Consider the following 72,089-nt stretch of genomic DNA (forward strand, 5'->3'; position numbering starts at 1 on the left):
ATGTTTCCTCTTTTAAATGAATATTTTCATCTTCAAGTTAGTTTATTTAATCCATTGTTCAGTAGTATATAATCCTTCATGAACCTGTGGACCATACTGTCCTTGGGGTTTTCTTAAAGAAGATACTGGAGTAGTTTGACATTTCCTGTTCCAGTGAATTAAGGCAAACAAAGGTTAAATGACTTGCCACACAGCTAGTTAAGTGTCTGAAGTGGATTTGAATTTAGGTTTTCCTGACTCCATGCCCAGCTCTCTATCCAGTGAACCATCTAGCTGCCTCTTAAACTGCTTTGATGCCAATCTATTTGTACAACCTCTCTCCTTTCCTCTGTTTCTGCTTGTCTATCTTTTCTTAAGTTATCAGATTTTAAATTATTAATTTTACACATTTTATCTTCCCTTTTCCCCCACTCAATTAAGTGATTGGTTTAGAGTCTCCTCTCTTTACCCCCAACTTTTTATTTTCTTTTACTACACCTTTTTCTAAGAGGACTCAGACCTTTAACTTGACCCTGTGGTACCTGTTCTCTTGGAGATCTAAGGCAGAAGTGGGGACTCTGCAGCCTCAAGGTCACATGTTGCCCTCCAGGTTCTCAAGTGTACCCATTTGATTGAATCAAAAATTCACAGAACAAATCCCCTTAATAAAAAGGCTATAAATTTGTGGGAAGTATTGCCATGCACTATAATGATAAATCTGATCAAAGCTGAGACCCTCAATTAAACAATGATTTTTGTGAATGTGTCCATAAATTCAAAGTAATGAATTTGATTATTATTTTTCTGTGATAAATAATAATTAGTTTCTCTTTTTCTGTTATTTATACTAGATGACTATAGTAAAGCAATGGCATCAGATAAAATGTACCTTGCAAACTGATAGAGTATTTAAGTTCCTTGACATCACTCTCTATTCCTTCCTTCTACCTAGCCCATAATCTATGATATCCTCTCCTCCACCATGTAGACTCTAGAATTTACAGGTCAGTTCAAATGAGGAAGACAACTTGTGGTCATATGCCTGGGATCTGTTCTCTGTAGAAAGAAGTCTCTTAGAAGAGTAGAAGTCTTGAGTAGGATTCCCAATTTGGACAGGAGTCTGACAAGATTGTAGAATGACTGATTGGGGGTAGAATTTGTTAGTTTTGGAACTCTTTGTGATTGGAAAGATTCTGTATTCATGTTTCCTCCCCTTTTTTCTCCACTCTTTCAAAGTAGAGTATTCACTAGATCCTGGGGAACTAGAACAAATGTTGAGGGGAGAAGGGGTTAATGGTCATTGCTGTCTCCAGTGTTATGCCTGGGTTGACCTAAAACACACACACACACACACACACACACACACACACACACACATATACACACACACACTTGCATATTGTCTTAAACTCCTTGAGAGGGGCAGGGACCATCTTTTGTTTTTTGTTTTTGTATTCCCAGAAGTTAACACAGTATCTGGTACACAGTAGGCACTTATTACTGTTTATTAATTGGCTAGAAGTGGAAATTGCCTAGATGAACCATTTGAAATGATCTGCCCTCAAATACCCCATTTTTTAATGGAGAATAAAGAATCTAGTTCTTTAGATGATGTTCTCCTTATTTCATGTGCTCAAGCATTTTTCCACCTTTTATTTCACTTTCTTTTTCTTCCTATATATGTACAATCTCTTCAGTGTCAGATGTCAGCAGTGTCAGATGATGCAAATTCTGTTTATTCTCTATTATTACTAATGTTGATGTCTATGACAGTTACTTCAAAATGAAACAAATCAGAGTTTGGCATAGTGACATTCTTATGTGGACAACAAAATGCTCTGTTAAAGAAACTTTGAGCTAAGCTGGTGAGACGAAAATATTATCAAAAACATCCCTCAAAGACCAGGTAAATTCGATCATATGTCGTGGAAGTGAATGACAGAATCCATGTATACATTCACTTGCTGAATTGGTTTCTGTATTCCTATAATAAAAAAAAACAACAGGTAAATGGTAAATCAACTGTGCACTCTGTACAGATTTATCACATCTTTTGTTATTTATTGCATTCAATCTATACCCTATAGGAAGTTTAATATTTGGTATTTGAACTTCCAGGTCATCTTTAAGGTCATACAATTTTACTCTCTTGGTAAAATAAGTAAAACAAAATTCAGAGCAGTGAAAATTTTTAAGTTGGAATACCTCTTTGCTGAAGTGTGTGTGTGTGTGTGTGTGTGTGTGTGTGTGTGTGTGTGTGTGTGTAATATTGTTCCACTGAGCCTAGTATCACTGAATTGAGAACTCATCATGGCTCACAGTAAAACAGTTCTGAGAATCATAGACTAACATAATCTTAACACAACATTATGGATAAAATAAGGTATAATTTTGTGGTACTACACACTGAAGCATTAAATTTGAATGGAGCCTCTATTTGGATGTCTAAAGACAGATTAAAACACATGAATTTTTTTATCCATGTATCAACTATAAAAACACCTACCTGGATCTTTTCACATCACATTATTATGGGAAGAATAAATGACTACTAGGTGGCACAATGGAGGGAACACTGGGCTGGAGATCAGGAGGACTCATCTTCATGAGTTGAAATTTGACCTCAGATACTTACTAGCTGTGTAATTCCAGGGCACCTAACCATTTTTACCTCAATTTCCTCATCTGTAAAATGAACTGGAGAAGGAAATAACAAGCCACTTTAGCTTTTGTGTCCCCAAAACCCTAAAAGGGGTCACAAAGAGTCATACCCAAATGAAACCAGTGAATAACCAAAAAATGGGAAGAATAAGTAAAAAAGAACTAAAAGAATTTGAATTTGTGCATAATGAAATAAAGATTCACATGAGAGATTCTAGATACTATATATATATACATATATATGTATATACTTCTGCATGTTAAATGGTTGTTTTTAGGAACAAAATATACAAATAAGATGAAGAGATATAGAATATATTTTGTCAAGAAAAGAAAATGCTGAAGAGGTTGAGATGTCTGTTAGATTTCAAATAAAATATATAAATGTTTACAGATTAAGTGTTTCTGGAGAATTGTAATACAAAAAGGAAAGAGGAATGAATGAGGGGAGAAAGGAAGGAAAGAAGGGAGGAAGGAAGGAAGAAATATTGGTTTTTAAAATCCTACCAGATTCTATTCTCCCTTGATAGTCTGGAAGGATACTGTCCTGTCCTCCATTATCTTTAGTGTGTCTCTGTAAGAACTAAGTTTAATCAAAAGCTGATCAAGACATTTTTTTTTTTATTGGTTGGATGAAAAAGGCAGGAAAAGGTCCTTCTTGAAAACAATTTATCTACCACTCTTGAGAAGAAAGGAGGAGAGTAAAAGTAATGAAATCGACAACCTATGAAAGAAGTCCAAAGAACTTAATAGGGAACAATAATGATAATTGGAAGTTATATAGAATTTTACTGTTTGCAAAGCACTTTATCTGCATTATGCCATTTGGCTCTTACAATCCTGTGAGTTAGGTACTACAAGAATGATTATCTTCATTGTATGGATAAACCATGAGGTGCCTAAGATGGCATTTAACCTAAGTTTTCTTGCTTCTAGGTTCAGCACTCACATAACCTTACCCACCTATTCTTCCCTTTATTCTAGCAATTGTTCTTTGGAAGATGGAGTAAAAAAAAAAAAAAAAAGGAAAATCAGTAGTCATGGATAGAGTCAATATGCTTTTTTTGTATCAGGATCAAAGTGGGACAGATGATGAAGAAGATTTAACTTTGCCTTCATTCCAAGTAAAGCTTTTGTTATCTTTTACAGTAGCCTACTCTGTATTTTATTCGTGATTATTTTTATCTTTGTCAATGTATAAGTCAAAAGAAGGGTACTGAGGTCAAAGGATATGAATAGACAGTTTTTTTATGATTAAGTCAAAACTATATATATAGTCATATGAAGAAACATTCTAAATCATTATTGATAAGAGAAATGAAAACAACTTTGAGATATCATCGCATACCTATCAGACTGACTGAAACGATAGAAGGGAAAAATGACAAATGTTGAAAGAGTGTGGAAAAATTGGATAATAATGAACTATTTTTTAAATGTTGTATTATAATTTTATTTATCTTGTTAAATTTTTTCCCAATTCCATTTTAATCTGGTTTAAGCCTCACTAGAGACTTTGCAGGATGCGAGATTACCATCTCTGGGTTACAGCAGTAGTCCAAGCAAGAGGAGAGGAAAAAGGGAATATGGTGGCAACCATGTGAATGGAAAGAAGAGAATGAATGCACAAAATGTTGTGGCAATTGATTGGATGTGGGGATTGATGGAAAGTGAAGAGATGACGATAACTCCAAAGATGTGAAACTAGATGACTGGAAGGCTCTCCCAGGACGGAGGATGTGAGAGAGATGATGTGCTAAGTGAGTTCTAAGGAACAATCTGAGTTCCAGTTTTTCAATAACACTGTAGAGAATGAACAAGGGAAATTACATTTGGACACCAGGATTTCAGGGTTCCAACTCTTGATACAAAAATTCCCTACTATTACCATGATTATAAGAGAAGCAGGAAAACAATTTTTAGAGCCAGTGTCTCTGATGAAGGCCTCATTTCTAAAATATATAAGAATCAAATGCATCAAATATATAAGAATACAAGGCCTTCCCCAATTGATAAATGGTCAAAGGATATAAACAGGTAGTCACATAAAAAATCCTCTAAATTGCTGTTGATCAGAAAAATGCAAATCAAAACAACTCTGAGGTACCACATCAGAACTCTCAGATTGGCTAACATGACAAAACAGGAAAATAATAAATGTTGGAGAAGATGTGGGAAAATTGGAACACTCATGCATTGTTGGTGGAGTTGTGAACTGATCAACCATTCTGGAGAATAATTTGCCCAAAGGGCTTTAAAACTGTGCATACCATTTGACCAAGCAATACCACTACTAGGTCTGTATCCCAAAGAGATCATACAAATGGGAAAAGGACTTACGTGTACAAAAATATTTATACCAGCTCTTTTTGTGATGGCCAAGAATTGGAAATTAAAGAAATGGCCATCAATTTGAGAATGGCTGAACAAGTTGTGGTATATGAATGTAATGGAATACTACTGTGCCATAAGCATTGATTTCAGAAAAAAACCTGGAAAGCCTTATATGAATTGATGCTAAGTGAAATGAGCAGAACCACAAGAACACTAACAGCCACACTGTGCAATGACTAACTTTCAAAGAACTGACTCTTCTCAGCAATGCAAGGATCTAAGACAACTCCAAATGACTCATGATGGAAAATATTGTCCACATCCAGAGAAAGACTGAGAAGTCTGAATGTAGATCAAAGCATACTATTTGATCTCTTTTTTTCTTTTGTTGTTGTTGGTTTTTTGTTTCTTCTTTTTAGTGATTCCTCCCATTGATTCTAATACTTCTTTGCAACATGACTAAAGTTAAGATATGTTTAATATGAATGCATATGTACAGTCTATATTAGATTTCATGCTGTCTTAGGGAGGGGGAGAAGAGGGAGGGGGAGTACATTGAAAATTCCAAAGCTTATAGAAGTGAATGTTGAAAATGAAAAATAAATAAATTAAACATTTTATTTAAAAAAGCAATCCTAATTTGATGAAAAAAATGTCCTATTGAAAGGGCACTTGGGCTTGGAAAAAGTAGGCTGGGGGACAGCAGACCCTTTTTCCTAAGGGCATAATGATGGGGAAACAGGATCCTCAGAATATAGCATGCAATTTGTCACATGTATGACTCCCAGTTTGAGGGTATGGGGAAAGACAAGAGGCTGTAAGAGGGGAGGAAGGAGTTTTTCCAGGATCAAACTGACAGGAAAACAAAAGGTCCCTATTCTTGGAGGAATGAGTTAATTGGAAGAGAAGAAGAATGAACTCTGGAGGAGAAACAAAAGGAAGAGGAAAAGAAGGTTCAAAGAACAGAAATGGGAGGAAAGAAAGGAGAAAGACATGTATGAATAGGAGAAAGAACAGGATGAAGGAGAGAAAGGAAGGAAGAAGGGGGGAAAAGAGAGAAAAGGAAAGACAGGGTAAGGAGAGAAAGAGAGAAGAAAAAAAGCTAAGATAGAGAGGGAAGGGAAATATGAAGCAGAGAGAAGGGGAAAGGGAGGAAAAGCAAAGGATGAGGAATAAAGATGGAACTGAGAAGGGTGAGAAATCAGGGAAGAAGGGGAAAAAGGTGAATACACTATTAATGGAATTGTGAACTTTCCAACCATTTTGGGGAGCAATCTGTAATTATGTCCAAAGAGTTATAAAACTGTATTATGTCCTTTGACCCAGCAATACTACTATCAGGTCTATTTCCCAAGGTGATCCAGAAAGAAAGGAAAAGAACCTATAGGTTCTAAAATACTTATAGCAGTTCTCTTTGTGCTGACAAATAACTGGAAATTGAGGGGATGCCCATCAATTAGGGAATGGATGAACAAGTAGTGGTATATGAGTGTGATGGAATACTACTGTGTTATAAGAAGGGATGAGCTGGTTGATTTTAGAAAAACATGGAAAGACTTGGAAAGAAATAATGAAGAGTAAAATGAGCAAAACCAAGACAATATTATATATGGTTAACAACAATATTGCTCTAAGAATGACTGGGTGTGACCCAGTTACTTTGAGTATTAGAAATACTAAATTCCACCATAAAGGATCTATAAAGGAAGATGCTATCTACCTCCAGAGAAAGAACTGATGAATATATATATATTATGGTTTTACATATACACACATATGTATGTGTGCGTGTATCTGCATCTAATGGTGACCTTCTCTAGTGTGGGGTGGGGACGGGGGGGAGAAAAAAACACAGTAGAGAACAAAAAAACTCAGAAGGAAGTACAGAAAAGCAGAGGATCTTTGAAAATAATGTGTAGCAGTTATTATGTAGTTTTTCAAAAAAGTAAATAGTTTTACATGGAGATTCATGGTTTCATATTGAATCTTCTCTTTTGTACTGTGCCGTGTAAATAGAAAATTTTAAATCCTTTTTGATTTAAATTCAAAATGAATAAAAACTTTCTTTAAAAAAAAGATTACTGAATTGAGGCTGCTTCAATGTGAATATCTCACCCTTTGTGTGAAAATCATCAGTTAATTATCCTATTTTCCATATACCATTTTGCAGTTTCTAGAATAATCAATGTTCATGGAGCTTTACAAATGTCCTTGTACGGACTTCACGCCAGCAGTGTGTACTCTAAAAATTTAATTATATCTATCACTCCCCTTTTTGTTAGACGTTTTATTTACTGAACAATACAGAAAAGGCAATTTGTGTGAGGAATACAGAGAAAAAGCAACTTGAGAAGTAAAGACTGTGAAATGTTTGTATTGATTGTTTGTACCATATAAAACATATATGTGAACATTTGGTTACTTAGTCTAAAATAGAGCTGGGTCCCTACACTCGAGATCAACTGAGAAAACACACGAGAAGCCAGAGAATTAGAAAGTAAAAGCTGATGAGAGAAACTGCTTACATAAGTCAATAAATCAGAAATCAGAAAAGAATACAGAAGCTGACAGAATCAAGAAATCAAGAGAGCACCAGACCAGATGACTGGAGAAATAAAATTCTGATGTGGGGAGCTGACTGCAGAAGTCAGAATCGTCTATTGTTTGAAGAACCAAATGAAGAAAAACTTCATTGCTCTCTAGTGCCCTCTATAGCTTGAGGCTCTCTTACACGGTGCTTTTACATGGAGAAAGCCTTCACATCCACAGAGCACACTTGAACAGCTTTGCAGACCCAAGGCTTAAGGTGACTGTTTTCTAAAATTTCTTTAACAGTATCTCAGTGGCCCAAGAGTAGCAGAAAGGTGTCTTCTTCCAGTAAAAGGGCAGAGAATCCCAGAAGAAGAGTGGCTCTGCCTAGCAGGTGACTCATGGTACAGACTATCCCCTAAAGAGCCTAAGGATAACAGTACCTTAAGTTCAGCATTGTGAGTTGTCTTAGACATATGGGTTTCTCTATTCATTTCCCTCACTTCTATGTTTCTTTAAGTTTGTGTCCACTCTCTCCCAAGAAGGATAGTGTGTACATTGGTGGGAGAATGTGATCTAAGTTTATGAGCAGACTTATGTTATGATTATTGTCATTTGTCTTCTGTCATTAAGTGTTCCACGTTTAATAGTAAATGATTTCATTGTGACTGATTTGGTTGAATGGCATGTATACTGGTGGAGGCTCAGGGACGAGTTTTGAGAAGTAGTTATATAGCTACTTCACACCGGGGTTACCAATAGGCTAGTGACAATCAATTGCAGATGAATAACCTTCTCTTTGTGGAAACACCTAATTTGTCAGATTGGGTGTAGGTGGGATGTGTGAATCAGGTCCAGAATAGTAAGTGAGAGTCTGGAAAATTTGGGGGTGTAGTGCCATGCCCTTCAGGCCTATACTACATACTTGTTCACAGAGGAAAAAGGAGTACTTTATAAATAGGAAGCAAAAATATTTTCAGGGGCTTTTGTCACTCAAACGTTTGCCAAATGATCTTCCTTAAAAAAACCTGAAGTATCTGAAAATATCTAATTAAACAGTTATGGTTTTGAAGCTTTCATTTGGTTAGACCTACATGTTCTATTTTTCTCCCCTCAGGTGTATTATTTTCTCAATATAAAATTCCATTTATACCACCTGAATTCTATATAATGCCATGGTCTAGGCTCAGGCAAATGAATTAGGTATCAGGCAATTTAATGTTGATGATAGTATCCATACAGTTTCATTCCTTTGTGAGATCAGGTTAGTACTTACAGACTGAGCTAAATGTGTTCTGTCTACATAGTGTTATCTCCTCTCATTACTTAAGATATTTGTTTCTGATTGATCCTAACTAATTGTAGAATTTAATATTAATTTACCAACTTTTGACTTTACCAATTTTTGACTTAATGGACAGTTATGAAAAATAGGTGACAAAGTAGTAAATAGTATTCCAAGATGGATTTCAGGGCACTGCATGAGAAAAACCAAGATGAGTGACTGCTGAAAAGGGAAGAACAAGATCTATTCATTTCAGATATTTGGTGCAGAAGAAAGTAATAATAGGAGAAAGGGATGGGAAAGCATGTACATAGTGTTTAGTGGATTCTTTTTCACTTAGAGGAGAAGGGAAAGGGGGCAGAAGTCTCAAGGAATGCTTCAAAGGCTCCAAATCACTTTGACAACCTTCTTTTATTTCATGCTGTCTTGCATATCTGTCTAGTTGGAAGGGTGACTCAGAATTGACAAAGGATTATACCTTCTTGGCTTATCCTTGAAATACAAAGTTTCTAGAAACCTGTATGATTCATGCCCCTGACTCCCACTAAGTTTGAGAACACTTCCCCCCTCTTTTTTTGAGCTCTAAGAAGATATAGGAAAGATTAAATATTTCTTCACTGTGTGCCAATATTTCCATAATTGCTCCACATTTTTTTTTGAGAAAAGATTGTATTGCCTTTATCTTGCTTCCGATTTAGAGTATGCCCATAAAACTTGTATAGTGCATAATATGTACTTTTTGCTACTCAAAATGAAATTAGAAAAATTCGGTGTATAAATTAAAAATAAACTTTTGTGGGAGCATATTAAGACATAAGAACGTACACAATTATTTTCTACAATAATAAAAACAATTCACATGTATACATATATAATATGTATATGAATATATGTGTATACATATACACATATATTTCAAATGCTTTGTAGTTTAAAAAGTCATATATATATACACATATGATTGTCCTTATTTATGATTGTCCTCATTTATGGTTAGAAATTTTTAGCATGGAAACTCTTTCCACTGATGCAAATCATAGATTAGCAAATCATCTATGATTTATAGTCCCAGTGAGTGATCTAAGAACCCGAGAGGTTGTAACTTGCCTAAGACCACAGAACTAGTGTATGACAGAGGAATGACTGAACCCAAATTCTCTTTATTCTATGGCTGTTCTTTCATGGTTCCTCCTCATTGTTTTGCAGATGAAGAAACTGAGAATTAGAAAGGTGAAGTGACTTTGTCTTAAGCCACACAGCTAGGAAATTCAAGCGCTTCTGACTCAGAAGAGCCATTGTTCTAGCTTCCCAATAGAATAGGCAGTTAATACCATTTATTGACCATTTACTACTTGCAGAGAATTGTAAGTCTGTGAAGAGTTCCAAAGGAAGTACAAGATACAAGATAATAGATTTAGAACTTGAAGGGACCTTAAAGGTCATATAGATCAATATCCATATTTTCAAGATTTGGAAAGTGAGGCTCAGAAAGGTTAAGTGACATGTGCAGAGTTCCACAAGAAGTAAGTGATAAAGTCAGGATTGAAACCAAAGTCCCCTGACTCCAGATCCACCATTTTTTTCACTGTACCATGATGCTACTATGCATAAATCATATATTTAAGAATTTAGTTCTTTAGTGAGCAGAATTCCAAAAGCATTGAAGTACTGAGTATATTATATTAATTCAATACTGATTACCTACTTAGAATTTTTGTAATTGAGTGATGAACTGTGTTAAGATATTATTCCTCTCTGAACTCCAAGAACAACTATAAGACTCTTGGAGCTCAGTGTTATGATCTATGAATGTGTCATTCAGTAAATGGAATTCAATAAAGATAGAGTTACCTTGTGTAATAACTGATTGACTCTTAAGAAAATCAAATCAATTAGCTAGTTAAATAGTCTCTAGGCCAATACAAAATTCAGTGACCACAAATGATAGAGGTGGACAAATACTGACTGAATTTTTTGATGCTTAAGTGCTGATTCATTCTGTTGCCAAATCTTGCCACTTCTACCTCCACCATATCTCTAGAATTCAAGCCCTTCTCTCTACTCACATAGCCACTACCTTCCTCCAGGATCCTCATCACTAGTCACCTGGATTATTTCAATTTTTCCTAAGTGGACTCTCTTTCTCAAGTCTTTCCTCATTCTAATCTGTCCTTCACCCAGCTGATAAAGTGATTTTTCTTAAGCTCAGTCCTTACCATCTCACTACTCTATGGAAAAATTTCCATTTTTATAGCATTTTTCCATTTTATAGTATTTTAAACCTTTAAAAACACTTTCCTCAGAACTACACTTTCCTCACAACTGTGTATATCAGTATCTAGGTGTTTTAGGTGATGGAGGGTAAAGTTTTACTTGGAGTCCAAAAAATTTGAGTTCTAATCCTGCCTCAGATTTGGGGTTTTCCTTCATTTTCAAAGAGGACCAAAATAACATCAGCATTCACAGTCAAGTTACAGTGTATCTGACAGTGACTGATCAGAAGAATATGAGCTCAGAATGTTTTACCACAGATTTGGCACAAATAGTCTATGTGAATATTTGTAATGTATTCACTAATTTTGTGTATCTCATGTTTCCTTTGAACTACTTCAATTCTGCTTTGCTCATAGAATATAGCACATTCTCTCATTAGGGCTTATCATGCCTCATGGTCTTGTGCCAGTGTCTCTCATGTGACACAATCAGTTCCTAAGTTGAGAGACACCTTGAGAGAGCCCTTGTATTGCTTCTTCTGACCACCACTGTAAGTGCTTGCCCTTTGTCAGTTCTCCATGAAATAGTCTTTTTGGCAAGTATACATCTAGCATTCTAACAATGTGAACAGCCCATTGGAATTGCTCTCTTTGAAGTGGAGTTTGAATGGTAGGCACTTTACTTCCAAAAAGGACCTCGGTGTCTGAAATCTTATGCTTCCAGGTGATCTTCAGAATTTTCCTAAGACAATTCAAATGGGAGTGATTAACTTTCATGACGTGGAGCTGGTATACTCTCCATGTTTCAGAAGCATACAACAATGAGGTTAGCATAACTACTCTGTAAGCTTTCAGTTTAGTAGTCAATCTAATACCTCTTCTTTCCCACAGTTTTCTTTGTAACCTCTCAAATAGTGAGCTAGCTCTAACGATGCATGTGTCAACCTCATTATTTATGTAGACATCCCTAAAAAGTATACTACCAAAGTAAGAGAATTTCTCCACAGTATTCAAAACTTCTCAATTTTCTGTAATTGCTGATTCTATAGATGGTATATATAGATCTATGGATGGTGTTGTGCTGGGTGATGGAGCATATGTGTTTTCTTGGTGTTAATTGTTAGAGCAAAGTTAGCACAAATAGCAAAAAATTGATCCATACTTCTTTGCATCTCAGCTTCAGAGTCTGCATTGAGGGCCCAATCATCTGTAAACAAAAAATCATTCACCAACTCTCCCTCACTTTAGTCTTGGCTTATAGCCTTTTCAATGTAAGAATTTATCAACAGTGCAGTAGCTGACATTGGTGTTGTGGACATCCTCATTGAAGGCATTTGACAACACTGCTGAAAACATCATGCTAAAAATACGAGAGTAAGCACACAGCCTTATTTCACTCCATTGGTGACTGGGAAAGCATGAGAGCATTGTCTATTATCCAGAACCTGGGAACTATGCTGTCATTAAATTGACATACAATACTGATGAACTTTTCTGGACAACCAAATTTGGCATAATTTTCCACAAGCCTCACAACTGACTGTATCAAAGGTGTTGGTCAAATCTATGAACATTTTCTACAGACCTCTGGTCTGCTCCTGGCATTTCCCTTGAAGTTGTTGGGCAGCAAACACCATATTGACTGTTGTTTGACCCTTTTTGAAGTCACACTAGTTCTCAGGTACATGACCATCTTTCTAGTGAAGTAACAACCAATTAAGGGGGATTCTGGCAAGACTTTTGCCTGCAATGACTAAGATAGAAACTCCCCTTTGATTGCTGCAGGACAATCTATTCCATTTATCTTTATACAAATGGACAATGGATGCATCCTTGAATTTCTGGGGGATAACCATCTCTTGTCATATAACCCAGAAAATTTCAGTCAGCTTTTGTATGTGCAATGGAACCTTCCACCTTGTAAATTTCAGTTGGAATAGGATCAGCTTTCCCACAAGAGAGGAGCTTAATGGTATCCAAAACTTCTTCTTCAGTTAGAACTTCAGCTAGGGAGGGATTGATTTCAACCTGAGGTATATGGTCCATGACTTCAGCATTCATTGAACACTATGGAAGTGTTCAGACACATTACTCTAGGGTTGTGTCCTTATCACTAATCAAAGTGGCTCCATGAGCACTGAGTCATTGAGATATGATTGCAAAACCTACATCAACTTCACAGCATCCCTGGTCACTGGAGCCCCTTCAGAAAAATGTGTATCCAGCTCCAACTTTAGCTCCTGCCTCAGATAGAGAGCAGATATACGATCTTAGGAAAGTCACTTAACCTGTCTATATCAGTTTCCTCATCTGTAAAATGGGGATAATAATGTCACCTACCTCCCAGGGTAGTTCCAGATAATAAACCTGAGATTCAATAGGCAAAATGGCTTATTCCATGGTCACATAGTAAGTTTCTGTAAGGTACTCTGATTTTAAGTTTGCCATTTTTCCCATGACATCAGGGGGAAGTGGTAGAAAAGAAATCAGTGAATAAATTCTGAAGAACTTACACTATTGTATTTGAACTTACACAGGCATGTTGAGAAGTAAGCCTAAGAATAGGCAAAGTAAAGTTTTATATGGTGGACCCCTCATGCTCATTAAACCAGGAAATACTTCTTCTATTTACTCTGAGGCTCAGGATCTAAGCACTAACTTTCAGGGTAACAGCATCTACAACAGAGCACAATAGAACAAAAAATACTTGTGATTAGTCAGATTGTAACACACATACACACACACACACACAGAGAGAGAGAGAGAGAGAGAGAGAGAGAGAGAGAGAGAGAGAGAGAGAGAGAGAGAGAGAGAGAGAGAGAGAGAGACAGAGAGACAGAGAGACAGAGAGACAGAGACAGAGACAGAGAGAGACAGAGAAGAAACCTAGAGCAATTTCCTAAGCATGAATTCATTTTCTAAGTCATGAAAGACTAAGTGCCTTTTTTGAATTACCACTGAGAAAGATTGTATCAATCCTTGAACATCACATCAGTGAGGAGAATATCATAAAAGATGAGTCAGCTAATTGTAAAATGAATTAGGACAACCTAGCAATGCATTACAGTGTAGTTATACATGATATAATACAGCAGTGCATACAATTTTCATTACTTATTTACCTATTACTGCTATTATTCAATACAAAAAAAAGTTCATTAAGAACGTACTATGTATCAGGCACTGGTTAGAAGCTGAGAATATAAAGAAATTAAAGTTTCTATTCTCAAGGAGATTTCCTTCTCCTTGAATTATGTTCTTCTGGTGTAGAAATATGGATTAGAGTGATTGATATTTCTTTTAGAAGAGATTTGTAACTTTGAAAACCTTTCTTTTCCCCAGTATGAAAATATCTTTTCAAAACATGCTTTATTCTATTCATACATAGTTGCATATTTTAGACAGCAGGCTAATTCTTTCCCCTTTCTTTCTCTTTCAACAGGTAATTCTTCCTTTGACTTTTCTCTAATAAACTTTTGTAAGTGGTTGACGCAGCAGAGCATGCCATCATGATGATGAAATAAGGGTAAGATTGGCTGAACCAGATTTTTTTTTCTGACACTGAAGAAGGTTTATACGGTATATCTTGATTTTTGATCAATCTTTCTGTTAGAATTTTGCCCATGTTTAATTAAGTCTAAAATTTTCTCATATGCTTTTATGACTGACCCTTATGAACAATTAGAACAAGTGCAATGCCTCTTCATGTGACAACCTTTCAAATACCTGAGGATGGCTATTGATTCAATTGAATTCAACAAATATTTACTAAGCACATATGAGGTATCAGACATTGCACTAAATATTGAAGACAGAAAGACCAAATGAAATGACTTCTGTCCTCAAGAAGTTTACCTTCTACTTGGGATATTCAATTTATAGAATAAAATGTGTGCAGGAAGAAATTTCATGAGTATTAATAAGCAAAGGCCTTAAGTAGAAGGTAGAACCTGAGCTGTATTTTGAAGGAATTGAAAATTTTCCTGCTTGTTAAAACATTTTGGAACTTGTGGCACATTGATATAAAATTTTAGAAGCCAGAGTTATCTCAGTGCCACAGTAGGATATTCCATTTTGATACCTATTGTATAAAACTAAATTTCCTGCAGTGATTCTGCACAAGTTTCAAATTGTTATTTCCTTTTAAAGTTGCCTATCAGTTTGTTTGGTTTTTGCAATTCTGATATTTTTATGTCACTCTTACCTTCACCATATGATTCTTTTTAATATTAAGATGAAGTAAAATTATTTGTGTTTTGAGAATTTTCAGTCTTTCTTTTAAGGTAATTTGAGTCTCCAGAGGGTGCTATAAAGTCAGTATTGGAAATAGTTGATTCAGGTAAAAAAAAATGGATGTCCAACTATATGGTACCAATGATTTCAAATGAATTGGGATAAGGAATAGAATATTAAGGAAAACTGCTATATTTCACCATGACCCTCTGAATTAAAATTAACCATATGACTCTTATCCAGACATAAAAATTTTTAAATTCTTCATAGTTCACACTCATTCAAACATAGTAAAACTATACTAGTCAATGAGATACTGTCTGTAAAATTATTTGCAAACTTTAAAGAGATGTATAAATTTAGATCTTGCAGCATTGATCACAATAGTCAAATTGTTCCCAAACTCAGCTTTCAATGAATATGTATTATACCCCCGTTCATCCTATGCTCTGTGCTAGGCACCAAGGGAGATACAAGATATGTAATACTGGTCTCTGCTTTAAAAAAGTTTATAATCCAGTAATTTATGCTTCTGTGTCAATTTTTAATACTAAAGCAATTGCGTAGAAAAAGAACAACATATTGTCACTTTTATACAGTTCCTTAACATATATAAATAATCATGTGAAGTACACTAGTTAGTTTAAACATTGTTATTTTAATTGGCAGATAAAGGAAATGAGGCACAGGGAGTTGACGTCATTTCATCAGGGTCACATGGTTAATAAATAATTGAGACAGACTTCGGGATTAATTCTTCTGAGTTGAAGGTCAGTGATTTCTTTTAAAAATGTTTTTATTGATAGCATCTTTGAATTAGTCCTTTCTAGAAGAAAAAAAAATTTTCTCTTTTCCTCCAGACTGAACTCAAAGCACTGTGCTTTAGTAGTTATCAGCTTTTCTGATATGTGGCCAGATGCAGGCTTCATGGTTCTTCAAGATCATCGGTATTATTTCAGTCATTCAGTTTGCCTGCTTTTTTTTTTTTTTTTTAGCTATCATTTGTATTGCTATAGTCAATATACATATACATATACTCATATTCATATATATATATATGAGTTTTCCTCATTCTGTTTGTTTCATTTTTCATCTATCCATTAATACAAATACCATATTTCTCTTAATCTCAATTACCAAGATGAGATCTGCCACAATAATATTCCATTATAGTTATGTATTAAAGCTTTTGTTGCTATTTGTCAACTAATAGATATCTTTTTTTTTTTTTACAGTTCGTTGCTCCTACAAAGGGTGCCGATATGAATCATATGTTAATTCTTGAAGCTCCACTTCTATCTTTGTCCTTCTCGTGTTATACATATTAGTCTTTCTTGCAGTAGTGGTATCACTAGTTTACAAGCTATGAGTGTGGTTCAAAACTGATATCTAGACCTTTAGTTGGATCAATTCACAGTTTTATCCACAGTATTTTAGTGCTCCTGTATTCCCACAATGCCTTCAGTTTCCACTCTACTCAGTTTTTACATCTCAGTGTAGATTTATTTCAATTTTCGTTTCTCTTATAAGTGATTTGGAGTATGCTTTAAAATGATAATTTATAATTTGTAATTATTTTGAAAACTTTTTTTCCACATTTTTGATGACTTGTCTATTAAAGGATATCTCTGTATACACACATACACTAATTCCTTTAGACTTCAGATACTGGAATTTTTTAAGTAATGCTTCATGGAAGGACTTTTTTAAACCATTTCCCTCATTCTATGAATAGAATTTCTCTGTGTAAAATCTTTAAGTTTACACTAATGAAAATGGGCAATTATGTCTTAAAGGTTTTCTCATTCCTTCTTCCATTCTTCTTTTTTGGGAAATTCAATTTATTTACGTTTAGGCTTCGGGATCACAATTTAGAACACTTCTGCAGGATTACTCTAAGAAGTATAATTGCATCTATTTTCCACCTTTCCCAGGTTCACTCCTCTGAAAACTAAATTTCTTAAGCTCCTAAATTGACCTTGGGGGACTGTTCATGAAAGGATTATGAGTGGTGATGGATGACTTCAGGAAGTTTTTGTAACTTAGTGCTTTCTGCCTTTTTCTGTCTTACTCTGAGAATTACATTTTTTTCTTGTGAGTACTGACAGATATTAATGTCTCACTCCTGGTCCCATTCTCCTGCATAATCTTATCCCTTAGGCTCCAAACTCCCTCATAGGTTCCCTTTTTGTATCGTCTGAAGCCTCATAATGATGAGCTTCCATTTAACCCTAACATCTGAGATCTTTATGGGAAACTGACAAAGATTTAACTAAGAACAAGTTATCTAAAACTGTAGACTCTGGGACCACCTTTACCCACTATACTATTGTCTTTTAGAGCAGGGCAATGTGAAGAAAATTGAGATGGTGAGTTGATCTTCAATTATTTAATTAAAATAATTTTGCACATATTTTATTGTAACAAAATTAAATTTATTAAAATTATATTCTTAAAATAAGGTCCATGTGGTAATAGATTCTATTTTTGTCTTCCTGCCATTACTAATTATGATTCACTTTATGACATTTTTTCTTGTTGTTTTGGTGAAAGGAAGAGCTACTCCTTCTGCTGTTTCTTCTATCATCTTTCACCTATGTTTTTTCCATTCCACTAGCTGCTTCTCACTTTCTTTGAAGATATCTTCAAATCTTTAACTGCCAACTGTCAGATACTGCATACATAATATAAGAAGCAAATACTTGTTACAAAATTGGCAAATTTGACTAATTCTAGAAAATCTGTATGTACAAGACTTTCATGATGTCTGATCACACAGGTGTTACAGCTTTTAACTTTCATAGGTTAGTGGTAGAGAGGTATAGAAATGAGCTATTCTGCTATATAAGATAAGTCTTTTCCTTGGCTAGAACTTTCATTCTATGGATAATCCTTTAGGTTTCAATTTTATTGCTCAGATGTATAAACTTTTCTCTAATGTTTCATATCAGGACTAGTCTTATTGTATATGATAAATCTACTATTAGATACAGAACAAAAATAATTATCTTCTATCAATAATCCAACAAGGTTTACATCAACAAGAAGTTTTCTGTTTAAAGACTAATTCTTCCTTTTTAAAGAGTGAATAGAAAGCAAAGATGAAATAAATTATAGTTTGTTATTTTGAGATGTTTAAACAATACAAGAAAATTTTTAAAGTTTATGGCATTTTCCCCTCATTTAATTCTGAATTGCCTTTTCAGTCATTTTAAGCATTTGTCTTCTGAGATCAGGAATTGCCAATCGGACATAGACTAGTTAGGCTCTTTTTCTTAAAACATGCATATGAGTTTATTAATGGAAATGACATTAAAGAAGATGTATTTCCATCTGTTTTGCAAATGTACTCTAAATACCACAGGTTTTTTCCTACTTGACTTGTGGCTGAAATGACTCAAATGGCTGAAACTTTACATATGTGATTTATCTCCATATTAGAAAGTGAATTCCATAAAGTAGACACTTACTTTTTTAAATTTATATCACCAGTGCTTTGCACACTTCTTTGTATATGTAAAGTACTTAATGTTTTTCATACATTTATTGATTTATTTCAATTATTATTACACAAAGTTTGTACTTACACATGTTAAATTCTTTGTAAGAATTGCTGAAAATAAGCACTTAATTCATTCTTCAAAAGGGAGTTCTAAGAAGAAACCAATATTCTCTCTTGGTTATTATTTAGGACTTTTAGGTTTTGGAAAATCTGCTCACCCAATTTCTGATTTTCAGAAACAATATTCACTAAAACTTTTTGCATCAAGGGCAAATTCAGCCAAGGAGGGCAAGAGGTTGGAGGAATGTCTAAACTATACAATTCTATGCAGGGAGAGGTTAGGAATTTAGAACTAGAAAAAAACTGAAATTCTATTAAGTCTTACCAAGTCATTTTAGAGTTGGAAATAGGCCCAAAGAGGTTGAGTGACTGGCCCAGTGTCATGAGGTTATTAAGTGTCTGAGGTAGATTCAAACTTAGAAGTTGAGGAAACTGAGAAATTAGGAAGTTGGCAAGCCCAAAATGAACAGGAGTTGGAGTAGAGAAGAAATGAGCCTAGGTTCTGATCTTCTTAGAGAAAGAGAATAATATGTAGTTGCATAGATTCCAAAAACAGGATTTTGATAGAATTGAAGAGTAATTTCTGAGTAATGGTGGCAAAAGAATCCTCTGAAAAAGATAATGGGAAGCACAGAATATTTTAATGTTTCCTGCTTCTCTGAATCAGGAGTTGTGAGAGAAGCAGTCTTCATAAGGAAACCAAGAAATAAAATTATCTTCAAGGCAAAGTTAGGTTTCAATGAATATCTTAAGATGAAGGGAAGGTGATGGAAAGACTTCGAGGATGAAGACAAGTTTTTAATGATAGTGAAGGGTTTCAGAGGGCATAGATAAAATAGGAAGTCAGAGGAATATAAAAACTAAGCTAGAGCTGTGCTTTCTTGAGCAGAAAAAAGGTACATCTTTTCAGGGACATTCTGGTACTGAGTATGTCAAAGAGAATTTCCACAAAGAAATTAGGGAGATACCAAAAATAGAGTGAGGAGAAATCCCCAGATATTTTGAGAACACTGTAACAGGTGCATACCACCATTACCGCTGATCCCTGGCATTCCCCATAGTGTAAGTCACTGAGTCAAATATTGTAGGTAGACAATTAGCCTTCTTGGGAAGGCAGTCAATGAATCAATATTAAATGCCTGTTATGTACCAGGTACCGTACTGGGTATCAACAGCTAGAGCAAAGGCATGACACAGGAGGCAGAATGTCATGTGTCAAGAACAGGAAGAATCCTAAAATGACTATAGCAGGGAGCGGATGAAGTGGGGGAATGTATTATACGACAGTAGATAGAGTACTAGGCTTTGAGTCAGGCAGATTTGAGTTCAAATTAGACTTCAGACACTTGCTAGCTGTGTGACTAAAAGGTGAGTTTGGACTCCATTTGTGAAGGACTTTAAATGCCAGAGGGTTTAACACTTGATCCCAGATTTGTTAGGAAGCCACTGGAGTCTATTGAACAGAAGAGTGACTTGTTTGGACTGGTGCTTTAGGAATATTACTTCAGCAAGACTTTGGGGTATAACGGCCATTGGTGGGTGACAACCAAAGGGTTATTGAGGAAATAGCAAGGTTATACTACCTACCTCATATGTTGATGTTTAGGGGAAGGAGAATTTGGGAGTGGGGTGGGGGAGGAGAGGAACAAAATCATGAGAAGACCCAGGCTAGTCCTAGCTCTGCTCACCAAAGCCTTGGCTTTTATCAGCTAGTTCTCATGCTGCCTCTTTATAATCTTTGATTCCCACTTGCTACTGAATGTCTTTCCAGTCTTCTCTGATGGCCCCTGTAGTGGCATTGCTTCTATTTCTATCTACTTAATTTACCTTTGTTCTCCCTTACCCCCTCCTTTAAGTAAATAAATTTCTCACCAGGCACCACCTACCTTGATCTTTGTATCTCTGTTTCTACCACATCTCCCCATGGTGTATAGCGAAATTGGCAATTTGTTTAGGATCCTCTTTCTCAACAGGTTTTTTGCTCCCCTTTTCTTTGGAAACTTATTTTTATTTCTTCAGGGTCATTCCCAGGTACCACAATTATCATGTGCCCTGAGTCTAGTCAGACAGCACTGCACATCTTGGATCTGTCCATTACAGGCTATATAGCACAGAATTTAGAGATAGAATGGGATTTTCAGAGTGCCTAGTCTAGCCTCTTCTCTTTGTCAATGAGGAACAGGAGGAGCAGAGAGTTTCAGTGAGTTGTCTAGGATCACACAGATAGTAAGAAATAGATATAGGACTCATACTTATTTCTTTTGAGTCCATGCTCAGTTCCTTCCCTTTCCTGCCTTGCTGTCTTGTCTTTCTTTGTCTTACCTTTCTTCCTACCCCAGTAACAACTTATCTCTCAGAAACCTGCTTTGTATAAAGTCATGGTTTGCTATTTTGGCAAAACTTTTGTTATTTGTACCATGAAACTTGTATATGGATATGAGATGGAACTTCAGAATTGCTTTGATTTGTACTTCTCAAATTATTGCTAATTTGAAGCATTTTTTTCATGTTTGTCGATAGTTTAGGAATATGTAATAGTTTGGATTTCTTTCTCTGTAAATTGATCCAACATAATGATTTTGATAATGAGAATTTAAATTTCCATGGGAATTTAAAAACCCATGAAAGGAGACACTAAAGGTTTCCAATTATAATTTGCACCTTAACTTTTACTACTTTGATTTTATGCATTAGCATATTGGAAACTATATCTATTTTGTAGAAGGGAGAAGAAACTATGTCACATTCCCTGGAATTGGACAAAAACAGGGATTTTTTTTAATTGCATGGTAAGGTGCTATTAGGCAGGACAAAAATGAAAAAAAAAATCAGTGTCTGCAAGGGATAGTAGACATTGATACTGGTCATCCCTAAATTCTTACTTTATAAACCTTTGTACAGTCAAGTGTTTTCTTAAAATTCAGTGGTACGCTTGTTTCTTAAAATATAAGTTGTTAAAGAATATAAACAAGTAGTTTTCAAAAAAAGAAATCTAAGTTTAAGCCATAGACAGACATATGAAAAATGCTCCAAATCACTAATTATTAGAGAAATGCAAATTAGGCAAATATGAAATTCCACTTCATACCTATCAGATTGGCAGAGATGACAAAGGAAAATGCTAGAGTTTGAGAGAAAATGGGAATATTAATACGTGGTTTGGTGGAACTGTGAATTGGTACAGCTATCCTGGAGAACAGTTTGGAAATATGCTCCCAAAGTCATATAACTGTCCATACTTTGATCCAGTTATATAATTACTAGACATATCTCCAAAGAGCTTTTAAAAAGGAATGGTGAGGGGAGCACTTATATGTACAAATACACACACACACACACACATATATGCACATACATATTCATTATACTCTTTTCATAGTAACAACAAGAAAAAAAACCCTCTGGACACTAAGGCAATAATCATCTATTGATGAATGGCTGAACAAAGTATGGCAAGTGAATATAATGGACCAGAAGAAATGACTAAGTTGACGGTTTCAGAAAAAAATTGGAAGACCTCTCTGAACCGATGAAGAATGAAGTGAGTAGAAATAAATTTTAAAAAATGTACAATGACATTATAAAGAAAAAAAATAACCTTAAAACCTTTCAATATCCCAACTGCAATAATGATGCCAAAAGACAAAGATAATGAGCAATACTCATCTTCTACCAGAAAAGGGATAGAGGTGTTCATATTTAGAGAGGTGATAATCTGGGGAATATCTACAAATAATCCTGAAATAGAATTAAAAGACATGAAGGAGAAGGAAAGAAGTAGATTGTGAGAGGATGCCTCTTAGAACATACCACTTACAATTGGGGAACAGTTGAATATATTGTGGGATATGAAATAATAAAATATGATTGTATCACAATAAATGATTTCAAAGAATTCTGACAGTTGCACTAGAGTCAGCTTGTATCAGAGGCAATTGTTAAATTTTCACTTTGAACATTTACACTTTGGAAATTGGAAAAAACTACAAATCAAGATTTGATTTATTGGTCTTTTTTTTTAAATTGTCTAAACCTAAGTGATCAAGGAAAAAATTGCAGAGAATTGGTTGCCAAACATTTACCAACACACCCTTGCCTGGACAACATAAACTGCTGTGGAATATGAAGGGTGCATAACTAGGGGGACAATGGCAAAACTGAAAAAGCAAGCCACTTTGAAGAATCTAAGAACTTTATTGCAATGACCAACCATGCCTCCAAAGAATCTGTGATTTGGCATGTTGCTCATCTCCTGATAGAGATGTGACGGATACAAGGTTCACAAAAGAATGAGAATTTTTGGACGTAGTTAAGGCATGGATTCATTTCAACTATGCTAATTTGTGGGGGTTTTTTCTTTCTCTCTCTTTTTAATTAAGGCCATCCTCCCCACTTAGGGCTTAGGGGAGGATGAACAGTAGTGATGTGCCCTCCCCAAAAAAGGCAATTATAACATTTTCTTTAAATGCAAAAACAACAACAACAAAAACAGAAATAAATTCAGAAAGAAAATGAGATGTGTAGGGCAGTTCATATGAAACAGAAATTCATAGTTTTAGAGAATCCTCTTTTTATTTTATTTTGCTTGACATTCAGAAGAAAAGATGAGAGAAGCAGTATGGAAGTTAGGAAAGTATTATATTTCAGAGCACCATACAATGCTAGACAAAATTTTCTTACTGGGAGTTCCTGGTATTAGTGAAATAATAGATTCAATCCTAAAAGGTCCTGAAAAGAAAGAGAGAAGAAACCATGATAAGAAAAGAAAGATCACAAAAAGTCTAAGAGGAGATGGAAGTAGAGAAGGAATAGAGTTAAGAGCAGTGGAAAGAAGAAAATAAGGAAAGACTGCTGTTTGTCCTTCATTCTCAAAGAGGATCAGGAAATTAGGTAGGTGATGCCTAACCTATAAGTGAATTGGATTTAAGTGAGGAAGGGCTATGCAAAGACACCAGTCTTGCTTTCTCCTCTGCAGCCCTCAGGGTCCAGGGATCAGAAATGGATCAGGGAAACTGGAGATGGCCCAGCATGCAGTGGGGGACATTGGTCTTTTCAAGCTAAGGTCTTTAACAGGACTCAGTTTGACAGTTGCAGTGCCCATGAACTGATATTCATATTACACCTCTTCTTTCATGCTTCTTCCAATCTCTATGAAATCATTTAAGCCTGGATTGTCCTGTGAAGAAACTGAATAGGGATATAGCTCTTTCCATTATTACAGTAGATGGACCCTTTATCTTGCATCTCTCTCCTCCTAAAGAATAATAGATATGTTTTTTTCTACTGCCTCTTCCAGATTCTCCCCGGTTAGTTAACCATCTCTTACTCTGAGAATCACCCTATTCAGATATGTAATTGTATCAAGACCCTTATGATGGTTTTCTACTCATCTTAAATCATTCTCCTTTTTTTTTTTTCCTGAGAGTTTAGTTCTTGGTTTATGATTTTGTTCCCTCTAGTCCTTCCCAATACATTATCTTTGGGGACTTCCATTGACATGTTGAGGTTCCCTTAAATTCCGCTCCTTCCCCTGTCATAAAACACCTTAATTCTCATTATCTGAACTTTTAGTCTATAACAGTCATACTGAAGAAATAGTTATAATCTTTGACTGATCATTTTCCACTGACATTGTACTGTACATTGCTCTGAAATTCCTTTATCTGACTCAAATCTCTTATTTTTCCATCTTTTGCTTTACCTTAAAATCTCCTAAATCTTTTCTCTGTCTGCACTTCCACTTCTAGTCATTCTATCCCCTTCTTGCTCTTTCGGGTACTACTCTGGTCTCACTTTTCTCTCAAAATATTGATCCTTTAAAAATTAGTTCAATTTTATGCTTTCCTCTATGCTTGAATTTTCCTCACATACACACCTACCCCATGCTATCACCATGAATCTCTTTCCAAATCTAAATCCTAGATTATTCACCCTATGCCTTCTGTTCTATAAATATGTTGCTAAATGATAATGGAGGAAGTCCACAGCATGATAGTTATATGCCAAATATAATTTTATCTAGGCCCTCCTGTTGTAGATCAGTCTTTCTATGCTTCTGTAATTGACTCTGGTTCCCACTCACTTCAGAATCTGATCCAAACTTTAACTTCTTTCATATCACTTACAATATCCCTGCCCCCCACCCCATTCTCAGTACAGGACCTTGCCAAATACTTCACTGAAAAAAAAAAACTGATGATATCCGTTGAAAGATTTCTTCCCCCCAAATCTATATTCTAAATCATTTCAACATTCCCTTCCATCTGTATTTTTCCAGTTGACTCTTTTTGAAAATGTCAGTCCCTCTGATTGAGTCCTTGATCCTACTTCCTCTCATATATTTCAGGATTCTCTTCTTCAATTATCCACTTTTCCCCCCTTACAAGCTCTTCTTAGGGAGTGATTCTTTTTCTATTACTTACAAACATGCTTGGATCTCCCCCATCTTAAAACAAAACAACAAAAACTTCACTTTGGTCTTACTGTTGCTTCAAACTTTCATCCTATATTCTCCGCCTTTTCACAACCCAAAAAGTTAGCCCTACTAACCTTCACATTCTCATCTCCTAGTCCCTCTCATACTCTGGCAATTTGTCTTCTTACCTCATCACTAAACTGAACTTGCTCTTTTCAGGGTTACTAATGATCTACTAATTACCATATTCAATACCTTTTTCTCAGTCTCTATCTCTTTGTAGAATATTCCATTTTTTACCACTTGCATTTTCCTGGACATTTCTTTTTCCCAAGACTTTCATAATGTGCTCTTTCCAAGTTATCCTACTATCTACCTGGCCTCTTTCAGACTCTTGTTGTATAATCAATTTTGTGACACTATTATTGTATAGGTATACCCTAGGGCTCTGTCCTTGGCCTTCTTCTTGGTCTATCTTCTTTCACATTATCTGTTGTAGTTTCAGATTTTTTCCTCCAAAGATATCCAATCTATATATATCTGGTCCTTGTCTCATAGTATCAGAAATTTTCTGTTCAACATCCCCAAGTGGCTGTTTATAGACATCTCAAAGTCAACATTTATAGAACATAATCCATCATTTTCTCCCAAATACTTCCTTATTTTCCTATTTCTGTTGAACACACCAATATAATCCAATCACTTATGTCTACAACTTTTTATTTTTTTCCTTTTCCTTTATCTTTCACATGCAATCACTTGACAAGTCTTGTTGATTTTGCCTCCACAATAGACTCCACATTTGTGCCTTTTCTTCATCTACATAGTAATCCCTTACTCTCTTTTCATCTGTATTCTATCAATAATATCCCAATTGATCACTTTCTAGTCCCTCCCCCTCTAATACATTCTCCTCACAACTGTCAACTTAATATTCCTGAAGCACTGGTTGAGCCATATCACTATCCTCCTCAAAAAGTGTCAATGGTTCTGTGCTTGTGGGATAAAATACCTGAAGTCCTCTACCTGTCTTTTAAATCTCTTCAATCTGTCTAGAGCCTACATACATTCTATGTTCTAGACAATTTGACCTGCTTCCTATGCCCAATAACATACCATTGTCTGTCTCCATATTTTGTAAAAGCTAGTCAGCAGCCCTAGAATGAATTTTTGTCTCATATTGTTTGACTTAGAGCAAATTCTGCTTCCTAGAGGCCTATTCTTATCCAGCACCACCCAGTTGTTAGTGTCCTGACATTAGAAATTAATTTGTGTGGAGGGCAGAGCCAAGATGGCAGAGTGGAAAGATGGACCCATAGAAGCTGCCTCTCATGGCTCATAAAATACCTGTAAGAAATGACTATAAACAAATCCCAGGGCAGCAGAAGCCACAAAACAACAGAGTGAAAGAGATTTTCAGCATAAGGCAGCCTGGAAGGCCAACAGGAAAGATCTATCACATTGGAGTGGAGAACAGCCCAGCAAGGGCCAAGTGACAGGTACAGGACTGGAGTAAGCTGGGGAATGGAACCCCAGGCAGAAGCTGTAGTTCCCAGATTACTCAACCCATAAATGCCAAAGGCAGCTTCAAAGGTCAATGAGAAAGCTCTTTTACCTGCATGACAAGCGACCTTGATCTGGTCCTGGCAGCTGTAAGGCAGCAACAGTTTCTGTGGCACAGCATCCGTTTTAGGAACCCTCAAACTAAAACCCCTGGAGGACTCACTTGGCTGATCTAGGTCTCAGCCCTGAGTGGTGCTCCTGGGGTGAGGAGGAATGTTTGTTGGTCTGGTGGACCTGTTGGAGCCTTTGGAGAGAGAACCCTACTGGCAGATTCTGGGCAGAACAGCTTGCTTGTGGCTATTCACAGACAAGATCCCAGGCCAGGAGAGGAGTAAGCTCCTCTTCCTTGATTGTGCCACCTTGGAGGAATTGAGAACTTACAGGTCCCCAGAGTATACCCTTTTCTTGACAAAGTTATTTGACAAAAGTCAAATAACTGCCTGGGAAGATGCCCAAAAAGGGGAGAAAAGGCTACAGAAGGCTACTTTCTTGGTGAACAGATATTTTCTTCCATCCTTTCAGATGAGGAAGAACAATGCTTACCATCAAGAGGAAGACATAAAAGTCAAGGTTTCTGCATCCAAAACCTCCAAAAAAATATGCAATGACCTCATGTCATGGAAGAGCTCAAAAAGGATTTTGAAAATCAAGTAGGAGAAGTGGAGGAAAAATTGGGGAAAGAAATGAGCGATGCAAGAAAATTTTGAAAAGCAAGTCAACAGCTTGCTAAAGGAGACCCAAAAAATACTGAAGCAAATAACACCTTTAAAAATAGGCTAGCTCAATGGCTAAAAGAGTTCCAAAAAGCCAATGAGGAGAAAAATGCTTTAAAGAGCAGAATTAGCCAAATGGAAAAGGAGGTTCAAAAGCTCACTGAAGAAAATAGTTCTTTAAAAATCAAAATGGAGCAGATAGAAGCTAATGAGTTTATGAGAAACCAACAAATTACAAAACAAAGCCAAAAGAAAGAAAAAACAAAAGATAATGTGAACTATCTCACTGAAAAAACAACTGACCTGGAAAAAATTATGGGACTACCTGAAAGCCATGATCAAAAAAAGAGCCTAGAGATCATCTTTCATGAAATTATCAAGGAAAATTACCCTGATATTCTAGAACCAGAGGGCAAAATGGATATTGAAAGAATTCACTGATCACCTCCTGAAAGAGATCCAGAAAGAGAAACTTCTAGGAACATGGTAGCAAAATTCCAGAGTGCCCAAGACAAGGAGAAAATATTGCAAGCAGTAGGAAAGAAACAATTTGAATACTGTCTAAATACAATCAAGATAACAGAAGATCTAGCAGCTTCTACATTAAGGGATCAAAGGTCTTGGAATATGATATTCCAGAAGTCAAAGGAACTAGGATTAAAACCAAGAATCACTTACTCAGGGAAACTGAGTATAATACTTCAGGGGGAAAAATGGTCATTCAATGAAATAGAGGACTTTCAAGCATTCTTGATGAAAAGACCAGAGCTAAATTAAAAATCTGACTTTCAAACACAAGAATCAAGAGAAGCATGAAAAGATAAAGAGCAAAGAGAAATCATAAGGGACTTACTGAAGTTGAACTGTTTAAATTTTTACATGGAAAGATACTTTTTTGTGATTCTTGAAACCTTTCTTAGTATTTGGGTAGTTGGAGGGATTACACACACACACACACACACACACACACACACACACACACACACAGATCACAGGGTAAGTTGAATAGAAAGGGATGATTTCTACAAAAATAAAATTAAGGGATGAGAAAGGAATATATTGGAAGGAGAACTGGAGAAATGGAATGGAGCAAAATATCTCTCATAAAAGAGGGAAGAAGAAGCTTTTTCAATGGAGGCGAAAAGAGGGGAGGTGAAAGGGAAAAAATGAAGCTTTCTCTCATCACATATGACTTCAGATGAGAATAACATGCACATTAAATTTGGTTTGAAAATCTATCTTATACTATAGGAAAGTAGGGGAGAAAAGGCTAAGTAGGATTGGGTGGATTATAGAAGGAAGGGAAATGGGAGGAGGGAGTAATTAGAAGTAAATACTTTTGGGGAGGGAACAGGTCAAAAGAGAGAATAGAATAAATGGGGAGCAGGATAGGATGGAGGGAAATACAGTTAGTCTTACACAACATGACTATTATGGAAATTGGTTGCAAAATTACACATATATAGCCTATATTGAATTGTTTGCCTTCTCAGTGGGAATGGGTGGAAAAGGAGGAAGGGAGAGAACTTAAAACTCAAAGTTTTAGTAACAAATGTTGAGAACTGTTTTTGCATGCTACTGGGAAATAAGAAATATAGGTAATAGAGTATAGAAATTTACCTTGCCCTACAAGACAAGAGAGAAGATGGGAATAAAGGAAGGGAGGGGTGTGATAGAAGGGAGGGCAGATTGGAGCAAGGGCCAACCAGAATACATGACATTTTGGGGTGGGGTGAGGGATGAGATGGGAAGAAAATTTGGAACTCAAAATTTAGTGGAAATGAATCTTGATAATGAAAAATAAATAAATAAGCATTAAAAAAGAAATTAATTTGTGTATATTTTATATTTAGTTCTTTATGTATAAATTCTCTCCCCTCCTCCCCATGAGGATTTAAGTTCCTTGAGGACAGCATTTATGGTTATTAGTGTCATGTCTTTGTCTAAGGATCTATACAACTTAAAGACTTCTTGAATTCCAAACTGCTTTTCAGAATAGTTGGACCAATTCACAATTCCCCAATAGTGCTTATCTTCCCAGAGCCTCCCCCCCAAACATATATCATTCTTCTTTCTAATAGATGAAAAGTGGAACCCCAAACTTGCCTTAATTTGTATTTTTCTTTTTGTCAGTGATCTGGAACATTTTTTCATATTCTTGGTGATAGCTTATATCTCTTCTCTTTAAAATTGACTGTTTTACATATCTCTTGACCATTTACATATAGGTGAATTAACTTTTTTGTGATATATTTGTATCCTATATCTTCTGTCCTCCTACATCTTGGATATCAGTACTTTAGCGAGGAAGTTTGCTGCAAACATCCTTTCCCTGTCAACTGTATTCCCATTAACTTCCACTATACTTATCCTTTCTCTGTAAATGATTTTAAGTTCCTTGCAATCAGACCATTTTTTAAGGTATAAGAAATGGTCTATTTCCATATGTACAGATGAATAGAGGGGAAAGTTAATGCTAAAGCCAGGGTATCCAGACAAGGGTTATATTTTGCATGTTTGAGAAAATCTGAAGAGGATCTTGGAGCTGGGGCAATCCCAGCTAAAACAATACTTCGTGGTTTATGCAGAGGATGCACTCTGAATTCTAGACCCACCCATTAGCCCTTTCATAGAGCCCATGTGATCTCTTAATAGTTAGCCAAAAACATTTATTAAGTGCCTCCTAAGTGCCAAGCACTGAGTTAACTAAGCTTTGGAGATATAATAAAAGGAAAAACAAGGTTCTTGCCCTTAAAGTGGTCACAATGTAATGTAAAGGTGGTGAGTGTTTGGCTTGGGTAGGGGAGATTATTTTGAAAATTAATAACAAGTTATCTATTTTAAGCTATGATGTAGAAAATATAGTCCTCTGATGCAGTCAAATTCTCTGATATAGTCAGAGACATAATGCTAATTGTGGCAGGTGGCTCATTTAATTTGTAATGAGTACGTATTATGGAAGGAAATTGGTTTACTGCATAAGAAAGTTAAAATCTGTAGACAATCACCATGCACCACTGTCTTTAATTACCCTTCCTTTATATGCCATCAACAGTATTTCGTAGTTCTTTGATGCTAATTAGATTATAATTTTTAAATAATAACCATGCATTAGTTATCAAAATGGATGGTATTTAGGTCAAAAGAACCAATGTTCATGTCAGATAATCCTTGGCTACATAGTGTCTGGGGAAAAAAAATTATAAAACAACACACCAAATACTTTCTAGGGACCCTTCATGATGACTGCAGTTTCTTTTACAAAACACAATTGTAGACATAAAAGTAAAAACAATACAAATAACCAAGTTTCAATGGTTCCAAATTTCAATGCTAATGAGTTTCTATGAAATATTTTGCATCAAAGGCCTATTCCATGTTGAGTTTACACAACTCAACTCGATTTAAGAATTATAAACATATCTTGCAAAAAGACAGTACCAATTTTTTTATAGCAACTAAATTCTAGCATAAAACTCCAAGGCAATACAAGTTCTATAAGAAATATTTATTGTATACTGAAAGCAGTCAGATAACACTTGGTACTTTTATTCTTCTTAACAGGATCAAGCTTGTTCTCCATCCTACAGCCCAACCTTTGGATTGGCCAGTTTTCTCCATAAATATTACAATGATCCTTCTCCCATGGTGGTAAATGCATCCTAAAACATAGTTTTCTACATCTCCTAACAATGAGAATGAGATACTTTCCTTTTTACATTATTATCACTCTTCCTAGAAATCATAGAATAGTGTGTACATAGCTACTAGACTTGTAATTAGGAGGAACTTTGCCTAAATTTCGCCTCTAATGCTTATTAGTTTAATTAACACAGAGTAAGTCACAACTGCTGACCACATCACAGTAAGATACTGTATTAGTAAGACTAATATATATTAAGCTATAAAAAGGTTGTGATCATCCTTGCTGGAGAGAGTTTTCACAATGAATCTCCTTTTGTGGAAATTACAGACCCATCTCATGTTCCGCTTACTTATCTTTTCCAAATGCTATTCTAGAAAACTTTCATACTCCGACTTGGAATTCCATTTCATTTTTGGACCACAGACAGTATGGATCTTCTCTGAAATACTTACCTTAACCTCCCCTTGGGGACAAGGCACTTGTTGATCCATGGCTCAAGTGGTGATAAGAAGGAGTAGACTTCTAAGTGCTCCAGAATGTCAATACCACCCTGTGACATCATAGAATCCTAGAATCATTTAGAATCTGAAAAGATTTATGGGGATCATGTTATATTTGCACATCAAGTAGGAGAACAGCTAAATAATACAAACAAATAAAATAGCTATTTATATATGTATATATATGTGTAACATATTTACATATATCTGCAATATATGTTTATATATATTTACATATTATTTTTGGATGTGCATCTGGGAATAGAAACTATACAACTTTCATTGCCAGTACAATTCTATGTGTAATCAATAATAAAAACAAAAAAATGTACTTGGGTTTCTCAAAATTATGAGCTGATTATAAGTATGGGAAGGCACTGCCATTCTGGACAAAGTTTCCATCCAGAAAGATCTGGGAAGCACATTTAGTCTGTTTTTAAATGATCAGACTCACTAATTATAGAGAGGTAATTTTGTTGATAAATTCTTTGGTTATTGAAACCTATAAAACAACAAGAAAATGATGACCTTCAACATCATGTGTTATCTTCTGCTTTTCCTATGATGGTAACAGAGTTGTAGAAAAGGAAGCAAAGGGTGCTTAGAGTCAATATTTTTAGAAGGACTATAAACTTTAATTTGGCTTTTAGTACTCCAAATGTGAGTTTTTTGCTCAGTGATCAATGAAAAGATATACTAGTCACATAACTGAATCATATCACATCTGACTATCTCAGCATAAATGAAACAAAAAAGAGAAGGAAATTAAAGGTCTATGTTGGTAGGGCTCACAAGTCCTCCTTAGAGATACAAAGAAGAGGACTGACAGAACTGGTTTTATTGTGCACAAAAGGCAAACATATATGTGTATGTGTGTGTATATATATATACACACACACATATGTATATATATACACATATATATGTACACACAAACACATATACATACATTCATCTCCACATACACTTATGCATATATACACATATATGTGTATGTATATGCACCCATACACACACACACATATATATATATACATATAATTTCATGAGACATTAGTCATCAAATATCACATTGATCATGGTATATCATATATTTGCAAAGAGATGATCATGAAAATAATTTCAGCTTAATTATCAATAATCTCTTTCAGGAGGAAAAAGGAGTAGAAAAATATCATGAAACACTCAGCAAAAACCTCCAAACTAATTCAGAATTCATGAGGATCATCAATTACCTCAATTCAAAAGTAAAAACAAGTGGGAGTAGGCAAGAAATATATAGGAAAATATGGGATGGGAATGAGGAATAAGCATCCAAAGACTTGTCAATTACACAGAAGTATCTATATCATGAATATTATTTCCAGAAGAGAATCAGTAGATGCTGGACACAATAAGCACTAAATATCAAAAATATTAAATTTATTGTACTTTAACAGACAGAAAATTACTCATTACTGATTGGAAGTCATTCCTGAATCAGATCTCTGTGTTCACAGTTGCCTAACTGACTTAGAGCAAAAATCAAAACAAAAAAACTAAAATAAGGAACAAAAATGAGAAAAAAGGATCCTGCATGCAATTGAAACAAGTTCATGCCGATGTATTCAAAAAGATTATTGATAATAACAATGAGTAATGGGCAGAAAAAAGATAACTGATGATTATTTTATTCAGAAGTCTCCAGCAAAGTGATCAAAAAGACCTAAAAAAGTGCCTTAGTGGCATCACCTGGATAGAATCAGCCTCGAAACTATGGGTGACCAGAGTGGAACAGAACAGGTTAGAGACTGAAGAGTCAGCAATGAAACAGAAGTTTAATTTCAAAGTGAGAGAAATGGTCTGCAAGCAAGGACACATGCCCAGGAGCACTGCCCCTAGTGGTGATTGGGAGGTTGAACCTGAGGCATTGTGGGAAGATCTCAATACTTACAGTATAAACCCTGACCGTGAGATATAACAGCAACAACGTGACACTTTTGATTCATAACAGGGCTTCATGGATACAGCAGGGGCTTGTCTCAGCCTGGTACTAGTTAAAGTGACACAATAATTATATGAAACAATACTGGAATTTTGCTGTGGCTAGATCATCCAGAATGTGAGTGCAAAGTATTGTTGTTATGCCAATCTTGGGTCAGAGTTTGCTTGCTGGGCCTCATCTCTGGAAAACAGTGTGCCTCCTGATATCTTGACACTGAGCATACATTCTATTTATTTGCCAAGTAAAATGAGATGGCAGCCAAAGGCAACACTGGTTTTTAGAATCTAATCTAATCTGTAAACGCTCATGGAGAAAGATGACAAAAGATCATTAGCAGTTTTACCTCATAAGGTAGAGAGAAACAACAAAAACTCCCAAAACAATCCCTCCTCCAAAAAATAAAGAAAAAAAGAAAACAGGTTAAAGAAAGCTTAGCAAGAGGCATTACTAACCAGTCATATTAAAAGTATTTAAAAAATAAAACTTGGAGGTAGACAAGAAACACAAGAAAAATACAAAAGATCTACAAATATTTTATGATAAGCTATATTATCAAATAAAAGAACAAAAAGACTAGCAAACTTATTTTCTAACTTCACAGTTACCAATGTAATTTATCTGAAGAGGTAGAAGAGATATTAAACAGAGCAAAGGCGAGAAAAGCAGGTTATTCAACTAAGAGTACATAGAGAAGATCCATGATAAGGGTAATAGATCTGTGAGAGTAGTAAGGGATGAATCCACCATGGATCTGAATGAGAAGATTCCAAAAGTCTGGAACACATCTCAAACCTTATTGGTATAGGCCCTACCCCCACCACCAAAAAAAGATGATTTAGAGAATTTCATCAACTATTGAATTAAGAATCTGTTTTCTCATTTGAATAACATCATTGTGAGAATATATATATATATATATATGTATATATACACACACACACACACACACACATACACACACGTGCATTGTGGGAATATTCAATGAAGGTGTTGCTAAGGAACAGTCTGACTTTTATAAGTGATATTCCACAATAAACTTCCTGTTTTCCATGATGGAAATAAATAAAACATGTAGAAACTATAAGATTCCACTGTATTTTTTTATGTTTTAATGTATTTTATTTGGTAAAGCAAAAAGCCACCTTTAAAGCTCTCTCCTACTGAGGTCTTCAGTCTATATAAAAACATCAGATGAAATAATTTATTTGCAACATTTTTATTACAGCTCTGGCTAATGTGTATTTTAATCCTGATTTTTGTGTTCTGAATTACTTCATGGATAAATTTACTTTTTACCTTCAAATTTATCATTTTTAATGGTACAATAATATTTCATTATAAAAAATTACTAAAATTTAGTAGCTGTTTCTCAATTGTTGAACAAATAGGTTGCTTCAAATTATTTGCTTGTATAAATAAGACATCAATAAATATTTTAGTACAGATGTATCTTTTTGACTTTTAATATCAGCCTTAAATTGTATCCCTAGTAATGCCCTTAGTAGATTAAATAGAATCCTCAATTTTGTAATAATTATTGACTGCCAAATTTTGTGAGAAAAAGTTTACACAAATTTACAATTTCACCAACTATAATTTAACATCAAGAAAACACAAGTGCTTCATCAACCACCACCACACCATCCATATGTGAAACCATTGGTTACAACAAATGGAGAAGTTTTGAATGCTGTGGATAAGTTCACTTACCTTGGTAGTGTACTTTCCAGGGATGTATGCATTGATAATGAGGATGATGTATGCATTGCCAGAGCTAGCTCAGTGTTTGGGAGGCTCCAAAGAAAAGTTTGGGAGACGAGGTATTAGACTGACGACCACACTGAAGGTCTACAAAGCCGTTGTGTTGACTTCATTGTTGTATGCCTGTGAAACATGGACAGTCTACCAGAACTATGCCAGGAAACTGAATCACTTCCATTTGAACTGTCTTAGGAAGACTCTGAGGATCACCTGGCAGGATAAGGTACCAGACACTGAGGTCCTTGCTCAAACTAAACTGCCAAACATTCAAACTGTGCTTCAAAGAGTGCAACTCTGATGGACTGGCCACGTTGTTTGACTGCAAAATTCTTGCTTGACAAAAAGACTATTTTATGGAGAACTTGCATGGGGCAGGAGATCACATGGTACCTGGAAGAAGCTATACAAAGACATTCTCAAGGCCTCTCTCAAGGACTTTGGAGTTGATTGTGAAATGTGGGAGATGAGGGCAAAGAACTACTCAATATGGAGGGCCCACATCAGAAAAGGTGCTACGCTCTATGAGAAAATCAGAATTGAAACAGCCCAAAGGAAACATAAGAGGCACAAATTTGGACTAACCACCCCCAATCTGTGGTCAAGCATTCCAAGCTCATATTGGTCTGATTGGCCACAGTCCTCCACATTGAAGCTTCATTTTATCATGGTGATGTCATTTTGGTCTTCTTAGAGAAGGAAGGAGGAGAAGCTTGCAAAGCCTGGCTGTCCCTGTGATTCTTGGGTTTCTCTTTTTACCCAGGAGCCCCGAGGGTCTTCTCCCAGTTAGCCTTTTATTTTTTTTTATTTTATTTTACTTTTTATTAAATGGACCATCCCTTGAGCAACTACTCAAAGAAGCCTATTCATTGAATGGGTGCTTCTCACTCAAAGTGAGAATGCTATAAGAACTTAGCCTGAAAGGGCCAGTGAATCACAATGCATCCTGGGCCATCTCCAGATGTCCTGAGGAATATGAGGCCACTGGATCCAGATGGCACAGGAGAAGAAAGTGAGGCTGGTGACCTTGCACAGCCCTCCCTCACTCAAATCAAAATCAACTGCAAGTCATGTCATCATCTTGATGTCATGGTCCTCTTCAAGAACAAAGGACAAACACAACAACAAACCTCTGTGATTTACTTTCAAGGAATTTGTTTTATTTACTCCCTGGAAGAAACTGGAAGACTCCAGTGGGAGAAGAAATACAGGACAAGGATTTTTTTAAACTGAGGCCATGGAAACAATTGCTCTACCATGCTTGTGATAGAAGAGAGGCGCCACAGGACAGAAACCCTGAGAATGAAGAAAATATTTGGTGGACTATATAGTAAGGGTGTCTGGCTGTTGTGTCCATTGAAGAAGGTAAGATAGCTCTGACTCCTGGATGGGTGGGGGAGGGTGGGATTGTCTGATCTTTGGTGTTTTTCCTGGCTGAGAATTCAGGCAATCACAGTACCACTTTCTCCCCTTTCACTCCTCTTTCCTTTCAAGAAAACAAATGCTTTAATTCAGTATTTTCTGTTCTTTAAAGTTGTTTACTTGCTGTTTTAATTAGCTTCAGTCTGGACTCACCCTCACTGAGTCCAAAGTCCAGTAGTTAGAACTCCTCCATTCCTAGGAACTCCTTGAAATGGGAGAAAGAATCATAGCAAATTTTTGCTGCCTTAAGATGAGGTACTGCTCCCTTCTCTATGGGAGTTGTGTAGGGACTCTCCCTCATCTTTATTCCTGAATTCTGGATTGCCACCAAGTTATCTAAGAGATGTCTTAATGACAAATTATAAGACACTGAAAAAGGCAAACTGTTTTCCTATAACATATAAAAATGTATTCTTAAAACTGTTATCATTAATAATGTAGTTTGAAAGAAAGGTTATGGCTGAATTGTGTATGATGGGGGATTCTAAAAAAGTCATCAAGGAAAGGTAAGAAGCAGCAATTATCTCATAAAAAATGGAATATGAAAGGAAGACCTGATACTGAGGAAGCAGGTGGGAGCAAAGAATTGGTAAAGTTGGAAACTTACTCTCATTTGGGTAGAAGAGGAAAAAAAATGTACTTACGAAGAGGTGTAGAAGTCTTCTGAACTGTTATAAAAGTGAGAAAACTGGCATGGGAGGGACTATTCAAAGAGTGTATAAGACAAATTAAAAATATAAAAAAAAGACAAAAATTACATGATAATTTTGTTGTCTATTTGAAAAGAATAGCAAGTTGTGCATAGCAGACATGCAGTTTCACTTACAATTGTCTTTTTTTATTATACTATCTTATGGAAATGCTTATTTTATTCCATAAATTAAAAAAAAAAAGTCAAGGCCACTCTCAGCAATTTCCCCTTAATCTCCAAACAAATCCACATCATATGAAGGAAAAAGAAGACCTGTAAATTGAGGGTGTTCTGAGCCATTTCCCCTGGTGTACATAGATCTTCTATGGGGACAGGGATTTTGAGGACCAAATGATGCCATGCAGGGGATGGAATATGGAAGGTCCAGGAAGGGTTAACTAGGGCTTTGTCTAAAAGAAGTCTATCTTTATCAGGTTTGTCTTCTTAGAGACTAGATCCTAGGTACTGCTGGATTGGAAAATACCCCCTCCCCCTTCCTGAGGTGGTACTGATTCATTGCAGTTGTGGCATCCAGGAAGTGGGACACCCAAAGTATTCAGGGAAATCATGACAAAGCAATTCTATCAATACCTGAGGATGAAATGGATGGAAAACTCATTGGATATGCTTATAGAAGAGTCAATCCCAGATGCCTTTTATGGTGAAGTGGGCATCCTGATCAAAGGCAGAAGTACAAGGGTGGGTAGGTGGAGGAGGCATTAGGATGAAGACAATGCTCTGTGTGAATTTTGTGGTAACAAGTTAGCAGACTTGACTGACATTTCAATGCTATGTCCTGACTAAGCTTCAGTGGTAATAATGGCAAACCTTTTGTACTACAATAGAGAAAGGAAAGAAATATATGCAATTTGCCAATAGGATAAAAATTGGAAACCATGTGGGATCATATTATACTGATTTTTCCCAATAACCATGAGTAGTGCTATTGGACAAAATAAATCTCTTGTCCTCTTCTCCTGTTCCTGTTCTCTTTCAAATTTATGGTTCTTGCTTTCTATTTTTTGTTTCTCCACATAACTGTTCAGTTATTCATTTAAATCACATTACCTACTCTTCCTTTTCACCTGGCTTCCTCTCTCCTGTGGGCTGCTATCTTCTTCCTTGTGTGTATCAGCCCAATTCAGGTGACAGAGGTCTTCATAACTTTTTGGAAGGAACAATACTGCTTATGCCTCGACTCTATGGCAGACTTTTTGTTTTGGCTCAAGTTCATTTGCATTCTAAACTAGAGTTCCTTTGGGGAATTGCTAATCTTAAATTAGATAGCTATCTCTAACTGAGGATCTTTGATCTTTGCTTGCAAATAGGTCAAAAGAAAAAAAATTAATCTTAGCTTGAGGGTCCTCTGCCTTTCTTTTTTTATGCTGAATGTGTTAGCAATGATTAAATTCTTATAAAACGCTTGTTAGTATAACCTAATTTGAAATATTCTCAAGTTCTCTAAAGCCTAGTACTCTGCAGCTAAAATGGTGCCCTCCTCTGCTTCCTCATCAGGTTCAATGGAACCCTTGAAGCCTGAGGGTTCAGATAGAGCATTTTTTTTAAGCAAAAATGTTCAGTAACTTCTGGGTAGAAGCAATCCACCTGGTGGTAAAGGCAGATAAAGGCCACCAGTAAGGAGATAAAGGCAAAAAAAATTTTTAGAATTGTCTTTATATTCTTCTTGCCCAAATGGCCCCTGACTGGGTGTGATGGCAAGCAAAGTAGGATCTTTTACTGTTTATGTTTTAGTATAATCAAGTGACTCTGATTGAATAATATGATTAAAGAAAATCTTCCCCACCCATTAATGGACCTGGGAAGATTTGTAGGAAGGCCCACACCTTTTGTTAATTTTCTAATGATGCCCCACTTCTCAAGAGTTGTAATGCCCTCTGGCTCTGGAAAATGTATAAGTACCCTTGAGGTAAGGTTCTACTTTGGGGCTTAATTTTTGGAAGAAGCTTTGTGTGCCAGATGAGACTCTGGGAAGCCACTAAGCAGCCCCCCAGGTTTGAAAACTCAGATGTTGGTGCTTCCCTCTCTGGTAACTATGTATGCATGTAATAACTTGCCTTAGTCTTGTCATGAGTAAACAGTTTTCTGCCATGGAGAAAGTTACAGTTTATTATTTTTTTAATCTTTCAGTATAAAGTCTGTTACAGAAAGGATGGCAGCGGTCTTCAGCTGCACCCTGCAGTTAGTATCAAATACAATTCTAAGAGAAAAGTGCTTACAAAGAATATTTTTCAAGACCGAGACAGAATCATCCCAATCTGAATTATGCTTTCAAATAATTACAAACATTAGAAATGATCATAATCAGTTCTTTCTGTTTACAAGCATCTCTTTCCTTGATCTTGAAAATTTTTATAGCCTTTCTTCAAAATCCTACCTATACTTTGCAAACTAGAGATCTGGTTATTTTAACCAATAAGAGTAACCAAAGGAAGAAATTCAGACCCCAAAGTTGTTTGTTTTGCATTAATGTTCTAATTTGAAATTAACTATAAAGTTTTCCAATTTTTTTTTTAATTTTGCATTGCATGAGAACTGCTCTATAGTGACTATTCCTAGGAAACACCAAAGAAAGATGAGAAATTATAGATTTTACAGCAGGAGCACAGAAAGAAGTATTTTTCATCACTGGTTTACTGGATAGAGGGCTGATCCATTTCTATTCAGATCTAGTTTCAAGTGTGAGGCCATGAATGAGTCATTTAATCTCTCAGTGCCCTATCAAGCCCCCTAAGACCATAAATTACGGATGATTTGCTAACAATACAAGTTCCTATCACTAAAGAAATTACAGGTCTGGAATAAGAGCCCTTAATATAATTGCTAGGTTTTTTTTTTTTAATTGTTACTGGTAAAGAAGATTTGAATTATACTTGGTTAATTTTGATGGAAATGTATCTACTTTAATCCATTAAAAACAGAAAAGGAAGAGAATTAGAATATTGTGCCTTCTACAGTTACTTCTAAAAGTTCCCCTCTTGATTTTCAATCACTCCTTTCTATTTTTTTCCAGAATATTTACATTCAGTCATCAGAATTCATTCTGTATAATGGAATCTAACTGTAAACATAATAGTAAAGGACTCACACAAGTAAACCTTATTTGTCTTCAGAATACCTTCCTGAACCTAATGAGAGTAGACATTATTATTCCCAATTTACAGTTGAAGAAACTAAAGATTAAATAACTTGACTATGATCACTGATGAATGAAAGCATCAATGAATGCCTAGCTTAGGAATTGTTCCTTTATAGTCCACGCTTACTTTTTAATCTAATAATGATGCTGAGAGACATAGAAATTAAATTCTGCTAGGGATCCAAAAGCAATTTTTGATAGAATTTGGGAACTGTAAATAAAATCTCTCAAGTTACAAATAATTTTTAGTTTATCATGATCCTGGGAACTCGTAATGTTTAATAGTCTTACTGGACTATAAGCATTTTTAGGGCAGGGGATCTCTCTTAGCCAAACTTTTTTTTTTACCTCTATGAAACAAATATTACATGCTATATACATTAAGCACCTTATACTTTTGAAGAAAATATTGTAATATGTAGATTTAAAAGCAATTATTCATTTTGATTATTTGATCAACAATATTATTTGATAAATGTTGAAAAAAAATTAATTTGTACTATCAGTCCAGATTCAAAACCTTCTTTCTCAGAGTCCTCCAGGATTCTTGCCTCATCTCCCTAAAAGACAGAAAGCTCTGTGAGACATGTATGTGTATGTGTATGTGTGAGGAGGGAAGGGGCAGTGCTTCTGTGGCCCCCTGATCAATCTCTTTGCCAGGGGACTCCTCCAATTATTGAAATAACTGGATTTTCCTAATCTATACGCTAAACTTCATGAAGTTAGTTCTGCTCTTTCCTTTTTTGTCGCTAGTTACAACGTCTTATAGGTCTGGACTGCAAAAATCCTCTGGGCAGTGGTAAAAGGTGAGTTCGCCAAGCTCCAAAGCCTTAGGTTTTAGCCTTCAGGTTTAGACTGACAGTGCCCTGTGTGAATTTTCTCTTGAGACCTTATGACTTGAGAGCAAGCACTACAGCAGAGTTTGGCTCTGGCAGGTCCTACCCAGGCTGGAAAGGCACCGAAAAGAGCCCTGGTGACAGATGAGTGTCACCTGAGAATGGATATTGCTAAGCAGAGGGTGCGTTATCACTGCCAGAATTCAATATGAATGTGACAAAAGAAATACAGATAAAGGGTATGTTTTCAATTCCTAGATTTCCTTGTGAAAGTCCTCCCTCACTTCATTACTTAGCACATTGAGTTGAACTGCTTTCCTCTACATGGTTAATTTCTTTGCACTTACAGATGATGTTTTCTGGAGTAGTATCTTTTAAATAACTGACTGATCTTATTATAGTAATGATTCGGCATTAACCCTCTATTGTCAGGCATATCTATACATATTTACCTTAAACAAATTCCCAGTAAATGCTGAGAATCAGGAGAGTACCTTTCTTCTGGCATCAAATCCATGCTGCTATGAACTGAAGAATAAATGAGTAAACTTCATGAACTATGAATTTAAGAACAAATGAGTAAACTTCTCAAAATCAAATATTTATAGCCCTCAGACATCCATGACTTCCACATTGCAGGATGTTTGTGACCATGTGAATTTGAGTCCTATCTAGGAGTGGGCTAGAGTCAGCATAAACCAGCTCTCAACAGCTAATTATTAAATTTTCAATGTGAGCATTTTTACTTTGGAAATTTGGCAAATGCTACAGATCAAAGGCTGGATTTGAAGCTTGCCTAGGCTTAAGAAAGTGATGGAGAAAAATGTTAATAATACAGAGTAAAAGTAAAAGTGTATCCTGTGTACAGTTGTTTTTTCAGGAGCTGGATGTAAAACATTTACCAGCAAACTCATGCATATAGATCATCCCAATGCTTCATTGCACTTTGAAATAGGAAACACAGACAGGAAAAAATTACTGGGGAGAAAAGTGAGGTCCTAGAAGCTGAGGCTTGTTTTTGGTTTTAACTCAAGCATTTCCATAACACAGTAGAACAGTAACAACAGCAACAACAAAAAGTTGATTGCATATGAAACAGCAGATCCATTGTGTACAACATGCTATTGCTCTTTTTCCTATGATTGCATTACTGACAGATTTTTATCTGATGGACATTGATTATTTTCTTCTTGATCACTCTGATCTGTTGGCTATTGTCTGCAAGCTATCTCATCTTCCTTGCATGAATCTTTTGCTTAGTTTAGGCAGCAGAGCTTCTAGACAAAAAGATGCAACTCTGTTTCATCAGGAGCTTTCTTGGGAGCTTATATGGAAAAAAAAAATTCAGATCCATTAAATGGTGCTGGAGGGACTCCCTATGACCTAAATTTAAAATTCAGAATTTTGATTAAAAATTTGCAGAGTTCTTCCCCAACACCATTATTTGTTCTTGGTTCACATGATATCAACAAAAGAGAAGATTAATATTTAAAGAAATTAAATAATTTACTGCAATGAATAAGGTACCAATATTTTCTAGTAGTCTCAAAAGATTTTTCTTAATTATATTTCATTAAGCTTAATACTCCACAGTGATTAGTCAACTTCCTTTGTAACTTACAAAAATGAGTTGTAAGATCATCTAAGAAACTGTAACCTATAAATTTTAGAGCTCCCAGAAGGCAAAGAAGAAAGAATGTTGAATTTTCTTTCTTTTTAGTGCTTCATTTAAAATAAGCATGAATTTGCCAATAGACTTTAAGACAGGAATTGATAAAATTTCTAGACTCACAGATCAGGCTTTTCAGAAAGAAAAAATGCATCTGGCAGAGAAGCTGGATAGGGCAAGATGATAAATTAACTTAACCAACTATTCTTCATGCATTTATTGCTCCATTGAATAAAGCAATAATCTTTCAATGAAACCAGAATAAAAAGATAAAATTTTCTTCTGAAGGAAGAGAACTCTTTTCTGTCTTCCAATGCATGGATAAGAATGGAAGCATAATAGTATAGTTAAAAGATCACTCTTCTTGTAATTAAGAGATGTGGATTTATGTTCTGTTATTTTTATTAATTGTGCAACCTTGAGTAATTTGTTAAGCTTGTTTTGGAGGATGAAGAATGAGAAGGATGGTTTTGAAGAGCATGATGTAGAAGATGTGGATAGGATAAAATTCAAAAGAGTAGGTATTGATAATCATTTAATATTAATTTAATAACCTGAATAAGGGCCAGAGCCTGAATTAATCAATCAGAAGAAGAGTAGGGACCTAACAGCTTCTTTGTTCTTTGAGTAAACTCAAAGAATACCTCTTCCTATGTCAACAAGGCCAAGTGGGGTTGACTTAAGAGAGTTCTTTATGAGTCTCTTAACTGAAGACACTATTTTAAATAATGGGACTCTTTCTATATCTTAGTATTTTGTGGACATATGCTATGTTATGGCATGTTAATGGTAAAGAGAGCTCAGATATCCTGGGTCACAATTTCAATTGATACTTTGTCAACTCTCATCTTATTGTATTTACCACCTATTTCATTAAAAAAATTCCTTTCTCATAAAATAGTTAACCATATATGGGTATCATAAACTTGGGTGACACAGACATGCTGATTTGGGAATTGTCCTAAAATGGATTTAAGCCTGATAATTCTTGTATCAGTCAAAAGTTTCCTTCTGGCTTCATGATCATGAATTTGCTAGCTTTAAAGGAATAATCAATATGAATCTACATAACACCAAACCTGTTTTCCTCCTTTAACCAAACTTTTAGGTCAACAGTTATGGTGCCATGACTCAGATGGATCTGATGGACTACGAGAAAACAGCACCTTACCTTGCCAGCGCCAAAGACTCAAGTGCCACAGGATTCATTTTTCCTTGTGTCTTAACTTTGACATGGTTGAGTAAGTTCCTCTTTTCCCGGCTTTCAAAGTACTCCCACTAGTTTCATTGAAGTCCCGAATTTTCCTTTAAAACTAGCCCCGGGGGCAGGGATCAAGTACTCTATACAGATCACCTGAAAGTATAGTGTGATCTCAGGAAAATTAACACAAGTATTGCTAGCACTAGTATCAGTTAACTAAAGACAGCCCTAACTTATGTTGGCCATGACAGGGCTCTTTTGGATAGGTCAAAGTTACTTTATCTTAAAACTAAATTTAGTTTAAAGACCAAGGAAACATCTAACCAGGAGTGGAAATGTTTTCATCTTGAGTTTGCTAAAATAGTAGAGCAAGAACAAAGGACAGGAGCCTCTTCCCTTAAGACTCACTAAGCTTCTTCAGCTCTGCCTCAGTAGTGGCTAGCTCCCTCTCCCCTCTTTCCACTCCAACCTGTGCTCCCCAAATACCCTATTCCTTGCTTCCTTCCTCTCTTTCCTTGAGGGCTTTGATCTGGGGAGGATTAACTACACCTTACCTTTACCTCCTCCCCTCCCTGCCTTTCCTTAAGGGCTGTGGTCTTGAGGAGGACGGCTACAAATCCATCTACAGATCAGAGGCCTGAACCTATTCCCATGGAGACTATCCCTTTAAGATAGTTAGAAACTTTGGGGACTTGGAAACTCTCTACCCTCCAACAACCTTAGAGGTGTTCTGAACAAAGGTTGTAGGATCTACCCTTATTCTGTCAGGTCTTCAATCCTTGCAAATTCCTGAACCCCTTTTCTTGAAATAATAATAGCCAATTCATGATGGGAATTTCTAACAAGCTTCTGATTCCCTCTCTCTCTGTCGTTAATTGTGAGTTCTGTTTGTATCTGTCTTATCACATTTTGTCTGCCTATATCATGTGTGCTGTGAATGTATGCTTGTAATATTTGAAGCGCAGGCAGCCAGAGATGTCTAAGGACTGCAACTAGGGAAACAAAAGTGTAAGACACTTTTCTTTGTTGTTATGGTCTGCCCAACCTGGAATCACAATGAAAATTAGATATGGCTGAAAACATCTTATCAGGTTCTGTGACTGATCGTTAACAAAGTTTGGAAACTGATCATTTGGGATTGCTGGAGAAAACTCCTGAGATTGTGGGTGACTGCAGGAGCTTATCTTGCTAAAATACCTCAATTCTGATCACAGCATTACCCACTCCCTCCCCAAGAGTTAAGGGGCTATCTCAGTATGGGGATTTTTAACAGCAGCAAGGATTCATGTTGATCCCTATCATCCCAGATCAAATTAAGAGAAGAGAAAGAAAGAGATGTGAATGAAAGGGAAACATTTGAATCACCTGTCTCCCCTGGTAAAAGGAGGGGAGGGGCAGGGATATTCGCAGACTGGCAGTGATCCAAATAGCCCTGTGTCCCTAGGCACCTTGTAGCCCACCGTTCTAAGCAAAGCTTGGAAATGTCACCTAGATCCTATACATTCTGCCCATCTTTGTAAGGGGCACTGATCGCCATGCCATCTGGGATGCCACACTGACAGATATCAGGTAAACTGAGTCTGGTGCAGGGAAGGGTGAACAAGATGGTGCTGGAGGGGACGGCCCCACCCCTGGTTTGCATTTGTTACTATAGTTCCGGCTTGTGTTCGTTACTATAGTTTCGGGTTTGTTTGTGTGTGTTACCATGGTTTGTTGGGCTGACTGGCAGAGACTATATAACCAGAGTGCTTGCTTGAATAAATCGGAGTTGCTTCATGACCTGCTCTTCCGCCTCATTCTTTTACTGGAGAGCTCCACAGGAGGATGAGCAGCCTGCTGGCCAGGCATAAGACTTGCTCTTCTCAGTGTGTTATGCCGTTACCATAGCAACTTGGTGCCCAAATTGGGGCCACAAGCAGGGGGAAGGAGCAGGAAACTCAGCCGAGGGAGTCAGGTCCCTCAGGAACCTCAGCTGAGGGAGTCAGGTGCCTCAGGAAACCCCCTGAATGAGTCAGGCTTCCCAGAAGCCTAGATGGTCAGGGCTCACAGAGCCCTGTGTACAGGAGCTATCAGGACAAAGTCATAAGTGGATACCTGAGTGTGACAGGAAACCATAGCCTGTCTGCCTCACTGAGTACCTCCGGAGTGCATCCGAGAAGCGGACGCAGAAGATGTGCACATTCAGCTCGAGTGAGACGAAGTGTAACCGTGAGTAAAATTGAAATGGGGCAAAGCTCACAAAAGTTGAGTCAGGGTCAGTACACATTCTTTCTATATAACATGCTGAAAAATGTGTTCATAGAGGAAGACGGTGGCAAGGCAGTGCAAATGAGAACATTCACCACATCCTCACAGACAGCCCCATCAGAGTCAGAGAGTAGCTCAAGAGAAAACAGCCCAGAAAGGGCATAGCACATCTTGACCCAGCAGCTTCAAATCACCCCAGGCTCTGTAAATTCTGCTGTGGTCGAGGAAGGGAGAGGTGGATTGTTTGGGCCTGTGGCAAACATTCCCTAAACCCAGCCTCCAAGTATTATCACCATTGGGACACCAGCCTCTGCTACTGGTAAGCTTCACATTGTTTCAGGTGCAAAAATAAATACCTTCTAAAACACAGAGGAACTTCATGAGTGAATTGACTCTCCAGCTGTTTCAGACACAGAAGCATTAGGGTCTTGACAGGATTGCTATGGTAACTGCATATGCTTCATCAATGCCCTCTTGGCCCCAGCACAGGACTGAAGTCCAAGTCCCTGCCCATAGGGGTTTTGAAGCATTCAAAACCCTCCACCCAAATCTCCTCTACCTGAAGCAGGCACTTTTCCTTGCAGGCAAACTTCTTTAAGACTGATGTATGCAGAAAAGAGGTAGATCTCTCGGAGTTTTTCGGTCAGAGTAAGAGAAAGGAAGCCAGCATTCTATCTTTAGCTGTGGCTCTGCTCCTCCCACCCCCATCCACTCTTCCCCAAGCTTATGGGTTCATTGCACAAGAAAATGTCTCTTGTCTTTGAAAGGGGAAGTTGCTTCTCTCTTTGAAACTAGGTATTTAACAGTTAAGCTGAAGGCAGTATAAATGAACATTAAGGTTTATGTAAGCATTTTACATGGACAAAGGAAAGCAAAAACAACTAGAGAAATCAACATAGCTCCTTCTGATGTTCCACAACTTGTCTAGCATCTGCAGATGGCAAGGGACAAAACAGGAATTTAAAGGAGTCCTTTGCTTGAAGCAAGAGGATTTGCTTCTCCCTGTGTCAACAGATAAGAAAAGCTTGTTTGGGTGGCTGAGGTTCCTCATCACATGTGATGGCAGGACACCGTCTCATTCTCTTGCTTAGTCAGCAGTGCAGGCAGAGTACAATTTATAGTTTTTTTCTTAGATTCTCACCATGGCTTTTCCTGCTCCTCTATATTCTATTAAAGCTGATTTTCTAATTCAAAGTTAGGGGCAAACAAGCTAAAGTTTGAAAATCTTGGGTAAACACTCTCTAACCCCATGCTGCCCCCCACTAGTCAGCAAGTAGACACCATCTTTTTGTGACCATAACTCTGTGGGTAAGGTCAAAAGGAAAGTCAAACAACAGAGCAATTATTAATATTAATAATTTAAAAAGGACTATGTTAATAAGGCAGGGGAAGAAGAAATATATTTAACAAAATTCTCCTTCAAAATCACGCAGTTGAAATAACATTAGACAGAGGCCTGCCATGTATTGCTATGAACGGATCACTCAACTAATTAACAAGCATCCATTAAGCACTTATTATGAGCTAGTCTTAGTATTAGGTCCTGAAGACACAAAGACAAAATGAAAGAATAATCATCTTCAAGGGGCTTATGTACTGCTTAAGTTCATTCATTGAGCAACATCAAAGGTTTGGCCACCATGTGATGTTTATAAATCTGTGTGTGTGTGTGTATACATACATACATAAATATACATGCATGTGTATATATACATACTTCTATAATTCACCTCCCCCAAACATCAACTCATTAAATTTCCCACTAAATCATAACGTTATCATTTTACTGGTGGAGAAAGCACCCATATTAATAAAACCAAGGACCTCCCTTATCTTTTCCCCAGTCACTGATAATGGCCTTTCTCCTCTGTAAGACCTACTTCTCTATCTCTGTCTTTTATTCCATACTCTCCTGTCTTCTCCAGGAGATTGAAACCTCAATCATCTTTCTTCTATATACTTCAAACTCTCCCTATCTATTGGATTTTTACCTACCACCTTCACCATGTAAAAATCTCTCCTCACCCCTAAAAAATTTCTTCACTTGACACTATCATCCCTCAAACTCTCTTCTCATATCTCTCCCTCCCTTTCTCACCTACCTGTTACACTTACTGCCTTTACTTCCTCTCTTCTCACTCATTTTTAAACCCTTTGTTTTCACGCCTCCAGCCTTACTTGACTAAAACTGTCTAGAGTTTCCAGTTATCCCATAATTCACAAATCTGATGGTCTTTTTTTTAGCCCTCATCTTTCTCAATTTATGCTTGTTTCTTTTCACTTTGGTCACCACCTTCTCATCCTGAATACCCTGAGCTTTTATGACAATACTCTGTCCCATTCTCTTACCTTTTTAACCACTCCTTTTATCAGTCTCTTTTACTAGTTCATTATTCCCATCACATTATATAACTATATATGCTCTGTATATAGGACCCCTGTATACTTGCTCTGTACTAGGACCCCTGCTTTTTCCTCTCCATGCTATGTCTTTGCTAAATTCCTCAGCACTCATGCCTTTTATTACCAGCTCTACGCCAATGTTTTACATTTCTATACACTGTATAAATAGAGTCCCAGTCTCTCTGTAGCTTCAGTTCGACATTACCAGTTGCCTCTTGGACATTTCAAGCTGGATATTCTGAAGACAGCTCATAATCAACATGCCTAAAACAGAATTTATTCTCATTTCTCTTCAAAGCATCTTCTCTTTCTTTCGAAGTGACCTTGGCACTATACTCAACTACTAACACTATCTCACCTCACATATCTAATTTTTGGTAAAATCTTACAATTTTTTACCTCCACAATATCTTTTAAATTTGAATCTTCTTTGTTCATACAGCTAACCCATTAGTTTGAGTCATTATCCATTCTTCCCCTAGATTAATCAAACTACCTCCTCATCTTCCTGCCTCAAATGTCTCACCATTCCAATGATCTATTGTTGGCAAATACTTTTTTTTGAGTTCATATCTGACCATATCACACCCCTATTAAAAACAGTTTTCCTATAAACACCTCTGTTTGAGTTTTAAAGCCCTCCAAAAACTGGCAGCAACTTGAAGTCTTATTGGACATCACTTCTTCATCTACACATTCCAATTCAATCAGCTAAATTGGCATTTTCTCTGTTCCTTGGACAGTATATTACATCTCCCCTTACTGAGACTTTTTACTTTCACATGTATAGAATGTACTCCTCCCCACTTTACTTCATAGAATCCTTCCTTTCAAGATGCAGCCTAACTACCACTACTTACATAAAGCCTCTCTTCATTTCTTCATCTAATGCCATCCTTCTACAACTATCTTGTAAATTATTTTGTATTTATATATGTTTATTCTCTTGTATTATATTTATTCTCAATATGTTATGTTTATAGTCATATATGCACTACCTTGTTAGAATGTCAGTTCCTGTAGCAGGAATTTAAATAATAAAAATAATTACATTTCTATCCCCACTACCTAGTCTAGTGCCTGATACATACCAGATGTTTAAAAAATATGTGATTGATTTGAAGTTTGTAAATAAATCATTTTCCTCTATATTTTCTATTACCAAGGCTATTAGTAGGCTATAGAGCATGTTTACTTCTAATCTAGTTAAAATATTTTAGGAGATACAAGAAAAAACGCTTCTGAATCATTCCAAAAATGTAACTTAATTCTGTTTGAAAACTACCTAATGCTTGTATGTATGTATATATGTATTCACACACATACATATATATTCAAATACTGACTTCACAGAAAACATTTGTTGTGCTTTATCAGAACAAAATCAGAGAGTTGTTTAATTAAATTTTAGTCCCAATAACCAAAGAAATTTCATTTCATTTCAGGGTAGTGAGATAGTTTTCAAATGAAATGGCAGAATCACTGTCAGTAATCAGTGAGAAATAAGAGAGAATTAGAAAGCTATCAGAAGACTGGAGATTAGCAAATATTGTCTTAATTTTAAGAAAAGAGTTGAAGGTAGCTGCCAGAACATGAAACCTGTGAGTCTGGAATTGCTAGAAAAAATTCATAATTATGAAATATTTGGATTCAAAACAGTTTTTTCATCTTTAAAATGGAGATAATAATAGTGCCTAACTCCCAGAAATTTTTTGAGGATCAAATGAAATAATTAAGTGCTTAGCATATTGTAGATGCTATATAAAGGCAGCTATTATTGTTGTTGTTACTTTAAAAAAATCACTAAGTTACACAAATTTTCCAAGTTATTGCAAACTAATCTAATTAGAAGAGAGAGAGAGAGAGAGAGAAAGGGAGGGAGGGAGGAACGGACGGACAGACGTGATCAAAGGAAGATTTGTAACAACTGGCATGCTTACTCTTCCATTGATACAAAATCTTTATAGTAATAACATATATAAATGGGTGTCTTCAGTGAATCTCTTAACATGTAAAAGAATCAAGCTTTCACAAGTGATATTCAATAATACCCTGCATCTTTAACGTAAATCAGGATCTCTGAGCAATAGTAGTAAAGAAGGTCATCTAAGAATTGCATGTTAAGAACGGAAGATGGACTAGTCATGTAACTAGAGTGGGGGCTCAAAGGCAGACAGCTCAGATACTCCACCTAAACCGCATGATGTCAGAAAAAGCATAGAAATCCTCCAGTGTAGACTCTGTGGGGTGAATTTTGGGGACAAAATGGACAAGAGTAACACAGGGTGGAGAGATGCACATGAGCTAAGGTTTGCATGGTTGGAAAGAATTCCAAGATCAATGTGATAGCAAATCAGGTGAGTTATGATGGTTAATACTCAACTCAGGTAATTGGAAATGATTACTTTTAAACAGGAATGTCACGCTCTTAATCACATTGTTAGTTCATTATAGTTTCAGAGAAAAATTATCCTATTTTTGTACAAATGTACAAATGGTAATATGAGTTCCTTAGTATTGTACAAATTCCTCTCCTGGGTCTATTTCCTCAATGTAAACTGGAGCTAATAATACATTCAGTTTAAGAACTAAAGGGTTATAATATAAGATAGTATGTAATATTTCATAATATTTAGGACAGCTATATATGATTGTGGACTTAGAGCCTATGTTTTAATCTCTATTCAACTATTGTATTGAGGATCCAAAAATAACACTAGGTCAGGTAAATGTCAATTGATCAGAAATTGAAAGAAATATCAAATTCAATTGAAGAGAAAATAATTTAACCAGAAAATAAAATCACCAGAAGCTCTCCTTCAACATATATAGTAATAATGTCCATTTCTCTTGCCATAACAAAATTGATCATAAGAAAATATTTGACTTTTTAGCACAAAGTAAAGGCCATCTTACTCAAGGTCCTTTTAATAAAAAGAGATTAAGATCTTCTGGAGCCTCTACATATCAAGACACTTTTGTTTTGTTTTGCCTGTATTTTGTGAACTCTTTAAACCCTATCTACATATCTGGGAATATGGCAGAATAAGAGGCAGTCCAGGGTTCCATTTATCCCTTTGTTACCTTGCATCAACAATAACAAACCAAAGTTGCTCAAGAATTAAGGAAAAATGCAGTGAAAACTAGAAAGAGGGAAATAAAACACACCACTACAAAATACATTTATAGGGGAAAAGTAACTGATTATCTCACTGGTACATTGCTCCTGATTTTCCTACTTCCTGAGCTCCCTTTGTAAAATCGTGCATGAAGACATAGGGCAGGCACATGTTATCCAAGGCAACCTATTTAGAAAGAATCCTATTCTCTGGGTATGTTGAAAGTCATAAATTGGATCATTTCCAAGGGTCAAAAAAGATGACATCTATAGAAGAAGGTGGACCCAAGATGGAACAAGGATAAGTTGCATAGCTCTACTCTACTAGGGATGGGAGAAACTTTGTAGTTATGGAAAATGGAGAGGCCCAGAGATGTACATTCAGATTCACCGATCTAATGTATATAGAAGGAACTAGCCAGCATCAAGACTGAGATTAAAAAGTGAAGAAATTAAGAAGTCAAAGGCTTCTTAGAATTTCCACTCAATGGTGTCTTTTAGAATTACTCTTAGAAGGCATTATCATATTTCTCTTAAGTGTAGGCTTGAAGGATTGGGGATCATGTTGTAATGTTAAAGCACATGAACACCATCATCATATTTCCCACAATTATCTACTGATATAAATTCGTTAAACACTCAGCTAAAATTTTAAAACAGTTTATTTACTAAGGTGGCATAATAAGTACAGTAAAATATTTTCTGGTCAAGAGAGGGTAAAGGTAATGCTAAGGCACTTTTCTCACACTCAGTTTATTCCTTGTGAGGGCATTGATTGGATTCATCTACTAGCAAATACTCAAATCATGAATTCCAAATTGGTTAGCTGGTTTTATACAAGCCCCCCATGATGTGAGCAAGTCTTTTCAACTGACTCAGATAGAATTTCTATGCAGTTTCACTCCAATTCTTCCAATGGCTTTCAAGAACTTCAGAATTGATGGGTGACTTTTTGCAGTAAGTCTAGTGCCTTTGAGTCATTTGTAAACTGATTCAATAGAGGGCTGTCATACAGTAAAGGTAATAGAGCATAGAAACTTGTTAACTAAGTGCAAAGGGGTACTTGATTAGGTGATTGATTAACTCAATTCATTGCCCCCTTTATATGTAGCATTTATATGTGAACATATTGTTCCCTAACTTGTAAGTAAGCTTCTTGAGAACAAGGGTTATTTGATTTTTGCTTTTGAGGATGGTGATGTGCACATTATAGATGCTTAATAAATTCTGTTCATTGATTAATAGGTTTTGTTTTTGGTTTAATTTATTTCAGACAATGCTCTTCAAAATACAACATGAAGCAAATGCTTTGTAAGTGTTTTTATGAATGATGAAGTGGAAAGAACAGTTGGAAAAGAACCTGAGTAGAAATGCAAAGAAACTGTGAAAAGACTTAGCAATTAGTTTTTAGGGGATAAATTTCCCAACTTTTACACACAGATAAAAATAAAAATATGTGTGCAAAAAATAGTTCATATGTATAGGCAAATTTAGAAAAAAAGATTTTTAATCAAAGTGTTATCAATATTTTCAGCTTTCTCTTTAACCATCTGAAGTAGCTAGAATTTATCACATTTTCTGGCATTTAACATGACATTTAATAGATCATGAAATACTGTTTTCTGCACTGCATCATTTTGTGAACAGCAGTGAAAGTTATTCAAGTAGGCAATATTAGTATCCTGAAATTTTTTTCTACAGCATTTTAATGGAGCAGTTAAAACATTTTAGGTGAATAGTTAATGGACTCTGGATGTGACATTATCACCTACACTCAGAATTATATGACCTATCAACCTTTTCTTGATGTAAAATGAGAAAAGAAGATGAAAAAAAGGGTAAAAGTCAGAATGTCATAGAATATTTGAATAAATAAGATTTAATAGGACAATTAATGGATATTTTCTGACATAAAATTACCAGTATTTCAATTACCGTAAGCTCTTGGAACTTTGGAGACAGAATGGGCCTTCAATGTCATCTAGTTCTACCTCTATTTTGTAAGTGAAGAACGAAAGAAGGCTCATAAAATGAAATGAGTTGTCCCAATCCAAAGTTACAAACTATATAGAATAGCAGAAGTGACACAATCACCTTACATTAGCAGTAGTCTTCTCTCATTTGCTTTTTTTTCCAGTGATTAATATCTTAGATAGTTGAGATAATAAAGGCTACTCACATGTAAATTCAGAGTTCCTCACATAGGATCATTAGAATCTAGAGATAAAACGGATCTTAGCAATCAATTAGTCCAGTCCTCTAAGTCTGTAGTTGAGGAAAGTGAGATGCAGAAAAGCTACATACTTTGCTCAAGGTCACATATATTCTGTGAAGCTGACCTGAGATTTGAAATGAGATACTTTTGACTCCAAATTCGGTATTCTTTTCAACATGTTATACTGCCTTGAGGATGCAGATATACCAAAGGAAATAGGTTACACAGAATACATAAAACTTCTCTTAGACCATGGATATATATTTTTTATTTTATATATTTTATATTTTAATCCATTAAATTCTCATTTATTTATATTATATATATTTTATATTTTAATCCATTAAATTCTCATTGTAGCACTTGCAACAAAAGATGAACTATGCAACATCAATTCAGTCAAATACTTAAATGTTCATCGTGAGCTGCGATCTGTGCTATGTACTGGAAAAGGTACAAAACTAAGTTAAATGTGGCTCCTTTCTATCTAGTAGCTCCACGTGAAATAAACAGTAATAATAAATTAAAAATTATACATGGTATTAGAACCAAGATAGTGAAGTACTAGGAACCAGTACATCAAATTATCCTCCTTAAAACTCTTTGAACAGAAATTGAAAATACTTTAAAATAAATCCTGATGGGGAAATCTAGAAAAAGGACCAATGAAGCAGTTGTCTAGCCCACCAGGTAGAGATTGTGTACCAAGGTAAAAGGAGGTCCCAGATTCATACTGAGTTCCATCACAGCCATACAGGGATGCTGTGACAGGTGTGATCTTGTAGCTTTGTCTTCCACAACCTAGTGTCAAGTGATTGATTGAGGGTAGACTTCATACCTGTCCAAAGGTAAAGAAGTCCTGAATGATGTAGGAGGAAGTTCAAAATCTAGGAGCAACAGCCCAGTAGTGTTGTGGCTCAGATCTCAGGAGCAGAGTAGGGCTTTGCTTTCAGCATCAAGTCCCTTCATAGGAATAATCACTTCAAAAGGAGTACTTAAAATTCTGCTACTCTGTACCAACAGAGCTTTCCATCTGGTTACTGACTCCAGCAGCATCTACTTTTCCTCAGATCCAAATCCAGGTCAGGAACTTGCAGAGGTCATACCAGGGGGGTAGCAAGTAGGTTTTACCTTGGATCAGACCACTTTGGGGGCACTGAAAGCTGGCATATTATCAGCCTGTCTCTGATATTCTAGAGTAATATAGCATTTGATATTCAATAATACAACATTCAAAGCTCAGATCTTCCCTTTGAAAGTTCTGTGGCGCCCCTACTAACATCAAGTCCAAAGTCAAGAAGTAGACTAGGAGGATGGGAAAGCCAAAAAGGAAGCCCGGCTTAGGAATTATTATGGTTGTGGGTAGGTTCAAGACAAAGCCAGAAGAAGAAAATGACTCCAAAATATCTACAAATAAAACCTCAGAGGAAAACACAGTTTGGGCAAATATTAAACTACATTTCCTAGAGGAGATGATTTTAATAAGTTAAATGAGAGCACTTCAAGAAAAAAAAAAGAATAGAAAACTGTGGAAGAAAGAATTAGGAAGAGAAGTAATAGCTTGGTACAGTGAGTACAAAACTTTGTCCAAGCAAAAACTTCCTAAAAAACTGAATGGACCAAATAGAAGTCAATGACCATTTGAGGCAACGAGAAATATTAAAACAAAGGTAAAAAGATTAAAAATAGAATAACACAGAAGACATCTCATAGTAAAAAATAAGTGATCAAGAAAACAAATTTATGAGAGAAAAAAATTAAGAATCATTGGACTATCTGAATGGCATGATGAAAAAAAGAAACTTCCAGAAAGGAAGGATTCAGGTATTAAGTAGCCACAGTCAGAATCACACATGAATTAACAGTCACCATTTATGAAGGCATGGAGAACTTGGAATATAGAAAGCTATCACTTTATGTAGATTCACATTGTGCAAAGTCAACTTTATATAAAGAATTCTGAAAGAAATCCTCATTCTAAAAAAAAAAAAAAACTATCTTAACTTTATTGTATAACACTGCACATTCTCTCTCTCCACTCCTGCCCCTTGGCATGGACTCCCTACCCCTTCAAAAAAAAAATCAAGTTTCATGAGAACTGATGCGTAGAGAGATTGGTAGGAGTATGTCTAGGTTCTGCAATTGTCTTCCATTTGTTCACACTTAAGTACCAGGTGTCTGTTCCTGGCATTTGTGTATCCTGTCTTTGTCTCATTCCCATGTGTCTTCCTCTGCCTGCTCTTTTGTTGGGGAGAAGGGGTATGGCCATGTCCCCAAGTGCCTGACTCCAGTTTCCTGTATTTTCCTCCTTCTGCTCTTGCTTCTCTGTCCTCCTCCATCTGTCCTTAAACTGTGTGCTGCCACCCTACCCCATCCACTAGCAGAGCCCCCTTTCTGTCTTCCTCCTTTCTCCATGTCCTCTGGGTAAATCCATATTAGAAAAAAAAATTTACATAGAGGTCTTCTGTAAAGCTAGAACTATCTCTATAACATGCCAAAAGGCAAAGGATGTAGTGAAAAATAACTTACCTAAAAAAATGAATATGATGTCACGGGGGAGGGGGGGCATAGGCCCTTAATTAAATAGAGGATTTCTCTGCATTCCTGCTGTAAAGATCACAGCTGCAGAAAAACTTTGAAGTTCAAGCACAAGTGTGAAGAGAATCACAAAACACAAATCACAAATCGACAAAAAATGGATGAACAATGATAAATAAACAAACAAGGATAAATCGTTTATATTTGAATGTGGGGATAAGATATAGAGAGATAAGACTTGAGTGATTGCATCGTGCCTTGATGATTTTTAGAAAAGAAATGAGAGTGATACACTTGGAGAGAGGGAGAAAGAAAAGAAAGGTTAGAGAAAATTAACTTAAATATTATGGGTATTCAAGTAGACATCCATACAAACAAGATGGAGGAAGTGAGAGCGATGGCTGACACTTGAACTTTACATCGGTACTGTCAAAAGATGAAGGAATACATACATACATATATACACACACTTCATCCAACAGGGAAAGAGGAGAATGAAAGATTAAGAATTTGAAGGATAAATTAGTCTGAAGGAAAATAAATTTTAGGAGTACACAAAAATTTTATAGTTCTTTGAGGTGGCAAAGAATGGAAAGCTGAGGAGGTGCACATAAATTAGGGAACTGATGAATTTGGTATGTAAATGTGGTGAGATATGATTGGGATGATCTTTTATTAGAAAAAATGACCAACCATGATTCTAGAGGTCTATTGATGAAAAAATGATGTCCACCTTGTGATAGAGAGGTGAAGGTTTCAGAATGTAGAGTATGGCAAATGTATTTTTGAACAAGACTAATGTAGAAATTTGTTTTGATTGACTATATATATTTTTAATACTGTGTGTGTGTGCCCTCGTTGTGAGGGAGAGATGGAGTGTGGGAGAGAGAGAAGGTGTTTTTTGCTTATTAAAATAAAGAAAATATTTAATTAAAAAACACATAAATGTGAAAGAGAAGAGCAGATGCAGTGCGTGGTATGTGAGCTCTGAGGAGCTCTTACTCTAGTCCTTACCAACTAGGATCAGAGAAAAATATGTTTCATATGCTAAATCCATTTACCATATGTATACATATTAAGGTTTACTGGCAGATTACTAAAACACAGTCATTAATGCATGCAATTAAACTTCATTGACTATACAGTAATACAAACATCAAACTCTCTAGGAACAAACTGTCAACTTAATTCCTAAAGGTCCTGGTATGCATGTTTTGAACTGGTAAACATAACAAGGTTTCTTCTCTGCCCCTCTAGTGATTATATATCTCCCTCCAGGGTGGCATTCTGGCACTCTCCATCAATCACTGCTATTTTTGAGTGAACATGATATACTCACATTTCGAGGTAGAAGAAGTACAAGAGATACCTAGTATTATCCCAGGAATAGGGTGATAACTGGGGCTTAGAGTGAGTTTTTATAATTTTGGCTAAGAGATTTTACAAGTTACATCTAAGTTCTGATTGGTGATTGATTATGATGAAAGTACTAATCAAAGTTAATGTTATTCAAAAGGTATTTATCCATTGTTTATTTGATTTGAGGGACACATCATTAGTAGTCTGCCAGGTTAGGGAGAAACAGACATTATTGCCAAATTATGCAACTCAAGTGTTTATCTTTGTTCCAAAACGCTTTGGTGGGAGATTCTCTCTTTTTTGGGGGAGATGAATCCCTGCTTCTAATAAGGGGCAGGACAGAGTTGATGAGAGGTGAGAGAGCTTCAGGCTTCACCAGTCCCCCTTTCGGGGTCAGGGTCAACCCCCTTTGGGGACTCATTGAGTTTTGATCATTTGGGGTACTCTGAGATGGAAGATGTAAAATGTCAACCCTAATTCACATTGCTGAAGGAAAAGACTCTAGGAGCTGACTGTCTGTATCATGTCCCTGTTCCCAGATTGCTACACTAGAGACTACATGGAGTTTCACCTTACATACAATCCAGGACACTCCTCTCTCTTTGAGGAGAGCAGAACAGCCTCTGACTCCAACTTCTTACTCCTTCCTTTCCCCCTTCCTACCCACAGGAATTAAATTTTCCTTGGAGAAGGGTGAATAGAAGAGGCTAAAGATGCCTTTCAGTTCTCTTAAATATTTTTGTCTAGGAGATATGATCAGGTTTGAGCTAACTTCTGATTACTTTTGTCAAGGCAAGGATGAGTCAAGGTTTGAGCCCTTTTCCATCAAATATCAGTTCCACAATGAACACACAGAGAGAATAGCAAGGACAACTCATTTATCCAAATCACAGCAAAATAGAAATCAGAGAAAGTTTACACAGAAAATATATGAGACAAAATACAGAGGAAGGAACTCTTCCACTGGGAGGGAGATAACTCTACTCAACCTAGAGAGTTCTTGATCTCACCCAAGGGAAAATTCCTTGTAGCCTCTAGGGAAGAAAGCTGGGGGCAAGGATATGATGGAGCCTTCTAGCTCCTTTTATGTCTTCCCAGGGTCTTTTCCTTTGGTAAGCTGAAGTGGGGTGGACTTCTTCCATTTTTCATCTCAATGCATCTCAATTCCTAAAAACTTGAAGCTTGATAAGTATCCAATGGGGAGTGATCCTGAAAAGGCCCAAAGAAGGACTGAAGGAGGACTGGTGAAGGCTGAAGCTCTCTCACCTCTTCCAAGCTCCATAGAACCCCTCAAGAAGTTCAGGGCATTCACCTTCACTACTAAGGAGAGGGTCCTGTACCAATGGGCTTTGGTAGAAAGGTTATACTTCATTACAGAAAAGCAGCTCACATATAACTGATAGGGTACTTGGGTGCATGCGCTTGAACCCTATTTCTAAAATCACATTTCTCTCTAAAATCATGTTTCTTCCTGGCCTCAAAACACTATCCCAGGCAGTTTCTCTCCAGTTCAAGAACATAGTCTGCCCCAGCAAAAACCGTTATCTCCCTTCCTGCTACAGTAGCCAGCTGCACCTATAAAACTTATTAGTCTGACTCAGCTGTGTGTTGGATGAATTTGCTGTGTACTGGGTCATAATGACATTTACTACTCACTGACCAATCCTATGTATCCTAGACTTAAACATATATATGTATATACCCCCTTACATTTATCTTGTCTAACAAGATGTTTATGAGAGCAGCCTGGTATTCCTTAGTCAGTCCTGACAGTAAATTGACTTAGTGATGTTTCAGGCCTAAAATCATACCTCCTTGTATCCCACCCCCCACCCCCAGCTAATTCCCAATGAAATCTGGGTAAAATGCCTGCACTTTAGATACCAAAAATGCATGTTTCTTTAAGAACTAACTACTCCTTAGCCATTCCCTAATCCCTCCCTGAATCACCTAGTTAGCATATTTGTCACATGTTTTACTATCCTATATAAACTTTTTTGGTGCCCCTCAAAGGTTGCAGGTTCCAATGCACTCTGAAGCCCATGGATTGAACAACAATGGGCTTAGAGTGAATGACAATAGTCACAGATTCTCTTTGAATCAACAACCCTGAGGCTCCTGCCGCTCCCAGCAAGATTTATCTCTTTTTTTTTTCCTTTTCTATTAAAGGGGCCATCCCCCTGACTAGCTTTTAAAGAGGCCTCTTCACTGAATGGGCATTACCTCACTTTTAAGTGAGTACCTGAAAAGGCCTTAGCCTAAAAGGCCATGGTCTTTCACTGTGTCCTGGGCCATCTCCAGTCATCCTGATGAACACCTGATCAGTGGATCCAGATGGCTCAGAAGGAGAAAGTGAGACTGGTGACCTCACACAGCCTTTCCTCACTCAAAATATTTCTCTGACGTCATGGTCATGGTCCTCTTTGAAAACAAAGGACAAACACAACAACAAATCTTTACCACCTTGACCTCAACAATATATGAGTCCATGAATTCTTTTCCAGATGGCTCACACAGGGAATTCCAGTCTTGGAGTTCCTGTACCTCTATCTCTCCAGCCCTTTTCATAACTACTTAATCACAAAGTGGAGATTTAAAACAAAATGGAGGCTGAAAACAAATTGCTCATCCTTTTAACATCCTTATTCCCACTCTTCTTCTCAACATTTGGACTGAACTTCAAAGAATTTCGAAAGGAACAGCGTAACCTATGACCCTGCACTACAAGTATCACCTAGTTCAATATTGGGAACAGTTTCCTCAAATCACTATCCCCTTGGATTATTTGTACCTAGAGTGCCCTCTAGAACATCTCTGAGTTTCCCTAATAGCTATGTTTCCCCAGATATATAAAAGATTTGCAGAGGTAAGATGGAGCCTATTTATGCTGGCTAGAAAGAATTGATTTTTAAATTTTCAGTGTAGACATTTTTACCTCAGAAATCAGCAAATGTTACAAATTAGAACTTGATATACTGTTATATTGATTATCTAGAATTAGAAAAGTAATGGAGAAAACATTAATAATGCAAATTAAACCTAAAGATGTGTCATGTGTAGATTTTCTTTTCTGGAGAGCTGGTTGTTAAATATTTAACAGCACACTAGAATATAAAAGATTCCTGAGTTCTCACACAACCTTTCAAGTTAACAGTGTATAGTCTTTATTACATGATGTAGAGAATGAAGAAGACATGCAAAGTCTGTATAGTGGCCCCCAAATTAACAATTCATACAATTCAATTACCTGGATAGGGCCCTTTCAACAGATGCCTAAAATTTAATGCTACACTAATTGCTCTCTTCTTAAAAAGGTTATTAGAGAGACAACTTTCCACCTTCCAACAATCTGGTAAATATCAATTCACTGTAGGGTTACATATAGGACTTCATCCATATATTTCTACTCTAAGGAATTGAAATCAACTTGAGATTGCTAGATAAGCATCCCCTTTTCTGATGAATATGAAATGGCTGAATATTGTGGTAAAACAGAGAGCAAAATCTGCAGCTTTTGTATTCTCTAGTCATGGCTTTTAGTTCTTGGTAGCTCTGAGCCATATGAGTGACCCTCTTGTCTTATATTTGTTTGTTCTGTTTTGTTCTAGGAACTCCCACTGCCCTTGCTAGAAGTCTGGATTCCAGCCTTCTTTTCTTACAAGAAACAAAAGTTGACCAGAAATCTCCCTTTTTATTTTCTTTTTCCAAGAACTCTCTCATTTTGGGCTGCAAATATGAAAATATATGTTGCTACTATTTACCTCTGCTCCAAGGCTGTCTGAGAAGGAAAATGCTAAGTTTCCATACAAGTCTTTTCCTCCTACTCAGCATGGCTCTCTTGAATATGTCCTTCAAAAAAAAATAATCATGCACACACACACACACACACACACACACACACACACACACAAACAAACTTTTAAATGCTAACACTATAACTGATCTTCCTTCTTTGTATAGGCCACAACTGTGTCAGCTCATCGTTTTGTCCCCAATCAATCTGTAACAATCAGAGGAGGTTTTTTTCACCTAGGCCTACAAGAACTGGGAGACTAGGGAGTGAAGGGATTAGTTTGCATAGTGAAGTGGTAAATAAGTTGTAGGCACAAGGACAGTCTTACCACTAATGCAATTGCAATGGGCCAGTGAACATCTTCTCCCAAACTCCACCTACCTGTAATTCTACTAGCTTGACTCTTCATTGATCTGGCTGGCCTACCCAACCCCATGGAAGTTCAAGTCAGAGGACCTCAAGAAAAAGGTAATACAGTCTCCAGGGCTAGGAAAAATGTGCTCCTATCCCCACTCACCACCTCCATGTTGGTCACCAACATAAAGCACTGGCTACTAAATCCTTGTTATCTGTGACATCAGTCTATAACAATCAATCCCTAGTTGATGAAATACAAAATTCCAAGCAGGGGTTAACGATCCTGTAAGCTTATCAAAAGAATATAACCTTATTCAGTCGCCCCATATTTGAGAATAAATGGATCGATGGTACAGGGAAGCAGAAAACAGAAGATACATTAGTTAAGCTACTTTTAAAATTTCAAAATCAGCTTTTGCATGTTCTTCCTTTTATGCATTACACTTAATTTATACATGCTCAGCAGGTGTTTCTTTTCTTTCTTTAAAAGGAAGCAGGTGTATAATTTAAGTGAGTTCTCAGATACCATAATAGGTGTTACATAAACCAGAGGGAGATGGTAAACTTATTTCAGTAAACAAACAGTAGTTAGTAAACACACAGAGTAATAATTTACATTTCTAGAGAATACATGGAGCTCAGCATGGATGCAGTAACTGAAATGAATATACATCAAATCTACAGAAATCATACATTTTAAGGTAAATGTTTTTATTACAATAAACAAGGTACAGATGCTATACCAATATGATCTAAAGTAAATTAGCTTAAATATTTCATTTTCTCACAAGTATGCTTTCTTAGAACTTTTTGAAACTTATCTATGTAACAAATTTATCCTTACATTGAAGTACTTTTCCATAGTTTCTATATGCCACACTTTTTTTGATTTCCCTATATAACTTGAAAGAACATCTGCAAGAATTAAATCTTTCTTTTGAGACTATTTTAGTAGAAATGACATATATTTTTTCAAAATGTAGCTTCTGCTACACTTAAACTTTGTCTCTAATTAAAAAGGTATAAGTGAAAGAAGAGACTGACAAATTAAAATACATTTGTTTTGAAAAATGTCTTCAGTTGAAAGAAATTCATTTTCATAAAATTATGAAAATATTTGTGTAAATACTCTCATTGAGACAGTTTTGAGATGCTTTTGCACTATATCAGTACAATGTACTTTCCTCAGTTAATTAGATGCCCTCTTCATAATAATGAACAGGAGAGAAAAGAAAAGTTATTAAGGCAGTTTGTGGAACATTCAATCCATAGAATCAGTTTATCAAGAATAATACAAAAAGTAATAGTAAGAAAACTGAAAACCTTAACCTTCATACTAGTAGTTTAGAAAACAAACTGCTTGTTAATTGAATTTCATTAGCTTTACTTGATTTTACTTAAAGGTTTCTATAGTTTGAGCTTTCTTGTATCTATTCTCGCTTTTGCCTGCATTACATAAGTGTTATACATATTTAACAATCATATGTGCGTATATGTGTTTTTATGTAGCTATCATTTTATTTGTTGAGCAAAATAAATAATACAAACAAAAATCCTTTCTTTTGTTTTAACCATTTCTTATAGGGTTTCTTCTAAAATGAATTCTATGTTTCCATGCCTTCAACAGAATATACTGAGCATAGTTTTATCTGCCAGTAATTCAAAGTCAAAATAGCACTTATTGAATAATTTACGTAGTGTTTTGTGTTTACAAAATTTCATCATGAGCATTATTTCATGTGGTCCTCTCATAAACGAGGTAGTACAAGCCAGATCACTTGCAGAGTATATAGAACTGAGAGGGATAGCTAATCCACTGGATGGCAGGGTTGTAATCTAAAAGACCTTGACAGCCTAAAAATGTTGGGCTCAATTTGAGATAAAATTTAGTGTACAGGGAATAGACTTATGATTTTACTATTATAGGAAAATCCAAGTGAGGATACATCTATAAGTTCAGGTCAGAACATTCTTTGCAATTTATAATCTTAGAGAACTGTCTAGTATACTGCTTGACAAACTGGCTTTAGGTTCACACTACAAGTAAGTATCAGAGACAAATGAACCCAGCTCATCCTTGCCTCGAGGCTACTTCTTTATTCAGTATGCCATGCCACATCTGAATTAAGAGGAAATTTAATAATAGCAATAATAGTATTTAACATTCATATAGTGCTTGCTGTGTGTTAGATACCATGTTGAGTATATTACATGTATTATTTCATTTGATCCTCATGACTCTAAGCTATTATTATCCCAATATTTTAGAAAGGGGGAAAATGAGGCATACAGGCTTTATATGAGTCGCTCTCATGATCACTCAGCTATTAAGTGGTTGAGGATATATTTAAAGCTCAAGTCTTTCTGACTCCAGGCCCAGTTCTCTATCTATTGTGCTACCTAATTAATGCAAAGTTCTTTACTTAGATTGAAAAATCAAATGCAAATAAAATAGAGGATGTATAGGAATCAATTTTTCTGAAAAAGATGAGAGTATCTTTTCATAATTATTTTAAGTATTTCATTAAAAATTTTCCAATTGTGTGTACAAGTAGCAATTTAAAAAATTTGAAGTACAAATTCTCTCCCTCAATTCTACCCCTACCCTGTCCTTGAGAAAGCAAGAAATTTGATGTTGATTATATATATGAAGTCATACAAAACACATTTCCATATTATCCATCTTGCAAAAGAAAACACAAAATGAAACAATAAAGTAAAAAAATGCTTCAACTTGTATTTGAAATTAATTTCTGGAGATAGATAATATTTTACAACTTGGCTTATTATCTTGATCAGATAGTTGATTATCCTTACAATATTGTTGGTACTTTGTACAATGTTCTCCTGGTTTTACTAACTTCACTTGGCATGAGTTCATATAAATTTTCTGGAAACCATGCTGCTCATCATTTTTTATAGCATGATAGTATTCAATCATAATCACATAGCACAAGTTGTTTAGCCATTCCCCAGTTGATAAGCATTCCCTCAGTTTTCACTTCTTTGCCACAAAAAATGGGCTGCTATAAGTATTTTTGTACATATACATCCTTTTCCTTTTTCTTTCATTGATTTGGGGTACGGACCAAGTACATATTGCTGTGTGAAAGGGTATTCAGAAGATTTATAGTACTTTGAATGTAGATCCAAATTGTTCTCCAGAATGGTTGGATTACTTCACAATTCCACCAACAGTTCATTAGCACCCGAATTTTCCCACATCCCTTACAGAATTTATGCTTTTCCTTTTCTGTCATGTTAATCAATATTAGAGGTGTGGGGTGGTACCATTTTGTTTTAATTTCCATTTCTCTAATCAGTAGTGATTAGAACACTTTTTCATATGACTATTGGTAGCATTTATTTCTTTTTTTTGGAAACTACCAATTCTTTTCCTTTGATCATTTATCAACTTGAGAATAGCTCATATTTCTTTTATTTTATAACTTCTAAAATTATCTCCAGTTTTATTATCTTTTGGCATTCTTTGACTCTGACTTCAGTTTTTTTTTTTTTTTTTTTAGAGTTAGCACAACTGGTTTTATTCTGCACCCTGAGGCAACAAGAAACACTGTTCTGTAGGGCGTTTGGTTCCCTTGTTGCGGTGCTTGTTATAAGCATTTCCAGAACCACCAAAAAATAGGCATAGCACATGAACCAACACATGTTGCAGAGGAGATACAGAAATCCTACTGAGAACCTACGGCCCCCTAAATTATATCAATTTGTTTAATAATTGACATCTTCAATGTAAAATGTATATAAGAGAATTCAGTCAAAAAAAAAACCCCAAAACTATGGAAAACATATTGTAGGAGTACAAAAATACAAGACATCAAAGGTTTATAGATTATACAGAAATATCATTCCTATTTATATTGAATATTTCTTTATAGACAAATCTAGAAATCACTATATCCAGCAAATACTTCTCTTCATCAAATTCTTCTCTTCATCAGTTATAATGGAGCCAGAGGGTGAATAGAAAAGGTCTCAGAGGAGATGAAGAGATCCCCATTCTTATGAGAGGTCTTTTTACTTAGAGTTAGAAATTCTTTGTTAATTTTATTCATATTCTGGTGATTAACTTACTTTTATACCAAATACTTTCCATGGATATCTTTTCAACTGTGTATCTAGGGCATGTAGGTCTGAAGTTTCCTCTGCTTCCTCCCTCCATTCTAATCAAAGATTCTTTTATCTCTCATGCAAATGAAATAGAGAAAAAAGGCCAAGGACAGTAAATTATTGGTGGATTCAAGTCATTGAGCTCCACCTCAATCTTTTCTTCCATATCCCTGCCTTTAATGTGTACACGTAGCCAGCAACTAGCAACCCAAGTTTTAAACTGGCACCAAGAATTAAAAAATAATAATACAAAGATATAACTTGTAAGAATGGTAGGTAATGAGGGGTTACTGGGATGAGATAAAAAATTTCCCAATAGCCAATTCATTAACTGGATAATCCAAACATACATGGGAGATGACTGTTCATTTTAGTACAAGAAGATGAACCCTCTCTCACCCCTAGTTGAAACTGTTTAAGCCTCTAGAAACAGAAATATGTCCTACCCTAAGCACTGCCATCTATTTTTCTCAGGTAGTTTAGGTCAGAAAACATCAGTGAGTGTTAATAAAATGATAAATATTAATCAACACATAAGATATTTAGTTGGGAAAAATTAATTTTATTTTTGCAATATATTGCAATAAAATGTAGTTAAATTTAGAATTCATAGCATGTATAAAGCAACTATTTAATAATTATTACCTAACCATAAATCTGCTTTAGAGATATGCAAGTACATATTTGAGATGTCAGCATGCAATCTGATTTAAGGTTCTATTTTTTTTAATATAAATAATGCAGCTTGCTGAGAATAACTTAATTAAATATGCTGAGAGGCTATAAAATAATAAACAATTAAGTTGTTGGAAATACCTGCTATACTAATTTAACTTGAAAACCACTGTGTAATTTCATTATTCATACGTGCAAAACCTTTGCTTTAAAATATGAGCTAAGTTTAATGAAAAGAATACTTTAATACCCGCAGAATATAATAAGGTGCTGATTGCATTTTAAATATACAGGCCATTACAATTTCTAAAAGAAGTAATAAGTAAGGCTCTGAAATGAATCCTTTACTGAACCAAATACCTCTTTTCTGGAATGCTGATAGGTGGAACTTCAAAAGGAAACAGATTTCTTTTTGTTGTCAAAGTTTCATAGGAAAACTTGAAGACTAAAATATAGCCCCTGTCACCTTTTTCAGTTGCCAACTTAGTCTAAGGGAATCAAAGACAAAAAAATGCATAAAATGGTTACTGACATATTCTTCACAAATCCTTCTCCTCTGCAGTCACCTGCCAAATTATTGGCTAGCTACAACCTGAAAGTATACATTACATAGTGGGACGTTTTCAAAAAACTTGTAATTTCAGTGGTTCTTCAGAAAGTCATAAAGTTATAGAATAATAGAAATTCTGAGATCATCCAACTCTCTTATTTTTACTTATTTATATTTATCTATTTACTAATTATTATTTTTACTTATTCATTGATAGGGTGACCTCTATTCCTGCTTTAATATCTGTTGATTATGTTTTGTCTTAGGTGCGAATACTTCCTTCACCAGAGCAGATTGCGATATTTCCACACCTGTTCAAAAATAAACATTTTATTTGAGGTCTTTTAAAATCATTGCCACTTGTCTTTTATTCTTCCTGTTATTTTTCTTGGAACCTTATGACAAAGCATGAAGCTAAATAAAACAGATCAATACATTGGCCCTGTCTGACAATTTATGCATCATTTCACATTGAGAGGAAGAAAGCAGGCTTCACTATAAATTTAATGAAGTCACAATTAGTCAGTGTATTGATCAAAGTACCTTTGTATTTCAAGTGTTTTCCTTCATATTATTGTAGTTATTGGGAAAATTGTTTTCCTAATTTTTCTCACTTTACTTAGTGTAGAAAGGCACTCCAAAATTTCCCTGAATTCTTCATATTCATTGTTCAGAAGGCATAGAAATATTCTATTTCATTCATATGCCATGATTTATTCAATCATTCCCAAATCAATGAATATCTACTTTTTTTTCAAATTCTTTGGTATGATAAAAACTGCTGGTATAAATATTTCTGTATGCCAGGCATACTGGAGCATGCCTATAATTCCTGCCTACTAGGAAAGCTGAAGCTGGCTGGTAGATTGCTTGAGCTTGGCTGAAGCTGGCTGGTAGATTGCTTGAGCTTGGCTGAAGCTGGCTGGTAGATTGCTTGAGCTTGAGAATTCAGAGCTCAAGTAGGACTTATCAGATATATGCAGTGTCTGGCACCAAAATGGTGAGTTACCAAGAGCAGATGGCCACAGGATGTCAAAGGAGAGGCAAACCAACCCAAGTCAAAAATGGAATTGGTTAAAACTTCCACACTGATAAGCAATGGGATGAGCCGTATAATTGGCATCTATACTTTCAGCCTGAGCAAGATAGAAGGACCGAGTAAACTAATTAACAAATAAATAATATATTATATTTTATATATATATATATGATATATATACACATTATATATATATCATATATATATATATAATTTTTGTGTGCATGGGAGCTTTTTCTTCACTATATACATCCATATCTTTGGAGTATATGTCTATAAGAATGAAAGTTCTTAATCATGGCTGTTTTTACTGCTTCTGTATCTGAAATGGTGACACCCTTTCCTTTTTTATATTTATTTTAAGTTTACCTGATTCCAATCTAGTGCCTCATGTTAAGTATGAATGAGTTTTTAATTGTTTTTCTTTCAAATTAGATGTGTTTAGCAATTCATTCGTAATGTTTAGTAACTCATTCATAATACCATGACCCACAGAAATGATGATTTGTCTATGTGTGCTCACTTGAACTTGAAATTAGGTGTTGCAGTGGATTGAGTGCCAGGCCTAGAGTAAGAACTACCTGATTTCAGATCTAGACTTAGCACTTATTAGCTGTGTGATCCTGGCCAAGTCACTTAACCCTGTTTGCCTCAGTTTCCTCAACTGTAAAATGAGCTGGAGAAGGAAATGGCAAACTGCTCCAGTATCTTTACCACTGAAACACCAAATGGGGGTCATGGAAAATTAGGCGTGACTGAACAGCAGTAGCCACTGCAACTGCAACTTTTAATTGGTTTGATTAATTTTTATTCCTCTTCTGACCTAGCTCCTGGATTCTACCATTCCTCAGCAGCCTTCTTACTCTTTAAGATTGCTCTACCCTATGGCTTCTTTCTCTGATTGATGAGTTCCTCCCAGATCCTCTTTTCATGGGAAATCCAGACCAGCCATGCTAATTCCTTCAGTCCTTTCCAGAGTCCTCTCAAGAATTTCTGGACTTCCCCAACATATTTCCAAGCAGGTATCTTCTCTCTCCCTACCTCCCCTGTTTCTCATTGCTTTTTACTTCCTTTCTATGTGTTTTCTTTTCCCACTTAAATTTAAGCTCTTTTGTTTTGCCTATATTTATATTCCAAGAGCTTAGCAGAGAATCTAACATACAATATTGCTTAATAAATACTTGTTGACATGACTTCATATGAATCTCTGGCATTCTCTAAATTAGGGATAGTCAATGGGCAAATTTCAGGAGATGTGTGAACTTCAACAGGAAAAATTGATGTCTTCTTTTTTACAAATCTTTATTTCCCTTTGAAATGTTATATGTTTATGCATTTTAAAACATCATTCTGAGCAGCACATTGGCTTCAATCAACTTCCTGAGGCGTCTTGATGAAAAAAATATTCTATGTTCTTAGTAAACTGTGATGTTGTTTGTACATAGATAGTTTTAACTCCTCTTTGTTTATGCTTATTTCTTTAATTTCTTTTTCTTATTTTATTGTGATAACTAGCATTTTTCAGACTTTATCCAATAACAGTAGCAAAAATGAAGATCTAATCTTTCATTGGTTTTTAAGGGAGACTTCTAGTGTTTCTCTCCTACTTATAATAATTATAAAGTAATGATTAAAATATTAGTTTTAAATAGATACTTTTGCATACTTTTAAAAGATTCATATGATTCCTATTTTATTTTGAGTTTTAAAAATAAAAGACACTATATTTGTGCAAAGACATTTTTGTATCTACCATCATAATTGTGTATTTTTCCTATTAATATGATCATACATATCACATTTATAGTTTTTCTAAATTTGATTCAGCCCAACATTTCTATCCTTATCATACTGAGCAAATTCTGTACTTTTATATTTCTACCTGTAATTTGTTCAACTTTTCATTTAAATATTGCACTGCTCTGTCACTCATTTTATTTTTAACTTTTATATACCTTTTATCTTTAATACTATTACCATTTAATCATCTGTTTCTTTAAGGATAATGTAATTCCCTTACTTACTTCTCCTAATCATATCTGTTTGTACTACTGCTTTATCTAAAATTGTGATGCTGCTCCTGTTTTTTTTTCAAAGTCCCCTGGATTCCCCTCTAGTTCCTCACTTTAAGTATGAATGAATCTTTAAGTGTTTCCTTTTAACAAGAAATTATTTGATTATGATTACTGATTCATCATCAACACCATCACCCAATATAAACTGAATGAGGGCTCCATAAGGGGAGTAAAGGACCTCCAGGATCAAAAGATATGATCAGTGTTCAGATGAAGTACTCAAAGCTATCTATAGCTATGTGAAAACAAAAACTACTCCCCCATTGATAAGAAAAATACAAATTAAAACAATTCTGAGACACTACCTCACATCTATTAAATTGACTAATAGAGCAGTAAAGATAAATGACAAATGTTGGAGAGAATGTGGGAAAAATGAGACTGTTGGTGGAGCTGTGAACTGATTAAGCCATTCTGTAGAGCAATTTGGAATTATGCCCAAAGGGCATACCCTTTGAGGTATAACACTACTAGGTCTGTATCCAAAAAGAGATAAAAAATAAAAAGGAAAAGAACTTATACGTACAAAAATATGTATAGTAGCTTTTTCCTGCGGGCAAAGAATTAGAAAGTGAGGAGATGCCCTTCAATTGTGGAATGGCTGAGCAAATTGTGGCATATGATTATGATGGAATGCTATTGTACTCTAAGAAATGATAAGCAGGATGCTCTCAGAAAAATCTGTAAAGACTTAGATGAGCTTATGCACAGTGAAATGTACAGCGTATAAAGTAACAGCAATATTGTAAGATGATCAGCTGTGAATGATTTAGTTATTCTCAGAAATGCAACGATCCCAGGCAGCTCTGAAGGACTTATATGAAAAATGTTATCCACCCCCAGACAAAGAACTGATGGTGTCTGAAGCATGCTTTTTTTTTTTTTTTACTTTATTTTTCTTCAGTTTCTTTGTGTGTGTGTGTGTGTGTGTGTGTGTGTGTGTGTATGTTTCCTTTTGCAACATGATTATCATAGAAATGTTTTGCATGACTACACTGTATAGCCTATATCAAACTGCTTGCCTTCTCAATAAAGGTTGGGGGGGTAGGGAGGAAGGAAGGGAGAGAATTTGGAACTCAAAGTTTTAAAAATGAATCTTAAAAATTGGTTTTGTATGTAAATGAGGAAAATGATATCCTAAAATAAAATGAAATAGGTAAAGAACCAAAAAAATAAAAAAGGAAAGGCCCTCCAGTACACAGGAGTTGTGAGTGCTCCCTTCCAGCCACTTGTGTTGT

At 35.8% G+C, this 72,089-nt stretch overlaps 1 long non-coding RNA gene across 1 annotated transcript; it reads right to left on the bottom strand.

The window, feature by feature from the left end:
- Nucleotides 1-1,469: 1,469 nt before the first annotated feature.
- Nucleotides 1,470-44,932, bottom strand: LOC140531676 (uncharacterized). Its single transcript, XR_011976397.1, has 4 exons — nt 44,322-44,932; nt 31,586-31,718; nt 13,535-13,677; nt 1,470-1,963 (listed from the first exon to the last, which is right to left on the bottom strand). It is a non-coding gene; the product is annotated as an uncharacterized lncRNA (long non-coding RNA).
- Nucleotides 44,933-72,089: the final 27,157 nt, after the last annotated feature.

Source organism: Notamacropus eugenii, chromosome 3 (genome assembly GCF_028372415.1).
Source record: "Notamacropus eugenii isolate mMacEug1 chromosome 3, mMacEug1.pri_v2, whole genome shotgun sequence".
NCBI lineage: Eukaryota > Metazoa > Chordata > Mammalia > Diprotodontia > Macropodidae > Notamacropus > Notamacropus eugenii.